The 72,089-nt window shown below is 34.7% G+C and overlaps 2 protein-coding genes across 2 annotated transcripts; both read left to right on the top strand.

Moving 5' to 3' along the window:
• The first annotated feature begins 14,459 nt into the window (after window positions 1–14,459).
• On the top strand, window positions 14,460–46,555 carry LOC129228323 (uncharacterized). The gene is made up of 7 exons (XM_054862999.1): window positions 14,460–14,591; window positions 26,906–27,033; window positions 36,894–37,012; window positions 37,100–37,293; window positions 38,587–38,685; window positions 40,739–40,856; window positions 46,377–46,555. The coding sequence occupies exons 1-7, from the start codon at window positions 14,460–14,462 to the stop codon at window positions 46,553–46,555; spliced, it is 969 nt and encodes a 322-aa protein (XP_054718974.1).
• Window positions 46,556–48,030: 1,475 nt separating this feature from the next.
• On the top strand, window positions 48,031–62,477 carry LOC129228322 (uncharacterized). The gene is made up of 6 exons (XM_054862998.1): window positions 48,031–48,072; window positions 54,957–54,983; window positions 55,095–55,118; window positions 59,178–59,212; window positions 61,019–61,094; window positions 62,220–62,477. Exons 1-6 carry the CDS (start codon window positions 48,031–48,033, stop codon window positions 62,475–62,477), a joined length of 462 nt encoding a protein of 153 aa, XP_054718973.1.
• Window positions 62,478–72,089: the final 9,612 nt, after the last annotated feature.

The following is a 72,089-nucleotide window of genomic DNA, read 5'->3' as shown; positions in this document are numbered from 1 at the left end:
ATTGGTGGCTTCTTTTACCAGGCCTCAGAGTTCATGCTCCTATACTGGACCTATCCAACAATTGTGGACATTCAAGAACTATCACCTTCCTACATCGAGCTACCATCTTTTACATTTTGCAACCCGATTGGGTAAGTGTATTTCAGCGTTTCAAAATTAACCAACCAGATTACATTAAAAAAAAAAAAAATTAAAAAAATCCAGCTCTCAGCCACTACCATTCATTGGAATTTCGAGGTCTTAAATTCAAGTTCTGTTTTTCGATATCATTAATTGCGATAGGACCCTACTTGTTGGGTTTCTTGTATTTACAATTGGAATGGAATGGAAATGGAGAAGAAATTCACAACCGTCATATTATGACTAGTGATTTTCTAGATTAGGTAATACCAGGCCCGACGCAAGGCCATGTCAACCTAGTCGGAAACTAGGGGCCCGGGCCTTGGGGGACCCTGCGACACTAACGCGAAAAAAGAAAGAAAGAAAAGAAGGACAGAAAAAAGAAAGGAAGAAAGAAAAACGGGTGGGGGTGTCTCCGAATAAGAGAAATCGTAAAGATTAAGTAAAATTTACTCTTTTGGTATTTACTGTTGTGGCACTTAAAATAAAGTTAATTGTTTCCTAGTAAGCAGTTTTGATTTTTTTCTCCCTCCTTTTTTTCTTCCAGTCCCCCCTTTTTCTTTTCTTTCTTCTTCATTGTTCCTTGGGGGGGGGGGGGGAGGGGCCCTGGCGACATAATTGACAAGGGGCCCGCATTGGCTCTCTGCGGCCCTGAGTAATACGAGGCGCATCCATGAAAAAAAAGGTCATCGGAAAGCGGTAATAAAGTTATAGTTATTGTAGCCAATTTACACTTGTACACTTATCACAACGATTATATTTACAGCGTGTACCGTAATAGTAGTTTTGTTTCTTTTTAATCAGAAGTGATGGGAATTATTGATCCGGAAATTTTTAGCATTAAAAAAAAACTTTGTCGTTTAAGTTCAATTATTTAGATCTTTTTCTTTAGAAAACGTGATTTTACACCTCCCTCCCCCTTTTTTTAACGTAAAATATATTTGGTTAAGCTTTGAATGAAGACAAAACGCAGGTGAATGCATTGTAAGACTTCATTCGGATGGCGTCATTATGACGACGAAAATTAGTCTCTCAAAATAAATATTAAAAACAGCGAACTAGACTAATTCTCGTCCTCCTCATGGTTATCTAAAAAATCAAAGGAACATCAAAAACGGTCAAGTGGGGATAAATAATAACTCGTCATCGCTAGAAAAAGAGAGAGAGAGAGAAAAAATGGGGCTTACGGTGCCAAGCTCCCTAGCTGAAATTTCGGCTAATGCTTGTCTATTATTCATCGATATTGCACTTCTCAATAATTTCCTACTGGTGGTTCGGATTCTACCAGACATTTAAATTAAATGTGAAATATTTCCTACATGTTTATACACTAAAAAAATTCCGAAACGTTACTGAGTATTTCCGTGTTACGTTTCAGGATTTCAATGGTTTTTATCCACTTCTTTGAAAAATCAAGTTTACTTGAATCCAAATTTCCTGAAATGCAACAAGTTGCAATAATGCAGACTTTTCACTCTAGTGAAAAATATTGTTAACTCCCAGTTTAAAGATTAACTTTGCGTATTTTTAAAGTGTATAGGCATCACTTGATTGTGGTCTGTCTAGACTGATTTAGTTCCCAAGGAGAGCGAGTAAGTCTATGGACTACGTAGCTTTGCAAGAAATGCAAGCGAGTAAAATCCTTGATACGTACTTGCAATTCTGTCTTAGCTTTGGCCATGTTTGCAATACTGTATTTAAAACTTCCTTGATAAATCAGGAAGGTGCCGAGCTATGATATTATTCTTACTAAGTTAACTCTATTTTTCAGGAGACACGTCTGGCTTTTAACGGGAAGATTTCTGAATTTTTCAGGAAGCTTCCAGGAAAATATCAGGAAGGTTACTGAATTTTAGCGAAAAACGTTCCTGGTTTTTGCACACTATGTTATTTGCAGAAATTTGGCACATCAGCTGCCCATTATTTTCCAGGAACGTTTCTGAATCGTTTTTACAGTGCATGCCTTGTATGCGTGCTACATTTTTACTTTCTTCTATATCTAATATATAGAAGAAAGTATTGGATTCGTGCAAATTTTCGAATTTCGAATTTGGACGGATTCGAACGTTTTGAGGTGTGCTGAGTCCATTTCGACTATTTTTGGAAAATGTCTGTCTGTCTGTGTGTATGTGTGTGCGTGTGTGTATGTGTGTGTGTGTCACGTCTGTGCGTGACCAGTTTTTTGTGGCCGCTCCACAGCAAAATCTACCGCATGAAATCGAACGAAATTTGGTACACATACGTGCCCCTATGTCAACTTGTGCCCATTGGTTTTTGGCGCGAATTCCTCCAAGGAGGGTGGAGCAATGGGACATTTTTTGAGTTACGCGTGCTTGCTATTCCTCAGGAAGTAACTGGCGGAATCAAACAAAATTTGATCCATACGTTGCCATTAACAGGAACAGGTGCTGATTCAGTTTTGGTGTCAATAACTCAAACGGGGGTTGAGCTATAGAACGTTTTTTGTCGTCAATTGTGACTGCTGTATCTCAAGAAATAACGAACGGAATCAAACAAAACTTTTTTGACAAGTAGCCCTTAGTGGCTATAAGAGCTGATTTTATTTTGGTGTCAACAGCTAAAAAGGGGGGTAGCGCAATCGCCCGTTCTTTTTTTCCATTGTGAGTGCCCTATCTCAAGAAGTAATGCTACGTTCTGGTTGAAATTTGGAATATATGTGAATCCATACGTTAACAGACTTTGGTTCAATTTTGACTCCAATCGCTCCAAGAGGTGTTGATTTTTTTTTTTTTTTTTTTTTTTTGCGAATAAAAATAGCTTTATTAATTCAACAATAAGAAAGATAAATCGTAATAGATTGTCGTCTGCGTATTTCTCGTGATTTTAATTGTACGGAAATGATCGGGAATATTATCTCAATGATTTAAAATTTTTAACTGTTGCCATCTTATGTTTGTTAATAAATAAAATATTTGTAATTAATTCAAGCAAGGCTTTTAAAATAACTTTCAATTTTCGCTCTTTGCTTTGCTTTTACAATAATTCAGACATTGGGATGGTCGTCAAGTTTTTGCATGTGTAATTTTGTTTTTGTCAGGAATATTGCTTCCTCGTCAAGCATGGGGAGGGATCAGAAAAAGGAAAAATATAGAAGAAAGTTTCGTGATGGCCACAACATACTAGTTTAGGATGGTTTGCGTTAAATTTTATCTTTTCACAATGTTTTCCAAATGAGTAATTTCCATTTCAAATAATTCCATTTGAAGTGAATCACGACAGAATTTAAAAATACAATCAACTCTAAGTATCTTGAATGTTCCTGTATCTCGAAGCTTTCGTATGGTCCCAACTCTTGAGCAAGCTGTGTTAATTTTCCATAACTCGAACTATCAACATAGCCGGTCCCTCGTGACCTCGAGTTATCCAGAGTTGATACAAAATTGAAACAAAATCAACGTTGTTAAAGCGGAGTTTTCGAAAAATATTACAAAATGTTTGGGTTAAAACACTGTAAAAACTATTCAGAAACGTTCCTGGAAAATAATGGGCAGCTAATGTGCTCAATTTCTGACAGTAACATATCTTGCAAAAACCAGGAACGTTTTCCGCCAGAATGAACTAACCTCCTAGAAATTATCCTGGAAGCTTCCTGAAAAATTCAGAAATATTCCCCGTTAAAAGCATGTCGTGTCTTTGAAACTTTAGAGTAAACTAAGGCTATATAATGGGAGCTAACTTATCCGACATTTTAGTTCCAAAACGATCGGGGGAAAAAATAAGTCTTTGTACAAAAGCCAAATTTGCAGAAAACTGGTGCCCATGTTTCGCATGTGTTGCCCGATTGATGTTTGAATATTTTATTCTGTAAACTAGTGGCACCCGCACGGCTTCGCCCGTAATAGAAAAATTAAAGGTCTTTTGGTTCGCTTGTATATTTACAAATAATGTATGGTGAATTTTCTCGCCAATTGGCTTGTACCGACGTTACAGTTCCACGTTATGATAATTTCGTATCTCGCCAATTGGCTTGTGCCCATGTTACGGTTCCACGTTATGATAATTTCGTAATTTATGATAGTTTTTTTCTTAAAATTGGAACAAAAAAAGAACCACATCGAATTTTCGAAAAATCGCTTCGAGGTGCACACCCCCATGCTACATACTAACTTTGTGCCAAATTTCATGAAAATCGGCCGAACGGTTTAGGCGCTATGCTCGTCACAGACATCCTACAGACATCCAGACATCCTCCGGACAGAGAGACTTGCAGCTTTATTATTAGTAACTAGTGGCACCCGCACGGCTTCGCCCGTAATAGAAAAATTAAAGGTCTTTTGGTTCGCTTGTTTATTTACAAATGATGTATGGTGAATTTTCTCGCCAATTGGCTTGTACCGACGTTACAGTTCCACGTTATGATAATTTCGTATCTCGCCAATTGGCTTGTGCCCATGTTACGATTCCACGTTATGATAATTTCGTAATTTATGATAGTTTTTTTTTCTTAAAATTTGAATAAAAAAAGAACCACATCGAATTTTCAAAAAATCGCTTCGAGGTGCACACCCCCATGCTACATACTAACTTTGTGCCAAATTTCATGAAAATCGGCCGAACGGTTTAAGCGCTATGCGCGTCACAGACATCCTACGGACATCCTACAGACATCCTACAGACATCCTACAGACATCCTCCGGACAGAGAGACTTACTGCTTTATTATTAGTAAAGATAAAAAAGATTTAACTAATACAAATTTAAACAAATAAGGTGTGAAAGATTCACCTTAATGGACATGTTACTCAACTTAAATCAATTGTTTTACTACATAGCAACTAGCGAATATTATATCGCATTTATAAAATACTAGAAACAAGGTTGGACCCAAAGCCGTCTTGGAACCAAAATGTCGGATAGGTCGGCCTGTCCTTTACAAGGGGTTCTAGAGTAAACTTAGATAGGCAAAAGAAATAGCTAGCCACACCTTCCTCATTCATCAAGTAAGCTCCAAATGCAGTATTGCTAACATGGCCAAAGCAGATACAGAATTGTAAACAAATTTCAAGAATTTTTCTTGCATGCCATTCTTGCTAAACTGCGCAGTCCGCAGACTTATTTGTTCCCTTTGGGAGCTTAAACAGTCTGAACGAGCCGTAAGCAGATCGAAGCCGAAAACTTTATAAATACGCTCAGTTAATCTTTAAACTGGGAGCTAACAATATTTTTCACAGCAGTGAGAGGTCTGCATTCATAGGACTTGTAGCAATTCGAGAAAATTTTTGACAATGATACTTGATTTTTCCGTGAAGTGTATAAAAACCATTAAAATCTCGGAACGTTACACGGAAATATTCAGTAACGTTTCGGAATTTTTTTACAGTGAAGAACCTAAAACGCATGCATGCAAGCATGGGCGTATCCAGAGGAGGGCAAGGTAGTGCAGCTGCCCCTCCCCTTCCAAAATAAAAAAATAAGTAAAAAAAGAAAGAAAACTTTAAATAGGCAGTTGCTTCAATTTCTGAATTTTAAATGAGTTAGGCTGTAACAACTTTGCCACTGAGCTTGAAAGTGCATATATCTTCGCTAGGAGCCCATTGAAAAGGGAAAGTTATTGGTGTTTATTAGGGTAAAAATACAGCTACCATTTTAGAAGTACATTACTTCCAAAATTATGGAGGAAGGGAGGAGGGTGACAATAGACCAATCTCCTAATTGCTCAAATGATGAACCGGCCCACAGTGGAGCGAAAACGCCAAAAAGCGCTTAAAAGTGTTTTTAATCCTCTCTCGCTATTTTGTTTACACAGGCATGTTATAATGGATTTTTCTCGATTTGCTTGTGCTCAGGGTCCAAAGTTCGCAGGTTTACGCAGCTAATTCTTTTTCAGGGTCTTTCTACAGACCATTTATGACTAATTAATATTAATTTCTAAGAGGACATAAGAGGACATTTTTTTTGTAGATTGTTTTGAAAAAAATAACTTTGAATTCCGAAGTTTTGGGTGCTGATCAAAACCGATTATTGATTTGAGAATTCGATTACTCATTTTTTTCGTCCCATTACTATCGTTGGACACGAGAGAAATTAAATACACCCACCTTTAATAGGAAAAAAAATTATAGACTGCTTAAAAGTAATTCTTGTAAATTCCCGCACTCTTGGTTCTTCAACTTTCTAAAGGCTCCCTTCAACTTTGTAATGGACGAAGGGCTCTAAAATTCCAGTTCTGATTGCCTAAGAGGTAGGCCTGTGCAAATTTATTAATCCTCAATTGGTTTACTATAGGTAAAAAAACCCATTCATAAGCGCTTTTTGGCGTTTTCGCCCCACTGTGCGGCCCAGGGGCGCCCTGAGCTTAAATTTTTGGAAGAGCAGAAACTCTCAATTTGCAGAACGTAACTCCAAATGTCGCCGAATGATAATTTTGCCGAATAGAACTCCAAATTGTTGCCGAATAATGATAATTTTGCCGAATAGAACTCCAAATTGTTGCCGAATAATGATAATTTTGCCGAATAGAACTCCAACTGCTGCTGAATGATGATATTTTTCGCAGAGACAAAATCTGCCGGAAAAGGAATATTTTGGAATATCGCATTGATCTGCCCTGACCTCCCATTGGCATGCCTCACCCTTGCAGGAGAGGGGATAATGCTGGGACCTTCAACAATCAAATACAAGACCTAAGCGTTTAAGCTAAGATTATTTAGTTGCATTAGTTATTAACAAAGATATTTGCAGAAATCCTCTTTTAAATCACGAATCGTCTGCTCAGGAATGGGGTTGTTTCCGACATTTTAAAAGTTTTTTTTTTTTCTGAAACAGCATGCTTGACTATTGACGAGGGAAAACGAGATTTGACAAAATATTTTATTTCTGGAGCTGCATTGAGAACTTCCCTCAAGTCAGAAGGTATTTACTTGATTATGCAAAAATACATGGCGATGCAAAATACTGTGACGACTACTACTTTAATCTGCAACGATAATGGGGGTCGTTTCCAAAATTTTAAAAGTATTTTTTCTGAAAGAGCACGTTTAAAAACATAGGATCTGAACATTTTAAAATAATTTGTTTAAGTTCAATAATTTAAAAAAAAACTTTAATCGGTGCGCTTTTATTGTTTACGCTTCTGCTGACGGCATCACAAATGATGAAATGCCATTCACTGTTGCCATTCACAGAGCAAAATATTTAACTCGCATCTTAACTCACGTGTATTGGCAACGATATGGCTGATAGCAAGCGTAGAAGCAATATTTAATTCGCTTCTTGATTATCATAACGTGGAAAGGCGGTAGAAAGATGCGCCAAAGTGCATCTTTTGTGAGTCATAAAGACTACGCCTTGTTTGAAAAATCGGATAGTTCAAAAAATTAATTAAAATAATAACTGTTGGGAAAATGAAAATATTTTCTGGGTCAATGTTATTATTATTATTATTATTATTATTATTTACTTATTCTATCAATTTCAGTGACTAAAAGTAGTACTTGTGACTGAAGGAAACAACCCTATTTATCGTACATCTACATTTTCTCAAAGCAATAATAGTCCAGTCATAATAGAAATTAAAATTGCTAAGTGCGATGTAGTTCTGGTTTTGTTTTTTTAGTATGTTGTTTGAGTCAGAGTAGTTATAAAGTTAAGTGTTTGTAGCTTTCAAAAACCTGTGCTCCCTGCGTTATTCGTGAAAAACTGCGAAATTTTCAGCCTTTTTTTAGTTTTTCCTTTCCAACTTCTAAAGTCAAAACTATGCAACTCGTGATACTAAATGTGAACAAAATAGTGAAAATGTGTGTAAATTAAATTTTGAACAATTGCTATGCAATTTTTGAAGCTTAAATAGTGCTCTCCGAGATCAATAGTTTAGGAAATATCGTATTTCAAAAATTAGCCATTTTTTGCGAGAAATGAAAATATTATGCTTCTATCACATTTCGAGTAAAATTTCGACATAAATTCCTACTCTACAAGAAAAAAAAACTCAACTTTTTAAGCGCTAATGTGATCAAACGGAAAAATCAACTTAAAAAAATCGTATAGAATGAAGTTTTCTTGTGGAGTTTTAACTTTTATTTATTCGTAGACTGGATTTTTTGAGAATAAAACTAGTTTCCCTCAATAATGGGGTTGTTTCCTTGTGTCAAAAAAGTACTACTTTTAGTTACTGAAATTAATAGAATATGCAAAAAAAAAAAAAAAAAAAAAAAAAATAATAACATGGAGCGAGAAAAAAACTTTCATTTTCCCTACGCTTAATTTTTAATTATTTATTTAAATGTCCGATTTTGAAAAAGGCGTGGTCTTTATGACGTCACAAATGATGTACTTTGGCGCATCTGTCTACCGCGTATTCACGTTATGATAATCAAGAAGCGAATTAAATATTTCCCTCTACGCTTGCTATCAACCATATCGTTGCTAATACATGTGAGTAAAGAAGCGAATTAAATATTGTTCTCTGTGAAGGGGGCATTTCATCATTTGTGATGTCATCGGCAGAAGCTTAAACAATGAAAGCGGACCAATTAAAATAATTTTTTTTCAAATACCTAGTCAAATTATTTAAAATATGGTCAGATCCTATGCTTTTGCTCTTTCAGAAAAAATGGTGTTAAAATTTTGAAAGCGACCCCATTTCTGTTTTCTACAAAAATGTGCTGTTATGTTGATTTTTATATCTGTTATAATCAGGGCTCAATCTATCTCCTTCAAGCATACACGTAGCGAAGGAGACTCGTTTTGACGAGAGCATAGCTATGCATTCATATGCCGTTCCAAAACAATTTTATTTATATATGCGATACGGTATAAATATAAATGGTAGGCAGTAAGAAAACTAATTAAATTGATTAATATTTATTTGATCAGATTTTACATTTGACTATAACTTTTGTCGTAATTTACATTTATTATTTGCCCAGAATCAATTATTTGCAAAGTTACCAGTAATTTTATTACAAAAAATTTCATCATGATGTAATTACTTCAGGCCAGAATAAAAAGTAAGTAAGTAGGTTTTCAGACGACCCAACTCCCAATTCAATCTGAAAAAAGGTTCCTGTTGTTGTGATGCAATCTGTTAGTAATAAATACTAACAGATTGCATAAAAGTCTATTATATCTTTAGTCTATAAATAAAAGTCTTTTTAGAGACTCGGTCCCCAGTCAACGTTTTAACTTTTTTCCCCTCTTTGCAGAAGTTTCGTTTTCTGTTTTGCTACAAGTAGCGACAGTGCAAATACAGTGTCCTGAAATAGATTGACTGTTTTAAAAAATTTATAACGGGAAAACGGTTAATGATAAAAATAAATAATTCCAGCAGAAAATTCATATGGTAGGATGTAAGTTTTTTTAGCCAGAGTTGAACCGTTTAGTTCAAAAATTTTCCTATAGATGCCGCTGCAGATAGTAAAGTCTCTAAATCAAGAAAAGATAGAAAATTACATCATACTTTTTCAAAAAATGTTTTTAATGAACAAAATTATATAACAAAATTTTTGAAATGTCTACCGTCGGCTACAATCACACGTCCAGGGTGCCAACCTTCTAGGAATTACTTGAGGAGCATTTGTGGTGATTTTGAGGAGCATTGTGAAATTTTGCGGTGCAGCTCGGAATTTTACTTATTAAATCAATATTAAAAAGTCGAACATTTTATTTGAAATTGTTTTTGAGCTTTGATAATCATTTTAAGCGCTGTCGTAAGGGCATACAAATAATTATTTTTAAATTAATAAAACAGCTTTAAGCACTATGTCACTTTAATCTTTCATTTCTCATATTTGCATGCCTGTCATACTAAACTAGCAAAATATAATGGAAATAAATTTGATTTTATTAAAATAATTTGGTAAGCCTGGTCAGAATTAAGACCAAATGTGAAATGTAGAGCAAAATAACTTCTTTGTGGAGCTGCGGAGTTTTGGTATTTTTGCGGAGCAACTCCGCAAAATGCGGAGCAGTTGGCAACTCTGCTCGCCGCAAGCGGAGAAAAATTCGATGAATTTCAACTCTTCCATTTTGCTATTGAGGAAAAACTTTTATGTTTTTTAAAATGGCAACAGTATTAGCCAAGCAGTTTGGTGTATATATACCGAGTGAATTCATGTTCAAGTGTTTCTGTTAGTTCTGTTATGATTTTAATTTATGTTCGTTCATTTAGTTCATAATTTTTCTTCAATAAAATGTTTTAAGTTAATTGGTTTCATGTATCTGTTATAACCGCGTGGCAGAAGAGAGTTAGAAGTTGTTTCGCGACATCATTTTTGGTGCATCAGGCCGCGAAGTCGTGAAAGGTGGAAATTGTGAGAGTTGTGTTTGAAGTTGCTTGTGGGGGGGAAGTTGTTGGAAATTTTGTAGCACGTGCAAAGGTCGTGAGTGGTTTTTCATTTCTATTTTGACTGAAGTTTGTGTTATTTCTACTGTGTTGTTGTGAACTGAACTGTTGTTGAATTGTAGGAAATTTGGATCGTGAATTGAGAATTATAGAAATTGTGCTTTTATATACGTTAGTTGGTAATTGAAGTAAATAAGGATTGAAATGGCAGATATTGAAAAGTTAAAAGTTAAAAGAGCAGCTATTAGAATGACGACAACTAAACTAATTAAAAAAATAGATGACTTTTTGGTGAAGATTAAAACTTGCAGCGAGGATAATGATACTAAGTCGAGTATTTTGAAAGAGTTTCATGAGCAATTACTTGAGAAAGAAAAAAGTCTGAAATTTGTGAATTTGGATATTGAAGCGTATTTACCGCTAGATGAAATTGAAAAGGATTGTACTACTTCCGAAGAATATTCGGAAAATATAGTACTTTGGAAGCAACGAATAAAAAATAAAATAGAACTTTTAGAGACTAAAACTAACAATTCCCGTTCAGTTAATTCCTCAGAATTAAATGTTCAGAATGTTAGGACTGTAAAATTGCCTCGATTAAACATTAAAACTTACTATGGGGATCCAGTGGGATATTTGGAGTTTATGAATCAGTTTAATAATGCAATTGATAAAAATACAAATTTAAGCAAAATTGACAAGTTTAATTATTTAAAGACATTTTTGGGAGGTGCTGCGGCAAATTGCATTAAAGGTTTTACTTTATCAGAAGAAAATTAAGATTCGGCTATTGAATTACTAAAAAAGCGTTTTGGTAATGCACATACTTTGATTCAGTTACACATGAATAATTTATTGAAAATTCCTGCTGTGTATAATTCAAGGGATTTAAATAGGTTGCGAATTTTATTTGATAAAGTGGAAGTTCAAATTAGGAATTTGAAAAGTTTAGGCATTGAAATAGATTCATACTGTAATTTGTTAACACCAATCATACTTGATCGTGTTCCTAGAGATCTTGTTTTGGAATTCAATAGAAAATATTCGGAAGGGTATAAATTTCAGGACGTTCTTACTTTCTTAGAAAGTGAAATTCAATCGCGTGAACGTGCATTACTTGTGCAATTAAGGTCGGAATCGTTTAAATCTGGTTCAGAAAATTCGGATAAGAATGATTGTAAAAATGGGTCAAGTAACAGTAAGAGTTATAAAAACTATGCTGCAACAGCAAACTATGTGGCTAGTACAAAAAAGCATTGTGTATTTTGTAATAGTCCAGATCATGAGTTTTGTGAGTATAAAACTATCGAAGATCGTAGAAATAAGTTAAAAAATGAAAACCGTTGCTTTAAATGTTTCTCGAAAAATCATTATAGTCGCATGTGCAGGTTAAAAGTTGAATGCAAATTTTGTAAAAGTAAATTTCACAGTTACGTTTTATGTGAAAATGCTAAGAATAAACCTTTAAGTAATGACAAAGTTAATGAACAAAATAACTCTGTTGTGACGCAATGCAATTCGTCGGCTTTAAAATCAAATATTTTATTGCTTACATGTTCAGTGATTGCAAGTGCAGGTAAAGATTCAAATTCTGTAGAAATTGCTCGAGTACTTTTAGATAACGGTTCTGAAAGATCTTGGATCACAAAATCTTTAGCAAGTCGTTTAAAATTAAATATAGTTAGAAGGGAAAGGCTTTCAGTTTATTCTTTCGGTTCGGTAAAAACATCGGAAAGAATTTATGAGGTTGCAAAACTTAAACTATCAAATAGAAATAATTCTGAATCATCAATTGAAATTGAAGTTTTAGTAACGCAAACAATAACTTCAGCATCCTTAGCAGTACCTAATGTCAACGTTCAAAATGCATTGCAACAGAAAGGCTTGTTCCTTGCAGATATGTGTAATAGTGAAAATGAAATTGAAGTGTTAATTGGAGGGGATGTGTTTTGGGGTATAATTTGCGATTCAAAAGTGTTCAAAATAAATGAAACATTAAGTTGCGTACCAACGATGTTTGGGTTAGCTATTCAGGGGGTCCAACAAAATTGCAATTCAAGCTTCGTAGGAGTTTTGGCTACGGATTGCGTAATTGCAAAGGATGTTCAGGTTCTTTGGGATCTTGATGTTTTAGGTATCACAGATAAGGAAGAATTAACTTTAACAGATAAGCGTATAATCGATAAATTTCAATCAAATTTAAAATTCATTCAGGGTAGATATGAAACACGATTGCTATGGAAATTTTCCCCGATTGAGTTAGGGAATAACTTTTGTAATGCAAAGAAAAGATTTGATGAATTGCAAATAATAATTCGGAAGGATGAATGGTTGGCTAAAGAATATAATAAAATTATTGAGGAACAAGAACGGCTAGGTATAGTTCAGGAATGTATTAGAACTGAAAACAAATACTTTATGCCACATCGTCCTGTTGTTAGGATTGATAAGGATACGACTAAAGTGAGACTCGTTTTTAATTGTAGTTCAAAATTAAAGCAAAATATTTCGTTAAATGATGCGTTAGAATGTGGTCCAAATTTAAACGCTAACATTCTTGATATTATGTTAAACTTTAGGGAGTTTAAAATTGCATTCAATGCAGACATTGAAAAGGCTTTCCTTATGATTAGTATTGCAAAAAATGATCGTAACTATTTGAAATTTATTTGGGCTTCAAATAACTCTGAGGGATATAAAATTATGCAAATGAATCGATTACCATTCGGTTGTACAATGTCAAATTTTGTTCTCAGTGCTACAATTAAAACTCGCATAAAAAATATGAAGATAATAGGCGTACAACGTTGAAAAGTTCATTGTACGTCGATGATTTGTATTTTGGAGCTGAAAGCGTGGAAGAAGCATTTCAGTTGTCGTCTGATGCCGTATCAGTTTTGAAAGATGGGGGTTTCAACTTAAGAAAGCTCAGATCTAATTCAGTTGAATTGGAATCTTTATGGGTTGAGTACTAGTGAGTGTTTGGAAAATTGTCAGTTAAAGGTGTTGGGGTTGAATTGGAATAATAAGGAGGACAGTTTGTCATTAGATGTAAAATCTTTGTTGAGTAATTTATCTTCGTTGAAAAATACTAAGCGTTGTGTGCTGCAGACAGCCGCAATGATATTTGATCCAATGGGTTTTTTGTCTCCTTTTGTTGTAAGAATTAGATGTTTAATGCAAGATATTTGGAAAATAGGTGCAGATTGGGATGATGAATTGCCAGAGAATTTGACTTTGAAGTGGAGGAAGTGGTATGGGGAGATTAAAGATTTAGATTCATTAACGGTAGAAAGATACTTCTTTTTAAATGTGAGTGACCTTAGGGATTCTGTTGAAATACACATATTTTCGGACGCGTCATTAGTGGCTTATGGTGCGGTTGCATACTTTAGGTATAGTAATAAGAAGAATGAAGTTTCGACATCCTTTATAATGTCAAAGGTCAGAGTGGCACCGTTGAAAAAGTTAACGCTTCCGAGACTGGAATTGTTAGGAGTGTTAGTGGCTGCAAAATTGTGCAAATATTTGTCTGGTTTATTTAATAATTTGTCTGATAGAGTAATATTATGGACGGATTCAGAAATCAGTTTGTGTTGGATTAGAGGTTCATTTAGGGAGTGGAAACAATTTGTTGCAAATCGTATTTGTCTTATTCAAGATTTGACTTCGCCTAGTATGTGGAAATTTTGTCCAGGTTTAATGAATCCAGCAGATAAACTGACAAGAGGTGAATCATTGAGTTTGTTGAAAAATGACAGCGTGTGGTGGCGCGCAGCAAAGTGGTTGGCTAGTCCTAGTGATGAGTGGCCGTTGCAGAAACAATACTGTTCGAATGACGCGGCGAAAGTTGAACTTTTGTTAGTGTTAACACGGTTGTTTCATCGTACAGTCCTGTATTAAAAGTTAACGACTTTAGTAATTTCAAAAAATTACTACGAGTGACTGCATGGGTGTTGAGATTTATTTCGAAGTCCAGAAAATTATCAATTGAAAAGGGTCCACTGAGTGCTATAGAATTACAAGAAGCTGAAGAGATGTGGATAAAAACTGTGCAGTGGGAAGTGTTCCGCGAGGAAATTCAAAGGCTTCAAAAGAATCAGCAGATTAGTAAATCTTCTAAGATTTATTCCTTATCTCCATATCTGGACGAGACTGGTGTTCTTAGGGTAAGAGGACGTCTAAAGGAGGCTCCATTGACTGAAAATGAAAAACATCCAGTTTTACTTCCGAAATCGAAATTTGCGGAATTGGTGATTTTTCATGAACATCTTCGTGTCTTTCATTCGGGTGTATCATCAACTTTAGCTCAAGTGCGTAAGAAATTCTGGATACCGAAAGGAAGACAGACTGTGAAAAGAGTTATTTCTACTTGTTTAATCTGCAAAAAATATTCGTTAAAACCAGCTAAGCAGTTAACTGGTCAATTACCCTTGGAACGTATTGCTGAAAGTCCACCGTTTACTAATGTGGGAACTGACTTTAGTGGTGCAATAACTGTTAAATCTAAATTAACCAGTTGTGAGAAAGTGTACATTGTATTATTTACATGTGCCGTAACTAGAGCGGTTCATATTGAAGTGGTGCAAGATATGTCCGTAAAAAGTTTTATATTCGCTTTGAGACGTTTCCTAGCAAGAAGAGGAAATACAAAAATAATATTTTCTGATAATGCAAAGACTTTCCGTTCATCTTGTGAAATACTGAAATCTTTTCGTAAAATAATAAAGCATCCCGAGCTGCAGAATTTTGTAGCGTCGGAAAACATCATTTGGAAATTTATTCCAGAACGTTCTCCATGGTGGGGAGGTTTCTGGGAACGATTGATGAAAAGTATTTATTGCAATTGAGAAGTGCTCATAATTTTTTAGATCTTCACTCCCAACAGAACTTAAAAATTGGAGATGTAGTGCTTATTGAAGGACCTTTGAAAAATAAGTTACTGTGGGACATGGGTGTGATCGATAAAGTTATCATAGGAAGAGATGGCAATGTACGTGCATGCATAGTCCGCACGTCTAAAGGTTACTTAAGAAGAGCAATTCAACTACTCTATCCATTCGAAGTGACTGTTTTGTAATGAAATGTATTATTTATTGAATGTTTAAATTAGTTTAATTTCAGACTGAAGTAAGTTGCTTGTTAATTTAAGTGATGATTGAAATGTCTAATTTAGTTTAAATTGATAGATCTGTTTAATTTATATTAAGTTTTAGTGTACTCATTAAAGAGTACAGGTGGGAAGTATGTGGAAAAACTTTTATGTTTTTTAAAATGGCAACAGTATTAGCCAAGCAGTTTGGTGTATATATACCCAGTGAATTCATGTTCAAGTGTTTCTGTTAGTTCTGTTATGATTTTAATTTATGTTCGTTCATTTAGTTCATAATTTTTCTTCAATAAAATGTTTTAAGTTAATTGGTTTCATGTATCTGTTATAACCGCGTGGCAGAAGAGAGTTAGAAGTTGTTTCGCGACAGCTATAGTGCCTAGAAAGAGCCTTCTTATAGTGTTTTCTTTCTAGGCACTATAACTTTGCTTTACCAGCTTACTATCTGATGCGCCATGAGTTTTCTGCAAGAATTTGTTTTTATCATCAACCGTTTCCCTGTTATAAATTTACACACCTAAGTTTCTACCATTGCAAGAAGCGATTGCATATTTAAAGCTTTGTATGATACACAGATGAATCAGCAGATTCTGTTGTAAAGATTTCTCAGACTTAGAAGACTTTCGGGAAGAGGTGGCTTTGAGTTTATTTCGAGAATGATACTGAAAATTCAGTCACCCGAGGATATCGCGCTCATTATAAACAATCTGTGCCCTTTGAGTGCCAAAAGTTTATCACTTACCGTAATGTGAACTTAAAAGTAATTATCAGAAGTTAAGAACATTTTTAGTGAGGTAGTTTGATTTCCATAAATTTGTTACATATGGTAGTTTACAGTTATTGCTTTCAGTTCAATTGTAATTTTAGAGCTTTTTTCTTTTTTTTTTTTTTGCTTTTTTCTGATTTTATGTAGTTAGTCTCAAATTTGTAATGAATTTGTCCACAAAAAATTCGCATTGATTAATTTTATGATTTTTTTAAAATACATTTTAAGATTTAAAACTGGGTGAATGTGACAAATAGTTTCATGCATAAGATCAAGCATTTCTACATAAATAAGAAATTGTAGCCAGAAAGCGCGAAGCGCATTCAAAAGCCTAGATGAAAAAAACTTAAAGTAACATGCCCAAAATATTAGATGAAAAAAAAAAAAACTTCTTGAATTATTTAAAGGGATGCCTAATAGTCTTATTTTTATAATGCAACATAACTTTTAATTATTGGAACATAGAATGGAAGTTAAATAGTTAAGCTCAAACCAAAGAAACCAAAGTCTAACTAGTTCGTTTACAATCGCAAAAAAGAAAAAAGAAAAAATCAAATAATCAGAACATTCCGGAAATTTCGTAGTTTTTCGCGAATTACGCAGCGGGCACAGGCTTTTGGAAACTGCAAACTTAGATTCAGTGGCGCATCCACGGGAGGGGTTTTGAGTTTAAAACCCCTCCCAGAACTCAAGCACATTCATTTCCTCTGTTAAAACCAAGGGAAAAAAGCAGAGTATTTAGGCTTTTCCATGTGGAATAGGTTTCAACACAATATCTTACTGCTTTTAATGATCGGGAAGCAGTCAGAAATTACTTTTCAATTCTTAAATTTTAAAGTTATATTTCATAATGAGCACCCCATATCTCCACTGGTATAAGATAGCTAAAATGGTGTCAATAAAGCTCTACAGGGTATCATGGTCCCTCAGCACTTCCATCATTGCACAAATCCTTTTTTGGGAAAAATCTAGAGAGAGGAAGCCTACAGAGAGAACTTACCGCACCAGATTTTCTGAGGCTCTTTACAAATCCTCATGGAAAGATCGGAACAAGGGCGGATCCAGGCTCCGGTTAAGGGGGGGGGGGTCACCAAACGTGTACCCACAAACAATGGTATCTTGGTGGGGGGGGGGGGGGTTACGACATTCTCGTCAAAAAAAAGGGGCGTTTCTTCGATCAAAATCGTAGTTTTACCATATGTCGTTATGTATGTAGAATCGGAAAACGTTGGTATTGAAATCTTGTGCTTGTTTCTTACTTACCAACAAATCGTTGTTGCATTATTAGCATATATAAAACAAAAAATACAGTATGCTTCTAAGAAAACTATGTATATTCTAAATGTTACAATTTTTAAACTTTGTGGAGGCCTGATTTTTCTAATTTGAACTAAGAGCAGCAGCAGTCATTTATGTTGGTCAACTCACTAGATTATACTAAAATGAAAATGAAAAAATTATAAAACGAACAAGAATTTCAAATTGTACAAATACCATACGGAATAGTCAGTAGCAGATTTTAGGGGAAGTCCAGGGGGTTCAGGCCCCTCCCAAAGGAATAAATTAATGCAACTATTTCATTTAATTTTTTAATTGACTTCTCTTTTACATAAAGAAAAAACTTTCAGTCATGAAAAAGAACACAAAACACACAAAGCATATTTGATTAAAAGTATTTTGTTTGCTAAGGAAGCACAATGGACTCTCTCTATTCCGAACACTCAATGGACCGAACGAAAGTCTTCAGTTTAAGAGGGTGTTCAGTATAAGGGGAGACGGAAGTAATGCATACGTGATTCCCGGGACCATCAAAATGTGTTCAGAATATCTGGGTGTTCAGCTAAGAGTCAACTGTACTTCAGGAGTCAGAGGCCAGAGCGGCAGAATACATTTAATTCATCGAAGAACCTAATACTGCGTTTCGTCTGTTAATTCCTCTTTGAGGGAATCAACTATTAACATTTTAAAATAATGTGCAGCCTAGAAGAGTCATTTCTATCCAAGAAGCAATTTTGGAGACAATAGATTTATTTTTTAACTTATAAAAAATGTAGAATGAAAAAAATCGCATAGTAGTTTCTTGGCTAAGCCATATAATATTAATAGAAACCCCATTTAGTATCAAAATGGTATGTCATCTGTATCAGGGTATTAAGAGAAGCGGTCTTTAAGCTCAGAAATTACATTGTCCAGTAAGGGAATGTAAATTACTTTTCGAAAATATTCTTCTGGGCTATTTGTGGGCACATTTACTCGCTGCGTTCGACGAGACACTATTCTAGGCTTCTTAATTTCGGTGTCCAGTTTCAAAGCAGTTTCTGTAGCTTCTGCAAAAAGTTGACTGAAAATAGACGAAGCATTCTCTCTCTTGTTTTGCAGTATGCTAAGAGTGTCTTGGATGTACTCAAGCGTTTTACTCAGATCGAGTGCTGGATTTTGTAAATGTCTGCTAAGACCCACCGTAGTGCCTGGAAAAAGAATGAAGTTTTTTTCAAAAAGATGATTGAAAGCATTTTATAAACGTTAGTTGTAGGACTGACCGGGTATAGTTGATACACTTTTAGCATTTTGATACTTCTAATTTTTGTCATTAATGTTACGCACTAAAATTAATTTTATGTAATATTATTACGATTTTCTAATCAAATGACTTCAAAAATTTTGTTGACATAATTGAATATAATAGCAAACATATCAACTTGACGAGGGTCAAGTTGATTCAGTTGGTCGACTAAACTGTTATGAAGACGTAATGAGAGTTGTTTTTAAAGAAGTCTTATAAAATGTTTGAAGTGTTAATCCTAGTTAGATGATAAACGTAAATCTGATTTACAGCTAATACAAGCATAAGTATGAATAGCTTTTCCGAAATGCATTCTTTTAAATTTCAACAGGAGTTTTCTTCCTTTGAGGGTTTTTTTTTTTTCTTCTTTTTGGTCATTTCTAAGGATTTCTGGAAAGAGAAAAACATTTATTGACCCAAGCGCAATGCAAAAACTTGATCTAAACAACGTAATTTCATTAACTTAAATTGGTGAAAAAACAGTTGCGAATTCAAGCAACTTCTCTTAGGTAAAATCATGCTGCTTGTGAAGGAACACAGTAGTATCTTGCTTAATATGGCGTAAATACTCTAGAACCCTAGAGGACGGTTGCAAGCAAGCTGAAAAGTTACCTTGGTGAACAAAGCATAATCTCTTTAGAATAACTTTAGAAAAAAAAAAAGACATCCCGCCTACGCATGCCAAACCAGACTAAATATGTTACTTTCTCATAAATTCTCAGTTCTGCTCTGGGCACATACGTAGTGGAGAATTAAAGACTTTGTATCGATTCAACACTGTATAAATTGGATCCGGTCTCCCCAACCCCAATAATATGATTTCTAAATATTTAATTAGAGACTCACCAAGAACATCAAAAACGCAAACTGAAGAAACAAGAAATTCAGAACTACGCAGAGCTTGAGCCAAGCTTTGTTCATTAAGTGGGTGATCCTCAATTTCTCTTTCGAAAAAATCTGTAACTGGAAGATTAAAAAGGCTCTGTTGGGCTATGTTTGGTCTAGCTAGGGGGGGGGGGGTCATGACCCCATAACCTCCCCTTGACCCACCCTTGCCCCCCATAATTTTGTGCTTGGATATAATTTAAATTTGTTCGCAAACTGGGGGGGTCCTCAATTTCTCCTTCGAAGAATTCAGTAACAGGAAGATTAAAAAGACCCTGTTGTGTAATATTTGGTCCGCCTAAGGAGGGGGGGGGGGCATGACCCCCATGACCCCCCCCCTGGATCCGCGCTTGGATCGGAACCGTTATTAGCTAGCATTTGACATTCATAAAGACATGAATGTATTTGAGGAGGAGGTTTTAAATGATCTCGCGAAAAAAATAACCGCAAACAATGAAGATAAGACTAAAGTAAAACTAATAATAAACATTCTGTTTTTCCCACTTTCTTTGTTTCATAGTGATATCAATGTGAATTATTAATTGTTTTTAAGCAAGTACTTTGAATGAATAATTCAAACAAAAGATCTATAGAAATCTTCTATCTATAGTAAAAATCTATAGAAATTCTTTGATATTGAATAATTACACATTGTAAATGAACGGGAAAGAAAGCAACAATTTTCGATTTTGAAAACCCCTACCAGAAAAATTTTCTGGCTGCACCACTGCTTAGATTTACACTACCCTAACTGACCCAAACATCATGTTAAAGAAACCAGAACTATATCGCGCTTAGCAATTTCAGCGGTTTTTTTTTTTTTTTTTTTTTTTTTAAAGATTTTGATTGGACTGAAATGTCCTAACCCACAATTACAAACTGTCCAGAAAACACGTCATAGGCTCAGTCCTAAGCGTCTATCTAACCAGCGAGCTACTTGATTTAACTCAAACAAAATCGCAGGCGTGCCATCAGACAGTCTTTATCGTGTATATTGGCGTGTTCGTCATCCTTTGATAAATAGCAAATCGGGTTACAAGGTGATGCATAAACCCAAGCGGAGTCGCAACAGCTTGGCGCTACATATATGCAGTACTTATGCTGCAACAAAACTGATTTTATCACTTTGCTGCTACGTGCCAAGGTAAATGCTTCTATTTCTTATCACTAGAAATTTATATTTTATCTTAAAGCTTATTACGTTACAGTTCACGTTTGAATCTTGAAATCTTGTTTCTGTATTGAATCTAGAAAATAAATGAAGTGAGTAATGATAGTTTCAGCTTCACTTTCTCTTGTTGCCAACAAGATGACGTTGTAGTTCGTGAGTGGACGTTTACCTCTTAGGGGCCATTCATTAATTACGTAAGGGTTCCGAGGGGGCGGGGGGTGATTCCCTACATACCCTTATTTGGGGGGGGGGGATCAAGCCCATTCTTGCGTAATATTTTCCAAGTTGATATTTTACATAAAAATCGCGCGGTCAAATGGTTTGGCAGGGATCATATGAGGCAGTGAGAAGCAAAGGGATGGCAAAATTTAAAATTTGGAGATAACCAGTACACATGGTAGGTGAACCTCTCCTCTGTCTTGGGGCAAGAGATGGTACTCGTTGCCCTGGTAGTTGCTGCTATACAGCATGATTTAGAAAAAAATGTCAATGAAAGCCTACCTAAAATGTCATCTTTAAACGCGTTTTACTCAAAACTTGAAAATGTCCACTTACATCCCCTTGCTTTTTACTGCGTCGTATTTCATTTGCGTCTGCAAGGTAAAAAGCATATTAGGATGAGCTGTGTTTTATTTGTTTTACTAGGAATGAATAGTGTGAAATATGATAAAAGAATTGCACTATGTATGGCATGTTGTATTTTTAATTAGAACCGCATCATTTACAAAAAATTCCCCAAAAAACATTCAATCTAGATTCCAACTTTTTAGTACACACAAAAAGGTTTTTAAAAATATTTTAATAATAGTGAATTTAATTAAGATTCCAGTGATGGAAGATTCGTTATTTTATTGTTTTAATACAAAAAACACTAAATACAATCTCACGTAAGAATACTAGGGCATTTCCCTGCATGTTAAACATTACCAAAACATATTATCAAATTATCATTCCGTGGCGCGAGTTACATTGTCGAAACACGCGGGTTACTCGATCTCCGACTATTACTTATATGAGGATTTCTCAACGTAGTAAATGATGAAAACAAATAAAGATAGTTATAAAATAGAAAAATAAAAAATGTATTGCTGTTCTAGTTTTAAAGAATTATGTTCTTATTAAAAAAAAAAATTCCACTGGAAAAACATTCCTGAAATTTTACGATAAAGAAAAGTACTGGCATCCATGTTGCTGGTACTTTTTACCGTAAAATACTAATTTACTGTAAAATTTTACGGCAAGAAAACAAGAACGCTGAGCCTAGTTGCGCCAAATAAAAAAGCGAGTTGCAAGCACTGGGGATCGAACACGCAGTCCCCTTCACGTTCGGCCATTACGCTGAATGGGGCTCTAAAGCAGGAATATGGAATTATAAGCTTCATACCATAAGTCACGTTTTGTACCAATTGACGCTACAATCGATTGCTGTTTAAGAAAAAGTTAACTGTAAAAATATTTCTGTACTTTTAAGACTCCATTTTACAGCGATATTTACGCTTAAATTTTCCAGCATTTCAAGCAGTGTATTACACTCTCAGAAAGACTTCGCTCATTTTTAAACGTAGTTGATTCTTCAACTGCGGAGAAAATTTCGTCACTTACGGCTATTTTTTTCACGCACGGTAAGAAACTCATCACTAAAGCCCTGGTTTCCTAGCAGAGAAGTCGCCGATCTTCGGCGTCGCTCCTCGCCGTGAGGCTGAAATCAAAGTCAAGTGATTCCGGCGTGGCCATTAACGACGTCGATTTAGCTCGGGCGCGCATGCGCAGAAGAATCAAGTTTTCCCCTCGGTGAGGGGCGACGCTGAAGATTGGCGACTTCGTTTCTAGGAAACCAGGGTTTAAGGCTCCTATATTTAGGAGCCGGCGCCTCAGCTTAAGTTCCGCCATTTTGGATCGGAGCGCGTGTTCGAGTGATTGTCTTTTCTGGCGAGTTATCGCGTTCGGTGATTTCTCACAGCGAGGAATAATTAGTGGCTCGTGAATTGTTTATTAAATGAAGTATTATTTTTGCCTAATTTTGCAAAACCCAAAACTTTGCTCTGGTAACCACAGCTCCGCAACAATAAAAAATTCGATCCAAAATGGCTAAACTTAAGCTGATGCGTCGGCCTGTATATATAGTGGCTATACTCATCACTGCTCAAATCTCACGAAATTTTTGCAATCTTCAAAAAAATGTTTACTCAACTTGGCGAAAAGTTTAATCGAAGCATTTTTCACGAAGCTATTCGTTAAATACAACGAAATTTTCGAGATATTTAAGGATGTATTTCTGATAGGGTAATTTCTGTATCGACAATCAGTAATAGATTTTAAAGAAACTATTTCTTTGACTCAGTTTTTGGAATCTTTTTAACGAAACTGTGTAAAACATGAGAATTTTCCAAAATTTGCTTACTCCCACTCCCAACTAAAGAAACTATTTTTCTCCTCCATTTTCAGGTATAATTTCACTTCTATTTGCAAAGGCTTCGGTGTAGCCGCTTGTTTACCAACAGATTTAAACAGATTCACAGGCAAATTGATTTGTGATAGCTTTCCTGAGACGTGTGTAAATGGGAAGGTGCCGAAGGATTTTTTTGTAAGTAATGTTTCTATACAGAGATATTCAAAGTCTTTGATGCGTATCATCCATGATACCGAAACGTAAAATTCCGAAACATTGCTGGTCACTTACGAGGAACGTTTTGAGATTTCACAGGTTTTCACCTAATGCCCATAAAATCAAGTATCTACGCAAAAAAAGTTTCCTGAATTGCTACAAGTTGCACAAATGCAGACTTTCAATGTTGTGAAAAATACTTTTAGTTTCTAGCTTAAAGATTGAATAAGCGTGTTTATTAAATGTATCTTATGGCAATTAATTAGACTGACTAAGCCCCCAGTGCAAGCAACTAAGTCTCTGGGGAGCTTCAGCTTTGCAAAGCAAGAATGGTAGGCATGTGATTTGCTTGGTCCTTACTTGCAATTCTCGCATGTCTTTGGCCGTGGTTGCTCTAATGCTACTAGAGCTTTCTTGGCAAATCAGGAAGGCTCTAATCAATTACGTTAAACCTACTTCACTTCTCTAAAAGGTTCCTGAGCACATGACTGGCTTTAACACGGGATATTTCCCAGTTCTTCAGAAAGTTTCAAGGTTAATTTCAGAAAGGTTTCTGACTTTTAACGGAAAACGTTCCTGCTTTTCCCATGATATGTAACTGGCAGAAATTGGGCACATCAGCTCCCCATTATTTTTCAGGAACGTTTCTGAATCGTTTTTACAGTGTTGGGAAAGATGGTGAACTAACGGCAAGGAGGAAATTAGTTTTATTGTGATAAGCATTGAGTTAGTGCCCCATTGCCGAAACTTACAAAAACTACAAACTAATACCAAGCAGTTTGTTACTGTTTTCAAGGGCTATATAGTCTGTGGATACCTTAAAGAGCTGTTTAAAATTTGAGGAGGAATTTATCAAATGGGAGCATATCCACTTTTTAGGAAAATTCATTTTATGACATTCTTTAAATCTTTCAGATGGTTTTTATCAAATCACTTACTCTCGAGAAGTACAAACGTGGAAAACCCATTTTCATTTGAGGGTAAAGTGCGAATTTTTGATCAAAAGGTAACAAATTCTTCCTCTGCATGTTTCATTTTGAACAAAAGGGGACATATCCTGAACGAATCTGTTCTACGAAAACTTTTAGATCCAAAGGAACACATGTCGAAAATCCTCAAATTTTAATTCACTACTTTTAGGTTCATGCGCTTCGATAAGAATATGAGAAGGTGAAATATTTGAGTTTTGGTGAAATTTGAATTTTCAACATTCAGGTTTTCGTTCAAAAGGGCACATATCCAAAATTAAGATGGCGATGATATCTCCTTGTTTTTGTTACACAAACATTTCTTACTCCGGGACATGATTTGCTGTGCTTTTGTGCTCAATCCTGTACCCAGATAAGTTGATAAAACTATTTTACTCTTAGCCTAATTCGTTTTTCTCATCTCTTGATTATTTTGAAAAATGGATATGTTCCCTTTTGATAAATGTGTCCTCATTTAATTGTGATTATATTGTGCTTCTTAGAAAGCTGTTGAGATTCATTGTTTGTTTTTAATGGCTGCTTATTGGCTCATCGTGAACTTCGTTGTCTTCCAACACACAGTAGCTAATTTCATAGTTTCTCTTTTAGAGAGTTAATTTGTTTATCTCTTTAGATGTTAGCTACTTTCATTGTCTCTCTGTAATATAGTTATCTTTATTGTCTTCTTATCTTTACACGATAGCTAAGTTCATTGTTTCCCTATACGATAGCCAATTTCATTGTCTCCCTATATATTAGTTGATTTCGTTGTCTCACTACAAAATTGTGAAATTACCTCTCTCTCTAACCTCTATACGACAGTTAATTTCACTATCGCCCTGTACAATAACTAATTTCATTGCCTCTCAACAAAATTACGAAAGTCATTGTTTCCCTATACGATAGCTACTTTCATTGTCTCCCTATACGATAGCTACTTTCTATGTCTCCCTATACGATAACTACTTTCTTTGTCTCACTATATGTTAGTTAATTTCATTGTCTCTGTACGAAATTGTGAAATTCACTGTCTCCCTATCTCTATACGACAAGTAATTTCATTGTCTTTTTATGCAACAGCTGATTTTATGGATAGTCAACAAAGCTGCGAAATTTATTGTCTCCCAGTACCTAGCTTATTTCATTGTCTCCCTATAAGACAGTCAAATTGTCTTCCGATATGAATTTGGTAAAGTTACAACGTTGACAGGCACCATGGGCCTTTAGGAGTAATGTTTCCCTACACAAGAGTTAGTTTCAATATTACCCTACACATTAGTAAATTTCATCGTTCTCGGGGAGAAGTTTTTCCTTATACAGTACGTCAGTTCGTTACCTTCCTTTCCGATAGTTAATTTCATTGTGCTTCTACTTGATAGACAGTTTCATTGTTTCTCTCTATATACCTAGTAAAAGTTACTATGTTGACAGGCATTGTGAGTCTTCCTGGAGTAGTGTTTCCCTGTAAGATAGCTGATTTCGCACTCTTCCTATACGTTAGCCAACTTCAAATTCTCCCAATACGATAGCTAGATTTATGCCCTCCCTGTACGAGATCTAAGAGCATTTTTACTGTCTCCCTGTATGATTGCCAATTTCATTGTCCCCCTTTACGTACACGGTAATGTCAGAGCCTGATTACCACAGGGCATGCGGGGCACAGGTCCCGTCTTAGATTTCAGGGGGGCCCAAAATCTCCTTAATTTATCATGCTAATTAAAAATAAAGAATGATTTCCTTCAGAATCTAGGGTACAATAATGTCATTGATATTTTTGCAAAAGCAAAGACAAGGAAAAAAGCTGTTTATTTGTTGATAAAAATACCCCTTAAAAAATTGATCTCTTTGTAAATCTCAAAACCACTCCAAGCTTAGTCTGTATTTACTATTAAAAGTTATATCATAAATACCTTTGATATTTACGGTAAACTGGCAAAGTTTAACGCCACTTTATATAATTATCGTATACTATATCTCTTTTTACTTTTCAAACGCTGTGATATGAGATTACCACCAAATTTAGCATGATTGTGTTAATACGCAAGTATCGAAATATTTTATAGCTTCAGAATAATCCGAAATATAGGGGGCGGGGGGGGGGACAAAATAAATTTCATGCCCAGTGCCTTCAAAAATGTTAGTCGGGCCCTAGGGGGGCCCTGAATTACAAATGAGCCCCATGTCCAATATCAGAATGATCGGGCTCTGGGTAATGTTACGACAGTAGAATAGATACGGTGGGTCCTGGTTGAGATATGTTTCTCTATACGATAGTTATTTTAACACTCTCCCTTTATGATAGCTAATTTCATTGTCTTTCTATACAATAGCTAGCTCTGAACACTCAATTCATACATAACAATTTGCATATCACACTTTGCAATTAGATAATTTATAACACTATTGCTATTTCAGCCGATAACCTATGGCAAATTCATGAGTGACGCCAACATCACTGCACAGGATCACGCAAGGCTGTCTATAGGACTCGAAGAATATTTGAACTGTACCATCGAGTTCAACGGTGTGACTACAAGATGCAAGTATGCAGAAATCTTATTCTACATTCTAAATAAGGTCTCTAAAATTCAAGTGCAGCAAGAAATAAGTTGCTTACTTCAGAGAATTCTAGAATGCGTTCTGTTTGTCCGAAGGAAATGAAATTTGAACTACGGTATTAATTGAACTACAGACAATTAAAAAGTTGCGCTTAAGAACTACTAAATTAAAAAGTTTTAGAGCAAAAGTTCAGCAAAGTTCGGCTCTGTGTGCCGAAAAACATTTAGTATGTTTTATATTGCATTCAAGGAAAAGGTAGAACTCTTCCTACAATTAAGCATGAGCCTACTCTTTTTGGAAAGCATTGTGTATCTAATCTATGAGCTATGTTACACTGTAAAAAAATCCGAAACTTAATGATTATTTCAAGATAACGTTTCGGTTTCGGGATTTCAATGATTTTTATCCACTTACTGAAAAAATTAAGAATCATTGTCAAAAAGTTTCCTAAATTGATACAAGTACACTGCTTGACAATTGCTAAGGAACAATTACGTTTTTTTGGAATAGGTTAGAATAGATAATGATTAAAGAAACAGAACGAAACATGTAGTTAAAATATATGTAGTATCATTGAAGTAAAAACTAATGCTACTCAAATAATTTTCATACAATCACGAAAAAATGATCTAGGTCAGAATGATGGAGACATGAGTACCTTAATATGATGTATGATTACCAGGGACACTAAAGCACAATTTACATCTGTTTTCCATACTCCCCACTAATCACTGAGGAGTTCTTGGGTGATGTTTTTCTACTCCTCTCTCAATGCGGATTTGAGTTCTTGTACTATTCTGGGAGGGACGGCTCTTCGCGCAACACGTCTGCCAAGAGCCTCCCAGGCAAGTTCAATTGGATTTAAGTCGGGAATGTAAGCAGGTCACTGCATACGGAGAATGTTTTCACTTTGAAGTGTGTCTGACACTTCAATGCTCCAGTGTGGTCGTGTATCGTCGTCCGTAAAAAGAAAGTCTGGATCTACAGCCCCCCTAAAAAGACGAACATGGTCCAGCATAACATCTCTGCAATACATTTGCGACGTATCGCTTTCTTATTCAAAAATGTTAAGCGGTGTTCTGCCATTGTGCATGATGCCTGCCCACTCCATGACGCCTGGGCCGTACCGATCACGTTCGCAAACAAATTTTTGTGCATAACATGTTCCACGCCCTCTCCACAGTAGTTGGTGACCAGAATCACTTGTCACACTGAAATGAGATTCGTCAGAGAACATCACTCTAAACCAATTTTGACGATCCCACCAACATGTTCCTTAGACCAGCGGTATCTCTCTCGACGATGGCGTGGTTGAACTTGGATGCAACGTATGGGCTTTCATGCATACAAACCGACATTATTTACTCGCCGTGAGATGGTTCTTGCCATGCGTACCGGTAGCGGTTGTTAGATTTGCAGCTATCTGTCCAGGAGTGAAATTTCTGCTCCTTTTTGCCATGAGAGCTACATCGCGATCCTCTGAAGGTGTGGTGCTTCTACCACGACCCCCGGCATGCTTTTGCAAAACATTTTCACCTTCAGCGGGCTTTTTTAATCGGGAGATGGCACGTTTTGATACACCCATTGCAGCAGTCACAGTGCTGACACATTGACCTGCTTCTAGTCGTCCAACCGCTCGTCCACGATCGTAGATACTCAAATGATATCTTGCTGACATTTTACTCTTAAGTATTTCAAGAACCAAACAGAATTTCAGAGAAAAACCTTTTTTTAACATCCAGCGCTATTTTTGTTAAAAACCAAACAGCGTGAATTTTCGTACGAATCTTGAGCGTGTATGCACCGTCTTTTATACAGATAACGAGTCTTGGTCTACCACGCCATCTGAACTTGAATTTATTTCCATTGGCCAAGTGGTTGAGGTACAAATTTGCATAAATCACTTGTTCCTTAGCAATTGTCAAGCAGTGTAGAATGCAGAACTTCTCACTGTTGTGAAAAATATTTTAAGCTCCCAGTTTAAATATTAACTGAGCGTATTTATAAAGTGCATCGGATTCAGTTTGATTATTGCTGTCCAGACTGATTAAGACTCAGTTTTTATGAGAGACAGGCACATGCCATTCTTGAATGAGCGAAAAATGTTGCAGTGGATTATTCGAATGATTTTAACAGACACATATTTTTCTTTTCTTCCAAAAAAATTTTTGTGACCCACGAAAATTCCGAAAGTTGGTCCCAACTTAAGGTTTTTCTCAAATCGACATTTTTTAATATTCAATTATCTCCGCGCATTGAGCATCAGCAAATGTAATCTTTATGATTAAAACATGATATTTAGTGCCTCGAATGAAATATATCGTACATTTTATGGCTGACCTTCAGTGGACCCTGGCAGGGGTGGCTAAACTGAGCCGAAGAAAGTGAAAATGTGTCATGTTTGAGGCATCCTGGTTCCATGCACTAAGGCTGCACCATGGTTTTTGTACGGAATTTGTGTAATAATATTTATAAATTATTCAATACCCTCATTAGTTGTATGGCTCACCCTCTGCGCTGCCAGAAAATGGCGGGTTTTGTATCAAAAAATGCTAAAAAGTGCAGTTTTCATAAGCCTTCATCTCAGTGCACTGAGGGTCAGTGTAGAACTGGATACCTACCTGCATTTCAAATTAGAGTATGAATTTTCAAACCAGTGACAGAACTATGGGCAATGGTTCTGCAGGCTCATAAAATGCACTTCAAGATGAGGAAAATACATACGAGTTAACGACGTATCCAGTTAATTGTACTCAAGTTATATGATTTGTCTTGCAATTTTTTATTGTCCCACTAGTCAGTTAGACCAATTGTACCCTTTTTTTTATAATGTCATAATATTGCTTTTATCATAAGTAATAAAATATATCTTTGAAATTGTTTGCTATCATGGTAAGTTCAGTGCAGAGAAAATATTTTTTGGTACTATAATGTACAGCCTAAAATGTTCAAAAATAAGTAATTATCAAACGGAAAAAGCTATCTTAATTAAAATATTTAAAAATATGCCTAAAACACTTTCAAAAGTGTGTTACAAATAACTTACGCTTTTACCGCAATATAGCAATCTTTTTTTTTCCCTCACTTTGCTTCCAGTTATAATATTATACAGTATGCGAGTAAGCATAATCAGTACTTACAAGCCTACAACTCTTTTATAGTAAGTTTTTGATCATACTAGTTTTTTAAATAGTACCTGGAAGTAATTGGAGGAAAGTTTAAACCCGGATATGTTGATTGAACTGAAAACTGAATAGTTCATTTTACTGTTTTGAAATACGTATTGTGTTCTTGAAAAGAATTTGCCCATAGTTCTGTCACTTGTTTGTGAAAATATACGTACTCAAGTTTGAAATGCATGTATCCAGTTCTAAACTGACCCTCAGTGCACTGAGATAAAGGCTCGTGGAAACTGCACTTTTTAGCGTTTTTCTAGAGAAAAACCGCCAATTTTCAGCAACGCAGAGGGTGAGCCAAGCAACTAATGAGGATATTGAATAGTTTTACATATTATTACACAAATTACGTACAAAAACCATGTGGAACCTCAGTGCATGGAACCAGGAGGCCTCAAACATGACATTTTCACTTTCTTCAGCCCAGTTTAGCCACCCCTGCTAGGGTCCACGGAAGGTCATCCCCAAAATTTAAGATATATTTCAATTCAGGTACTAAATGTCATATTGTCAATACAAGAAGTTTCTGGCAGATGCTCAATACACCAGAAATAAAAACTCTGATTTGGAAAACTTCTACGTCGGGCTCCTTTTTACGAATTTTTGCAGGTTCCCAAAAAAGTTCTTGGAGGAAAAGAAAAAATACGTGTCTTCTAAAATCTTTAAAAGAATTCACCGTAAAAAATTGAGGAAAATCAAAAATGGTGTATATCCGAACACCCCATTTTTGCCCGGTTCTTATAAAAACTGGCTCTTAAGTTCTCAAAGGGAGAAAATAAGCCTCTGGATTCCGCAGCTTTGCAAGAACTACCATGAGGTGAGATTCTGTTTTAACGTTGGCCCTGGATGTAACAATGCTTCAGGAGCTTTCTTGGCAAATCAGAAAATTGCCAAGCTACTATACTTGAAACCTACTTTAAGTTTTCTATTAAAATTTAGGAAACATGATTGGCCCTAACCGAAAATATTTCTGTATTATTTGAAAAGATTTAAGAATGACTTCAGGAAGGTTACTGACTTTCAGCGTTAAAACATTCCTGTTCTTTGCAAGATTTGTTTCTGACAGAAATTGGGCACATCAGCTGCCCATTATTTTCCAGAAACGTTTCTGAACCGTTTTTACAGTGTACCGTCCAAGTTGGTTCAATTGCATATATTTAATCTATGGCCACTATACAAGGGGAGCTGACTTATCCGATATTTTGGTTCCAAAATGATTGGGGGATAAAATTAGTCTTTGTACAAAAGCCCAATTTGCAGAAAACTGGTGCCCAAGTTTTGCATGTGTGGCGCGATTGATGTTTGATTATTTTATTTCGTTAAAAAAAAGATTTAACTAATACAAATTTAAAACAAATAAGGTTTGAAAGATTCACCTTAAGTGACATTTTACTCAACTTATAATCAACTGTTTTACGACATAGCAACCAACGAATATTATTTCGTATTTATAAATACTAGAAACAAGATTGGATCCAAAGCCGTCTTGGAACGGCCGGATAGGTCGACCTGTCCTTTTCAAGGGGTTCTAATTTAATCTTATCCACTAAGCTCAGATCACAACCCGCTTTAGCAAGTTCCCCATGGCAGTGCCGAATCTTCAAAATCGGGTCAAAAACTTGAAATTGCCGTTTATACTCGTCTTCTTATCGGTTTTTATAGGGAGTGTCAGCAAAAAAAAAAAAGATGAATTTACCGTCCCTTTAAAGTTGCGGCAACATGCAAGGTCCCAGGTCTACTCCCCTCTAAATCTGGTATTTCCTCACCGGCAAGGCGGATTTTCGAAATGTTTAAGTTTTTCGATGTCTTTTAAATTAAAAATAAGTATTTGCCTCAGTTTGTTCTTCTGAATAAAAAACAATGATACTGAAAATCCCGAACGGTATAAAAGTGTCTGACGTAGAGAAGTAGGCCCAAAGCGGGTACGTTAACTTTGATAGTGAAAAAACAAAACCAATTTTTATTACATTAGGCACTTTTTTTTAGGATTCATAGCTTTCTGGGATTGATAATTTTCTAATATTAAAACAAACAAATTCAGGAAAATACTTGTTTTTAATATAAAAATCTTCAAAAAGCTTAACTCTTCCGAAAACCCCCCTTGCCCTTGGGATAGCCCCAAAGCGGGTATGGGATTAGGCCATAGCGTGTAGTCGAATAAATTAAATTAATTAGTCAAATTAATCCAACTCGGACGGCAAAGTAGCTACCAGCTTTGATGGACAGTGCGATCCAAATCAGTGAACCCATGCTCAGTTGAAGAAAGCTCAGTTTTCCTGCAGTTGGTTCAAGTTCAGTTACAATCAGTCCAAAGCGGGTAGGCTCCGTTGAAGTTTGACGTCATTCTGACCAGTGGTTTTATTTTTACAGCGTTTTGAAAATGAAACTTTAATTATAATCACCCTGTACATTTACAGAAGCAGAGTATTTATTTATTTTAAACTGCTCTTGTAACCAAGATTGCTGTTTTGACTTTTTAATCTTGAAAACAAAGATGGAATTATGTAATCATAGGTACAAGTTGCTTGTTTTGAAAAAATAAATCTAGAAAAGTACTGTTTTGAAAATATCTTAAGATTGGGTCTTGGAAAACAATACCTAGAAAAAATGGAATTTGAAAACCGGAATAATGAAGAAATAAAACTTTTTATTTAGCATATGCTTATTAAATTATAATTTTAAAGGAGAAGAGAAAAAACTCTGGAATATGTCTTTGAAACTGAGATTGTTGTTATAGTTACAACTGAGCGAAGGGAGGGTTGGTTTTTACATAACTAATCCTAATATGGAAGATTATATACTCTGTTATGACTGCTCCCATCCCCAAAAGCTCAATTAGCACAACCTTTCACAGTTTGTAGGGGTGACCCTCTCCCCAAATATCGCGAAGACTCACCCCTCCAAAAGCAAAATCCCCCCAAATAAAAAAATACCTCTCAAACCCTCCCCCTTAAAAATCTCAATAGCGCAGTCAGCGCCATGCCCTAACCCCCACCCTGCGTTTTAGTGTTTTATATATTCAATTTGAATTAGCAGATTTTTTTCGTCAAGACTTTTGGATGCCTCTAAACCGATCGCACTCTGCACTTCATTAGACAAGACAACATAATATTCAATCCACGATTACGGACTATTTATATTTCTTCGTCTGCATTTATGATAGTTAAGATTTTTTTAAAGTTATTATTATTATTATTATTATTGTTATTATTATTATTATTATTTCGATTACAGTTTCTTGAGAAAAATATATTTCATACAAGACGTTCTTACTAATATAGATGGTGTTATATACTGAATCAACAAAATTTACGGTTAATTTTTATCTTATTTATGTATTGGCTGTTTTCCCCTCTTCGATTTTTGTTTTAGACACTGTAATATTGAAATATGCATAAAATATGACTTACCTTTTGCCATTTGACTATGCTTTTTGCACCGGAGCCCTCGGCCCATTTTTCCTTTGTGTACTATTTTGTAAAATTCTCGGAGGATTAATTTTTAAGAACGTCTCGATTTACTTCAAGAAAAACTAAAATTATTTCATTGTGATTCTTTGTAACGTGAAACGTATTCTTTGAAGTAGTATTCATTAGCGTGCCAGTCGTTAAAGTTCGCGCCTTTCCGTGCAAGGATTGAACTAGAGCTCCTCGAAAAAGACAGGCTGACTTATCCGACATTTTGGTTCCAAGACAAAATTGGATCCAACCTCGTTTCTAGTATTTATAAATACGTTATAATATTCGCTGGTTGCTATGTCGTAAAGCAATTGATGATAAGTTGAGTAAAATGCCACCTAAGGTAAATCGAGAAAGATTACTTAGTTCACAAATTCAACAAAAACGTATCAAGAAATGTTTACTGTAATAAACCTCATTTTTTCACCTTATTTGTTTTTAATTTGTATAAATTAAATCGTCTTCATCTACAGAATAAAATACTCAAACATCAATCAGGTAACACATCTAAAGCTTTGCCACCACTTTTCTGAAATGAGACTTTTGCAAAAATACTATTTTTTTCGCCCGACAATTTTGGAACCAAAATGTCGGATAAGTCAGCTCCCCTTATATAGGAGCCTTAGACTGAACTAAGGCTCCTATATAAGGGGAGCTGACTTATCCGACATTTTGGTTCCAAAATTGTCGGGGGGGGGGGGGGGGGAAATAAACATTTGTACAAAAGCCTCATTGCAGAAAACTGGTGTCAAAGCTTTAAGTGTGTTGCCCGATTGATGTTTGATTATTTTATTCTGTGGATGAATACAATTTAATTAATACAAATTTAAAGGATAATTAATGACAAATAAGGTATGAAAATGAGGTTTATTACCGTAAACATTTCCCGATACATTTTAGCTGAATTTGTAAACGAAGTTATCTTTCAAAATTTACCTAAAGTGACATTTTACTCAACTTATCATCAATTATTTTACGACTTAGCAACCAGCGAATATTATGACGTATTTATAAATACTAGAAACGAGGTTGGATCCAATTCTGTCTTGGAACCAAAATGTCGGATAAGTCAGCCTGTCTTTTTCAAGGGGCTCTAGATTGAACAAAACAAAATTAGCTACGCTGAAAGGACATTGGTTGGAAGAAGTGACGTGTACCTCCTGGCCGACCAAACTAAGGCTGACTTATCCGACATTTTGGTTCCAAAATTATCGGGCGAAAAAAATAAACATTTGTACAAAAGCCTCATTGCAGAAAACTGGTGTCCAAACTTTAGGTGTGTTGCCCGATTGATGTTTGATTATTTTATTCTGTGGATGAATACAATTTAATTAATACAAATTAAAAACAAATAAGGTATGAAAATGAGGTTTATTACCGTAAACATTTCCCGATACATTTTAGCTGAATTTGTAAACGAAGTTATCTTTCAAAATTTACCTAAAGTGACATTTTACTCAACTTATCATCAATTATTTTACGACTTAGCAACCAGCGAATATTATAACGTATTTATAAATACTAGAAACGAGGTTGGATCCAATTCTGTCTTGGAACCAAAATGTCGGATAAGTCAGCCTGTCTTTTTCAAGGGGCTCTAGACCAAACTAGTCGAAAAAATCGTCACCACGTCGAGTGACAGCTGTGAGCTGCTTAGAATATAACGTTGGGAGATTCTTTCGAACAACATCGATCATGTGACGGGAAATCTCGAACTCGAAACGAGAATAGTTTGGAATGACCACCCAGATTTGCACTAAGCATACACCGTACATTGCAAAGACAGCAGCTATCCAATGAACTTATCGCTCCCTCTAGGGTTATGTCAATCTAGGCCGGCCGTTGTTGAAATTAGGCCGATATACCTTATAGTTTTGACTAATTTACTCAAATTGATCTTAATCAATTAGATTACGTTCATTAAACACACCTATATGTGTAAAAGTAAAATATATACCTATAGGCTTTCAATAAATTTCACAAATCAAATTGTTTTTCGCTTTAAAATTTTCCGTGATACAGATTTAAAAGACCGCAAACATCTCATAAATGGATGCATTTACAAAAAAAACACTCGCTCTAAAAATTTACTTTCTTTATCCTGTAAGACCCCCTTACCCCTTTTTTAGATATACTTCATTTAAATTTAAATAAAAGGGGGGGGGAGGGACCCACTTATCCCTTACTATGGGGTAAGTGGGACATCAATCCGATTTCTTAAAAAATATAATCATTAAGAACATATAAAGCATTATTTTAGAAAACAATGGTGAATTTTTGTTTATTAATAATGTCCAAGATAAAATAAGACAATAAGTTAAAATTTTTTTGTTTCAAAATTTTTTTGTTTTAGGTTTCAAAAACGAACTATTCTCAAAAGGGGTTCCACTTACCCCAACCAACCCTACATGCAACATACGAACAGCCCGGTTATCCCATCCAGAGACTGCAGTTTCGTCGTCGGTTGGATTCATCAGTCTGGAATAGGGAATAATCAAGGAGGTTAGATGACAGTTTGTCGGCACTCTCAGCTTTAATGAGACGGCATCTGCCTCCCGTTCGGTTATTCCCTATACCAGAACGATGAGTCCATAACAAGGATGAAACTGAAATCTCTGGTTGCCATAACCAGGCTGTCAGTATATTGCATGTAGTTCCGCTGCAGCTCTGCCTTAGGGGCGGTAACTCACTGCTTAATAGAAAGTCGTGTTATAATAGCTTTGTATGTGAGCTTGTGCATGCTCCATGAAAATAGCCCCTAAAGACAGCTGCTTTATCACATCCGTGAACTAAAAATTCACCGTTAAAATAGTTACATTTTAGTGACTAAAATTGACCAAGCAAAACCTTTCCCAGTAAAAAACAACAGTGCGAATTCTTCTTTCTTCTTCTTCTTCTCCTTTTTTTTTTATAACTTGGTGAAGAAGAGGGGATGACCATCCATTTTCTTCAAATTAAAAAATTATTTGAATTGTTTGAAGAAAATGGTTAAACCTCCTTTAATAATGAAGAAAAATACCATATCTATACATTTTTCCTGGAACCTTCAATAACAATATTTAAAAAAAAAGATCAGTTTCAATTTTAATAATTTCTAATTTAATGAAATTGTTCTTACAAAACTTAAGTGACAAAGCAATATTAAATGCACGGTTGAATATTGAATTTAAATACTGTATTTCAAACTTACCGACTTTTCTTCCATTATAGTATGGAAAATGTACTGGGATCATTTTACACAATGGAAGAACTGCCGCAGTACTGTTATACAATCTATTCACTATGGGGAAATCCTAATGGTAAAAGAGAAAAAATTCCAAAGGGCGCAAGTAATACTTCCTTTATTTGTTAGACTTTACTTGCATATAGTATAACATACAGCTACTCATTACGTTTTCCCTTGAAATATGTTTTAGTAATGAAGTTGAACTTTTTCTTGAACGTATCTCTTCGAGTTGAAACTAGGAATCCTGTTCTCAAGCCGTCCCACAATATTCCAAGTTCACCCAATGTTCAAATCGCTGTGCATTCGCCTTACTTTCTACCGAGTCCTTACTTAGAGGGAAAGAACTTCCTTGGCGGTTCTGCCTATGAAGTTCGAGTGACGCTGGTACGTATTTCTCATTTTTGGTAATATTTTAAACATAGTGTATACAGTGAAATCTCGTGAAAATAAGCTTCGAAGGATTGCAAATTTTGTTCTTTGTAATTGAACTTGTGGGAAACTCATAAATTCATCAGCAAAAGGAGAAATCCAAATTGCGCAATTATGGGGACCCCAACTGTGCAACCACTTGAAATCCCACAAAGGTAACTCTGAGAATCTGCACTGGCAGCCAGAGGAAAATTGTCACTGGAGCACAAGAACATGAAATTTCGCGTATTAAACAGTGATTTACCAAAAACCGAGTTATGTAGTCAATATCCCTCTTCTGACACCACACACAAGCAATGTAATGGGAAGTAAATCGAGATTAAAAATTAATTTCGCTGAAACAGATATTTCGTTGTAATGGTATTGCGTCATCATTCAATAGAATTCAAACGATGAATGCGTTTGCAAAGTGTCAGCGTTATTGACTTTAACATTGGAATGTTTAAACCCAAATAATTTCAGGGCCCCCATCTAGGAACTGAGTAATTTAAGGTGCAGGAAAACCTACCTGTACTATGAATACCAAAAGCAATGCTTAATGGTTTAATTTCAAGGCACCTTCAAATAACGGTTGAAACAGTTTGCCTAGACATCTTTTATCGGATTTCTTTATATTCAAAACTTACTATTCACTATTTTGCATTGAAAAGGGGGTTCCTTGAAATCCCGAAACACGTGTCTGCAGTAATCTGTAATTTTGGGCTGCAAAATGTTTTATTTCTTTTTACTACTCTACGCAAAGGTATTCATTTATCGCTCAGTTGCCTTGTTGCCCATCCAATAATAAAGTTATGCAAACAAATAATAGCGTAATAAATAATAGCATAATAAAAATAGTGCTTCAGTGTTTAATTTATCTGGATCTTAAATTTATATGATCTGAATTCTTTCAAATGTAAAACTAGTGTATATGATTTGAATCCTTGCAGAGGAAAAATTAGTTCAATAAAAAAACCCTACAAACAAGCAAATAAGTCAAAATACTACATGAGTGATGTGGATTCTTTCAAAAAGAAAATGAGTTTATACAAGCTGAATTCTTTCAATGGGAAAACAAGTACAAATAAAACTCTTAAACAAACAAATAAATCAAACTGATACGTAAATATTTTATTCACCTGGTTTCTTTCAAAAGGCAAATTAGTATATGTATTTGTAGTGTTTTTTTTATTGCATTTAATGTGATATTCATGTAAAATTGCTCTTCATGTTGAAGTTGTGATATGGATTTTTGTTTTTTAAAATTAGGACGAGAGGCATCTTCTACCTCTTCCTTACCAAACGAACTGCACAGATTATTTGAAAACGTGGCAACAGCGAGGTGGACGAGCTCCAATAAACCAATTGGTATTGAATCTTTTCAAAATTTTACACTTGTTTTAGCTCCTAGATTACAGAATGAGGTGAAACCTACATGGAAGTGAATGTATGAAAATATATCTATGTTTACTTGCTCTGATCTCTTTTTAAAAAATCAGAAAAATTACGTACGCAACTAAATTGACCTTCAGTTTCGCTCTGTAAAAAAAATCAAAATATTCGTGGAAAATAATGGGCAACTGATGTCAATGATTTCTACCAATAATATATTTGGGAAAAACCATGAAAGTTTCCCGCTAAAAGTTAGTAACCTTCCAAAAATTAACCTGGAATCTTTCTGAAAAAGTCAGAAGCTTTCCCAATCATAGCCAGTCATGCTTCTGGAATATCTCAAACACTTTTAGTGAAAACTTATGCAGTAACAGCTTGGCAGCTTCCTGATTTACCAAAAGTTTTCCTGAAGCAAATATGGACCTTGCTAAAACATATTTGCAAGCAATTCCTTCAAAGCTACGATATCCGGAGGCTAGATTTTGCGAAGACTTTTGCCCTTGACTACATTTAAGTCAATCCGGAGGAGCCTTGAGGAGGAACAACAAATAAAGTACCCTAATATTTTCTTCAACTGGTAAAAAAAAAAATCACCACAGTAGGATAAAATCGGCATTCACGAAACTTGTTCGTAATAAAAACTTGTTTTTAACAGGAAGCAGGTATAAACCTTAGCTATCCCAAATAGTTGTCCGGAAGTAATGACTTTTCGTATTTGTTTTTACAATGTGGCAACCTTGTTCCTGAATTTGTTATTGCTCCTTTTCATTGGTAGCATTTATTTCCTCTTTTTAAGAGGAAGTGCGCGATCTTTGCGGGTCAGTTTGAGGTTTGTGAATGGTAAGTTTCCCATTTTTGCCATGAGGGTGCATGTTAGAAAATCTATAACAGTTGATTGATCGAAGAAAGAGTAAAAAAAAAACCTGTCAAATTGAAGAAAATTTTCAAGCTCTAGAACTTCGTCATCGACAATTTTTCTGAATAACGATCCGGGAAAACACTAGGATTAAATGTTTGACAAAAAGGGCGCGATAAAAATGATTTCTCCGAAAAGTATCGATTTTTAATAACTTATACCCTGAGAACCATTATAAATTTCACAAATATGTGTCGAAACAATTTTATAGGAAGTTCAATTGGCTTGAATATAAATTCGGAACAAATTTTTTCAACCGTTTTCGAGATGTAATCGAAAAACCCAAAAATTGGCTTCATGTCAGTCAGCAGTTACGCCAATCCCTAGCCTTTTACCAGCACAAGCTGAACTTGTGTTGGTAAAGGACTAGGGATTGGCATGATCAAGCGAGCAAAGTGGCCCCAAATTTCCTATAGAAGCCAGGTTGAAACTGCTCACAAGGATTACACCTAGTGTGTATGGTGAAGAAAAAAAAATGCTACTTCTTGCTTGTGCCATTACAATATTGTTTTCGCGAACTCCTTTATGCACCTCTTGATCCACTAGCAGTTCGTTAACCACCTTTGCTAGTTGACAGCTTACATACTACGGCTATCTTTCTCGCATCAACGTATGCTACGTCTAATTTTTGATTGATAATAAAAATGTTTGCCAGATTTTTGAAATGTTCAATCGGAACATAGAAGGGTAAACACTCCTTTAGAGTGTTTTAGAGAGTAGTTCATTCTTAATGCTATGAATAAATCAGGGATAAGTATGAATGACACAAGCAGATAAATTTAAACATTACATTTCATACATGTTAATGTTTATGAGTTACTTGATAAAGAATCACTTTGAATGAGGTATATAAGTTTGAACAATATTTCATTGTCTAGGACTCTTTTAGAACGACTTTTTTTTTTTTTTTAATCTTGCAAAAATCATAGAAAGCAAATCTGATATTGATTTTACGCGTCAATTTTTCAAATAAAAGAGTAATTATCCGACACAGTTACTTCAAATTATTTTTAGACTTTTTTGGTCGTCTGTAACCAAATTTATCTTTTGCTGGGACGTGAAGTAAACCGACCGGACTTAGCAATAAATTGGTTCTTATTTGTTCTCATGTAGGGTGTTATACAGGAATGTCGGCTGAATCGAACATATGACGTACTGAAGTGCATACCAGTGACTCTGGATTACCCTCATACTTACAATATTTGTCCAGCATGTTCAAAGTCAAATTGTGGTAAGCTGTTTGTTTTCACAACCTGGTTTTCTTTCCCTTTCCTCCAATATCAGTTAGAAAATTCTGAAATGTCTGAGCAGCAAACTTGTAAAAAAAGGGAGGGCGGGGGAGAGGGAGGGAAAAGAAACGAAAAATGTTTTATGTATCCATAAAAACAACGAGTGTAATTGTTTGATGCTTCAAAACTTTTGCATCGTTACCGCACATTACGAATGAGGAAGCAAAAATGTACAGGGTGTCCTGAAAAAGACTGACTGACTGTTTTCAAAAATTTATAACAGGAAAAGGTTAATGATAAAATAAAAAAAATTCTTACAGAAAATTCATGTGGTGGGCAGTAAGTCCCCCCCCCCGTTAATTAAGACAATGCACTTTTAACTAAATGAACAATTGCTTCTTGTAAAATATATTTTCAAAAACTTTCAGTGACCGTATCATCAGACGAATGCACGCTGCTGTCTGAAAAATATAACCAACCTTGTGAGTAAGTATTGCTTATAATTTAATTATTAATTTTTTTTTTACATGGAGAAGTTCAGAGCACTGTAGTGACAAAGAAGTTTATTGATGGCATTCCCAAGAAAATTGTAAAAAATGGCAGATTCCTCTCGTAAATTCCGTAATTGAAATAGTATATAATGGTAGACTAAAAATAGTAACAGATTTAAAAATAGACACACATGTAAATCTGGGCACCCCTCCATAGTAGCTAGGGGGGGGAGGTACTGAAGACAGGTGGTGGTGCTATTTACTAACATAAGATTGCTGAGAGCAATTGGAAACCTTCTTTCAAGTAGTGCGGATGCAGCACCTGTTATTGTGAAAATTGGTGTTTTTTAGACGACAAACTTTTTAGAGGTATGTGAAATCGTTTTCTTTTTCATGTTCTTATGCTTCGTTAAAAAACTATTTCACAGTGACAGGAAAGCGGAGGTCTTAAGCTACTTTTTTGAAGCACACCTTTAGTCCTGCACGGTTTTACGTTACATGTGAATGTGAGAGGGTCCATCTTTCAGGCGTAGTTGATGTAAATATGAGTCCCCATTTGAAAAGTGCCCATAACTATACTACATTTTTTTAACAGCAAATATTATTTCTTAAACGATGCAACTTGCATCTTTCGGGATGGAAAGTTCCTTGAAGACACTCTGGAAGAGGTGTGAGTGAAATATGGGCTCTACATCCGGCAATATCTAAGTGAGCCAAATGTGGGCAGTGGGCACCTTAGACTGTGCCGGGGATGAAAGAGCCGGTATGTTTGTGATTTTTGAAATATTTTTTTCCTCTTGAAATAAATAAGTTTTATGCAATTTTTGTACAGTTTAACCCTGTTTTAAAACTATTTTTGGTGACTTTTTTGAAGGTTGCCCTTATTTACATCTCATTTTTTCTGGCGTTGTTTTTAAAGCTTTTTATTAAGCGCCGTTTTTGAAATGAAATAATTGATATTAATCATTGTTACGTCTTTTCGCATATAGAATATTGCTGTAGTTGTTAATGAAAGACAAAAAACTAGAAGTTTTCGAATTAAAAGTAACTTAATATCAAAAACAATAGAGGGTGGCCATATTTACACCTTTTCCTCTATTTCATTAGATAATGTTTCATTAGAGGGGTGCCAGCTGTCGTTCTACACCAAATCATATTACGATATCGACAAATAATGGCCAAATGTTCATGATATATCGAAATAGTGCTAAATACTTAATAGGTGAATAAATATAACTGGTACTATCGCTAGGCTCGTTATTGTATTAACTCGTCTACAATTTTTGCGAAGCTACCGAACCCAACGCTTTTTACACTCTCATTGGGAGGTTAGTCAACCTGGACAGGGCGAACTCGAGATGAAACCTATACACTTATTAAATATGCTTAGTTAATCTTTATACTGGTGGCGAAAAATATTTTTCAAAGCCAGTGAAAGTCTGCATTTGTGCAATTTGGGACAAAGTGATTTTTGACAAAGATAGTTGATTTTCTCAGAAAGTGAGTAAAAACCTGTAAAATCCAGAAACGCTCTATGGAAGTAATTAGTAAAGATTTGGAGTTTTACAGTGTAGTGTTTTCGCAGTATGTCAAACGATGTTTGGGTTGTACAATAAAACCTGTAAAGTTGACCACCCTTGTAAGTTGACCACCTGTCTATGTTGATCGCTTTTGTCAGGAACGGAATTAGTCCTATCTCATATAATGAAGAAAAACCTCTATAACTTGACCACCTCTCTATCTTGACCACTAAAGTACGCCAAATTTGGTTTGGAGTATTGTAAAAAACCCTTTGTAAGTCGACCATTTGGTTTATTTTTTTAAACTTTCTTCAGCAAATTATTTTATTTTATTATTTATTTATTTATTTATTTTTTTATTATTACTATTATTTTTTTTATAGCTTTCCAAAAATGTTTTTAATGCTTTGATGACAGACTAGCATTTTACTAACTAAACAGCAGCATAAAGCTTATGCTGCTCTTTATTCTCAAAACTTGTTTTTCATTTGTTGTTCTATTTGAAATAGCTTTTTGTACTCTATTCAATGAAAATAGGTGTCAGTAAAAAAATTCAAAGTCTTTTCTTTCAATTGCAATATGTTGTGGCAACACAGGAATTGTGCTAAAAAGAGCAGGCCCAGATCTATACATTTTGGGCCCCCCCCCCCCCCTGCAACAAAATATATAAGGCCTCTCCCCAGTGGCTATAGCAGTGTCTATTTGTAAAGTGAATAAGTCTTAGTGCTAGTGTCTTTCTATTTTTTCTTCAATTTCTAGGGACGTTAGCCCCTTTAGGGACGCGGACCCCTCGCTCGGCGGGTACGCAGATATGGGCCTGCTAATGAGTAAAGTTACATGTTTCTGGTGCAAGGGATTAGAGATAGGACATTTTAATTTTGCCTTTACAAACTGGGAGAGTCGCGCTTATTGCTCTTTGTGCTATAAGTTGTACAAAAAAGGTTTGAAAAAGAAAGTTAGTTGAACTTGAGATTAATAAATGTATGAAATATTACATTAAAATTAATTGAAAATGGAGAAAGCCAGAGAAAATTAGCCGGCACATATGGAATTTCTAAGACTACGGTGTCTAATATAGTTAAAAACAAGGAAAAAATAACAAAATTATTTGAATGGTATTTTTAATTGTTGTTTCACTTTCAATAATGATAAACAATGAAAGTGAGTTGAACAGAAAGAATAAGGGTGAATTATTCAAAAAATGAATACATGGTGCAAGAAATGACAAAAAAAAAAAAAAAAAAAAAAAACATTACCGCCCTTTATAAGTTGACCACAAACTGACCACCAAAGTACTGCACCGCGAGTGGTCAACTTACACAGGTTTCACTGTATTGATTCATTAACTTACAGCGCCATCTATTAGGATTTAATTTTGAGAACTAAACAGTTAGTTCACACTATTATTGTATAATTAATATTTAAATTACAATAAAAAATTACAAAAACTATCCTATCTCTTAAGTTGGACCAAATTATACATAGGTATAAAATTTGATATTAATCGGTTGAATAGTTTCGGAGTTTACCACGAACAAACATCGTGACACGAGATATATATATATATATATTTGCATTTTTTCCACCTCCAGGCGTGAACGAAGTAAGTACAAAATGACAACATAACGAAATAACAACAAATTGAAAAAATTGAACAAGGTATGCAAGAACTTGAAAAAGTAGAAATGCAAAACCGACAAATTTAACCACAACTACATTTAAATAGTAAAAATTAACTGGGTGGGCACTGCTTCGTCGACGATGAGCGGGAGCAGTGGTTATACTTAAATTTAAAAAATTGCAGGTTTCTGAAGAGGTCGGTAGCGCACGAGTTAACATTGAAAGTTAACTAAATTAGAGAACTAAGTCCGTGCGTGGTTTCCTCCTCCACACACTCTATCTGAACTCGAGGAATGGGTGCGAATTCTAATGAACTATATTCAAGACCTTTATTTGTCAATCTCACGTCAAACACAAGCTGTTATTCAAGCAAAGGGTGGCCCAACCCGTTATTAATGAAAGATTTTCATTTTTTTTACAGGTGTTCCTATTATTTTGTCCTATATATATATATATATATATTATATATATATATATATATATATATATATATATATATATATATATATATATATATATATATATATATATTATATATATATATATATATATATATATATTAGGGTGCATCATTTGCCCAACTAGTCTAAAATTGTTTTGTCCCTAATTTAAAAATGTTCTCATACCCTTAGATAGTATTCCTGTGAATTTTTATGAAAATCAAAATTGATTTAGGTATCCCACCTCAAGCAAGAAGTTTCTTTTTTAAGGTAAATGAACAATTATAACATCAAAAGTGACTCAAAGTGCAATACTAGGAAATAATTTTTAAATTATTTAATTTACATTGTACCTGTGTTAACTTCAACTGTTACCATTTTTCCAGTAACTTTCCATAACATCTTTTGTAACTGTAAGTTTAGGTTCACTATTTGTTTTCAACTTTCTACCATTTTCTTCTATCATATAACTGCTAATGCTAGTTCTTTACGTTTTCTTCTTGTTATTCTATGCATATGTGTTGTAAACCACTTAAATAAGTTGATCTATACTATTTTAATAAGGTCCATAAGGTTTTCATAAGGTCCATGAATTTTCGAAAGTAACATATTTTGAAATTTTTCAATAAACATGAGTAAATCAGCTGCTGTTGAATCAGTGACATTTTCTCCACAAACAAAGCCTTGTTCATCTGTACAAAGAGTAAAAGTCAAAACCGGACAATCTTCAATGGTATTTGGAATTCAAGGGCTCACGTTTACCCACTAGCTTGCAAGTTGCTTCGCTGCTTGATGTATCATATTGAGTAAGATGTTGATCAAACTCTTACCAAATGGGAGTCTTCAAAACTTGTCTTGTCAAAAATATCTGATTTCTATGCAAAAGCAAACATTCCAATGATTACTGAAAGTAAATCCTGTGAGAAAATACTAAAACTTCATGAAGACAACACAAAATTAAAAGCAATTCCTCTTCAAAGAAGAAATACAACAAATTCCATTAATAAAGTAAAAAAAAAATGGAAGAAGAATTAGCTAAAACATTTTCATTACGGCCTAAAAATGTAGAATGCCTTTTAAAAAATTCAGAAGATTTAGCTTTTCTCCAATCTATGAAAAGTGATCATCTAGCAACCTTTGGCTCACACGATAAAATATTACACCGAAACATTAAGTGTCAGGAAATGCGTGAAATATCAAAAGCAGCGTTTTGTGAAAAAATAGCCAAGGAAACAAGTTTTAATTCAGCTATTATTGATGAAATTGAAAGAGATGAAAATAGTGATGTAAGTGATACAAGTGATGAAACAGATCCGAGATATCAGATTTATAATGCTCATAATACCAGAAATCATCATCGTACAATACGAACTGGTACATATGCTTTTATTCCACATATTATAAAACGACCTGATGTTATATCATTAGCAACACGTTTAAAATGACACCAGCACAGCAAGCTTCATACACTAAGGTTTTAATAACAGAAGCTGGTGGTGAATCATCCAAAATATCAGCATCATATGCAACAACAGACAGAGCAAGACGATCAAGTGTCAGAGACATTGTCAAAGCTTGTAAGGATCAATGGAATGGTTATGATTTTGCAACTTTGCACTGGGATTCTTAACTGTTACCAACTTTAACAAATCAAAATATTGAAGAAGAAAAGCTTGCAGTTATAGTTGGTAATTCATATGAAGTTAAGCTTCTTGGTGTACCAGCATATCCAATTGGAACAGAAAAAAAAAACGGAGATATCATTGCTAGTTTAACAACTAATTTGCTGAATTCATGGAACTGTTCTGACTCAATAGTTAAAGTTAATATGTCGTTTGTCACAACTGCTTCTAATACAGGACATATAGCATGTGTAGCTATTCAAGAGCATTTGGGTAAAGCTCTCCTGTGCTCAGTAAGTGATCCAAATGAGATAACTGCAGCAGACTTTAAATGTCTAGGAGCTTTATATAAAGCAGATGGCAAAACTAATTTATTCAATCAAAATTTGCTTATTTCAACATCAAATCCAAGAACTACCAACAGGAACAATAACTACACATCAACAAGTTTTAAAATTTGGAAATGTTGTTAATTTTGTCACTTTGGTATATAGTTCATGGTGGATGATGTGCACTTCTGTCTTCGATGCACTATGGAATGACTTGCAATTCTTTAATTTACTTATAAAATATAGTACTATTAATTCAGAAATTTCTGGAAGTGCAATTAATGCTTTTGAAAATCACCTTTGGTATCTGACAGAAGAAACTGTACCTCTAGCACTATGGAGTGATAAAGTGCCTGAAGCAGACCGACGTCTCTTGCTGACAGTATATTAACCATTAGACTTGCTAATCTTTCTAATCCAAAACACAGACTTGGTATGGGATTTGGAAAACCAGTTTCCAACCGAAATTCATTTTTCTTCAACTCTGTCTGATTTTGTTGGCATTGATTCCTGGTTTTTATTTTTAATTTTGAAGTTAGATTCAGAATTCATTGTTGAAGATGTTAAACAGTGGCCAAATTGTATTTCATATCAGACTTCAAAAACTAATTTGAAAGGAATAAATGTAGTAAACGATTGTGCTGAGCGAGGAATAAAGCTGACCAATGACTTTTTTTCAGCCAAAACTGAAGATTCTTACCAGAATATATTACAAGTAGTTGAGCATGAACAAAAACAACTGCCAAATCTTCACAAAAGGAGGAAAATAGATTAAAAAATAACTTTTAAGCCAAACTTTGATATTTAACAAAGTAATATTATGAAATATACAATAAATTGGCTTCAATAAATCAAATAATTCTTTCAATAATTAAATAAATAGAAAAATAACACACTAAGCAATTTTTTTACGAGTTTTCATAACTTTCAATTGTCAGGTGGCACACATAGATATTGTTCAAAGTGGGAAAAATTTCACACAAATTATTAATTTTGTATGTAGAATAAAAGTAGCTTAGGGACAAAGCATTTGTAAACGAAAAAAAAATTGATGGGGCGTATGATGCACCCTAATATATATATATATATATATATATACGCACACTATATTTACCAAGTTTTGTTTCATTAATTTTAGTTCTTTTGAATACTTCATGACGAGAACCTTAAAAGAAGTTAACCGATATGCTGGTGTAGTAAGTTATATCTTTTTATCGAAACTGAGTTTTGCAAAAATTGAAAACTTGTATTCAAAGAACAAACAAGCTTTTCTGCTTTTTTATGCATCAATACTTTCACTTTAAAGTAATACGTTGATTCAGTCCAATGAAGTTCGTTTATAATAAGTATTTTTTTACACTAATATTATTTTCATCGTATTCGTATAAAAACAAATAAATGGGTGAGACGGGGTAAAATGGGTCATCAGGGAAAATGGGTCACTTTTTAATTAACTCAATGTAAACACAAGCATTTAAAAAAAAATGCAATTATATTAATTTTTTGGCAACAAATTTTGATTCCAAAAAAAATTTCTCTCATCACGTAAGCCATGAAAACATTTCATCCAGGCCCGGACTGGCCATAGACTTGACCGGGACTTTTCCCGGTGCGCCCTCTCGAAAGGCGCCCTTCTGTTCTTATTTTCCAAAACAATGTTTTAGCAAAATGGAAATAAATTATGTGGAACCAAGAAGTGATTTTGCATGAGAATATTTTCACATGCAAAAGCAATGTTCTTCTTATTTATATAAACGTTCCCTTTCATAACCCTCATAAAGGCAATTAATCCCCTCTCCTATCGTAAATGGTCTGCTCCTAGGGCATCGTTTGTGACTTATCTTCTGCTCTAAGTTTCAGTTCTGAGGACAAAAGCAGACCCATGGTGTTTCTTCAATAAAAAAGGGATGTGAGGGGGAACGTGACAGCACATATCTATGGTCAAGTATACGAGAATGGTTTGATTACTGTACTTAAGTTGCTGTAAAAGAGCGTATAGCATGACTCCCTGTTCTGCTAACGATCATACCTGCAATAGAAGCAAGTAAGAAGACAAATAATGTTAATTTTTGAAATCTGCGCATTAAAAATAGTGTAATGTAGAAATAAGCCGCATAAAAGCAATATTTTAGTGGATGGATGAACACGATGACAGATGTCGAATTTTTCGTCGCTTCACAAAAAAACTATTCGGACAGGACTGTACGGTGATTCCTAGATTTTTCTGAGTCAAGGCGCCCTTTTTCGAACTAAGATTTTTGCATGGCGCCCTTCCCAAAATAAAAGTATGACTTGTAACTGACAGTCAAAAATAAATACGAGTCGTGTATCTGCATTGAATAGCCCTTATTTATCCTGTAGAGGCTCTGTAAAAAATAGAAAAAAGTTTCAAATAAGTCTAAATTAGTTGAGAAAAAATAGCTAATTTTTGATGTGATCCTAGGAGTACTGCAGGGCTCCCCAGGGCACATTTGGGGAATTATTGGACTAAACAATAAAGATGCCGAACAGTTTTAAAGATAAAACATTTTTCGATTTTAAACTAAATTTTGTCAATTAAAATCATAACAAAAGTTCAAGATCTTTACCGTTGACAAGCTTTGTGTTCAAAACATATTCCAGTTTTTTTAACTGGATTTAATTTTTTCACTGTCTTTTTAGCCAGAGGTGTGCACAGAGAAAGGGGGTCATGGCATAGCCTTCGGCATTGAAATAGTTAGGGGTTAACTTAAGAGATTTTTTAAATCTCATTTTGGGGGTCACGTTCTCGGGAGGGGGGCGCTGCGTAGCATTTGAAGGAAGTTCATCATTGCCCTAGCGGTGGGGGGGGGGGGTGCATAAAATTATTATATTATTACATTTTATGCTGCCTTTATATCATTTTCGGAAGTTTTTTAATCTGTGTTTTCCCTCAGATGAAGCTCGAAACCCCCCTCCCCCCCCGCTATCCTGCTGACTTCTGAAGGTTATTATTAATAAACTTTGTATCAATGAAACAATACAGTTCATTATGAGCGAAACGAAGTTTGAGTTTGAAGAAGGAATTTACAACGATGTTGTTAATAAGTAAAACGCAAAGCTATTACTAGTGACGTCGCGCAGGGGGGGGGAGTTGTCCGCCTAGGTTTTGACTGTCTGGGGGGTGATACCTAAAGTGGAATTGCAAGTTTTTGAAAGAAATGAAGCTGAAATGCATTTTTAAGATTTCTAATTTGAAAATTTTACACGTGGTGGGACCGACCGGACCCCAATATTTCCCACGCCACACCATGAAATCAATACATACTACTATACTTAAAATATAGAATTACGATCTAAGATTCAGAATTAACTGTAACATGATCTATGAGAGGCGAAACGACTAATGAATGATATTGCAAAATATTCGACGTTACATATAGTTATGAAAACAACGTACTTAGATAAGTTGAAAGATAAAATTTAAGTGTCTTGTGTTATCAATTGAAAACTATTATTTTAAAAAGTAAAAAAGATTAAGATCAAGCCTGTCCATGAACTATTTTTTTTTTCATTCTCCCTCTCTTTAAAATATAATTGGTTCATTTTATGACGGCTCTTTCTAGGTCGCGTCAGTTTTCAAAAACAAAATTTTACACTCAAAAGGTTTCCGAAACTTTAAGACAACAATGCCATGAAAATGAATATAAACGTTTAAAATGTTCGTTTGCTATATATATATACTTAAAAAAATATATAACACTTAGGACAGCGAGAATTTCTGAAACGGATTTTCAGAAACTAGATTCTGATTTAAGAATGTGGAGGAAAAAATATCATCACGAAAAACCCTCCTGTTTTCTTATACTGCGGAACAAAAAATTTGTAATTTTAATTTTACTTCGAAAAAAATAAGGAATTCTTAGCTGAAAATGGAGGCAAGAGGAAAATTGGACATGGTCAAGAAATTTATTTGTTCTTCTTTTAAACTGAAATCTGAGTTTTCTTGCAAAAGTTTTATTAATTAATTCATTTGGTCCTTATAATGGTCACAAACAATAATAGTAATTTTAAATGTATATCCATACATAAAAAATGATTTCTCGAATAATTGAATTTCGAGCTTTTCCCAATATTTTCAGTGTTATCAAAACGATATTATTTATTACGTACTGCAAAGAGGCAATCAGGTGCACTGGATGAGTTAGAGTTCGATTGGTGGTATTTTCTTGTAACTTTCCCCCAAGATATTTCCTATGACATGATCATGTTACTTATAAATAAATAAATAAATATAGGATTTGAAAAAAAAAATCAGACTTTAAAAATAGACTTGAATTAATCTAAATACTTATGTTTTATTTACAAAAAATATGCATTGTAAACATTAAGAAAAAAACATGATATTTTAACTCATTTTCATGGTAGCAGTTACTTTATAGCATACATAAGCCGATTTCATTACAAATGCATAATTCGTATCAAATTTGACCCCCCCCCCCGTTTGAGATACAAAAAAACAATAGCATAGCTTGTAGCTACTGTAAGAACAGAACAAATGCGTAAACATAACTCGAATAATCTCTTGATTTTGGGAACTGAAATTAATTAATCACTAGTGTCGTGTCTCATGTTATATCCACACTAAATTCTTCACCTTAATTACTCTTTATTAATTTTCATTTTTGATAGATTATAATATTTCTTGATTTACCCAATTTGTAAAATCAACTTTTCCCTTCATGACTGAATGCCTTTTTTGTATTACTATTCATCCAAAAACATACCTTTTTTTTAAGTACATTTATAGAAACTAGTAATAGCCAGATATTCATTACCACTCGCTCCTACTCTCGAAATAATTGCATAACTAAAATGCTTTAAAAGAGCACCATGCAAAGATGCAAAGATTTTTAACAATCCAAAGAAAAAAAAAATTACAAATGAAATGATATTTTTAATTTATTCTTTTTGAGTTTTGAACTTTAGCACAATAAATAAAGCGGAATTTTTTTTTAAAAACCGTCTTTGAAAACAGACAACAGTTTGAAACGTCATGTGTATCTCTTTTTAATTTTAAATTGTAGAAGCATTTTGTGGAAAATGACAAACTAGCATATGCGGGAAAAAAAGAAAAAAAAAAAAAAAAACCTTGGGCATGAATATCGATTGCACGGAGAAAACCTCGTCAGCTTAAGGAATCGAGAAATACATGTAACAAAATGACAGCGTCATGTTTTAAAACAACAGCAGATACCAGTGAAAAAAAAATTCAATCGAAAACACAAAAAAAAAAAAGTATCACTGCAAGAGATGTTGTCACTTAATGCTAGTGAATGATGCATTTCAGAAGAAAGACGAACAAGCAAAGAATTTTCGGAAGAAGTGTCCCTGTTGAGAAATATTTAGCAAAACATCTCATTCTTCGAAACTAGAAATTATCCCCCCCCCCCAATCGCCCCCCGACGTTATTCAAATTTTCAGAGGGTATTTTGGTGGTCTTTCCTCTCTTTTTTTAGGGGGGAGGGGTTTCTAGGGAGTGATCATTAATATTTAAGGGGATGTGCCAACACTCTTTGGAGGGAGGAGGGAGGTCTCTCCTACAATTTTTGAACTTTCGAAAAATATGACATCTTGTTTGGACATTTTCTGCAACAAAAAAGGGCTTCATTTGCTTCCCAATGATTTTTTATCCTTTTAAAAAGTCCGCACTAAATCTTAATTTCTTAGATATTATGGAGGCTCAGTCGGCGCCCTTTAACTCAGCTTTCCCGCGCCCTGTCGATCACCCAGTCCGGCCCTGATTTCATCGTCATCAGATGTTGCTTTGTAAAACCCGCAGTTGTCAAACTTCTTAAACTATTTTACATTTTATAAAATAACAGAGCAAATTATAGGCTAAAAGTCAGTAATCATTCTTAAATTACCCTTGAGAGTTTCTGAAGAATTAGGACATCTTCCCTGTTAAAAAAGCCTGTCATCTCTCGAGAAACTTCTTGAAAAATGAAGTAAATTTAATGAAGTTAAATAGCACCTTCCTGATTTACCAAGAAGGCTTCAGAAGCAAACCATGGCCTGGGCTGAGGTGACAACTTGTGAAATCCTGAAACGTTTGACGGAAAAAAACAGTAACCTCTTGGAATTTTTTTACAGTACAAGAGAAGATTGATAGTATGGCAAAGGCCTTAAATTATTGGAAGATTCGATTTTAAATCAGCGTCAGCAACATCATTTCAAATATGAAAAAAAAAAAAATTCTTCAGAAAAAAAAATTCTTGCCTGTTTATTGTGGTTACTTCCTCAATAAGCGGATTTGTTCAGTGTTCTACATTAACATTATTTTCACATGATGGCCCAACTTTTCTCATCATGGAGTAAAATATATCAAAACTTTTGCGGCTATTTTTTGTTAACTTGAAACTTTAAAAAGTTTCCTGAATTGAAATGAGTATGCAGAGGCGGCGGTTGGAACTAAAAAGTGGGGGGGGGGAGGGGCAATAAAAAGGCTAGGTTTTTTTAACGGCAGCAAAAAAGTGAAAGAGAAAAAGAGAGAGGAAACAAAGTACAAAATTTTGCTAACACTGGTTTTGGGAGCATATGAGTGGTTATCGATGCAAATTTAACGGCTTAACTCGCGTTTTCTTAAGATTTTAATGACTTATATACATAATAACTTTCCCGAAAGAAACACTTAGACATGAATTAGATTTACATTATTTACCCCAAAGTATGTTGATATGTCAGAAACACTTGGTAATAATTTCATCAAGCAAGTATGGTTTGTTTAAGTAAAACAATTGATTTACTAATATCTAAACAATGAATACATAAATTGAAAGTTACTGTTTGTGCTAATTGTATTTCGTAAGCAAATATACAAAGTAAAACAAAAAATTACGATCTAAAAGTTTTGACACTTCTGCTTTTTTTTAAATATAATTTTGGAAAATAAAAAATAAATAAACCATAAAAAGTGGGGTGGGACTGCCCCCCTTGCCCCCCCCCCCCCCTATCCTGAATCGTCGCTACTGTGAGTATGTTTATATGCGTCTAATACCACTACAATGTAATTGAAATGATGCATGGAAGCATAACGATTTCGTAGTTATAAAACGCAAAATATGATAAGAGGCTGTTCACAAATGATGCCATGAGTTGGTTGAGGGGGAGGAGGGTTCGGGATTTTGTGACAGTTTGTGACAGGAGGAGGGATAAAAAGAAATGTGACATCAAGCATTTTTATATGAATTGGTTAATAAAAATAATACCTGTGACAAAGTGGAGACGGGGTATGGTGAAGTATGACACTTAGTGAGACAAGGGGGAAGGGGGTCAGAAAAGTCTTTAAAAAAAAGTGACATCATTTTGGTTAGCTCCTCATGCGAAAACAGGTCAGAAACGATCCATTTTACTTCAACTTATCCTAGCAGCTTAAAGCAGTAATTGACAGAAAAGAAAGAAAAGAAAAAACGGTTTCTCAGAAATTTGTGCTTTATTCACTGCGTGAGGCTTTTTTCCCTTTTCTTACTATTCATATTTTATCACGACGCATTTTTGCTCATTATCAGCTTTCTGAGTAGCCAATAGATGGCGCTATGCTTCTAAATTGACTGAAAAGAACAATAAAAGCTTTTTAAGTACAAAATTTAAGTGTTTTTTTTTTTTCCACCAAAAAAGATGCGGAAAATTAGAAGAGCGAACCGTCACGGTTCGATTTGTACGGCAATGCGCAATGATAATTTTGTCTTGTATCACTTTTCCAGTGTCGTTTTTTTTTTTTTTTTTCTTTTTAAATCTGTAAATAATAAAATTTTGTTTCGAAATGCTCTATAGATTTCCTGTTCTTCTCTTTCGAGTTCAATGTGCTTAACTTTATTTATTTATTTATTTATTTTTTTGTCGATTAGTTCAGAAGTCGTAAAATGAGTACAGATTATCTTGTAGAATTCTCTTAAATCTATAAACAACAAATGTAAACGAAAAAACGAAGATTTTTACTCATATAAATTAATTCTCAAATGCTTTATAGCGTTTGCATTCGGTCACTTATCTTTATTTCATTTTAAATTTTCAAAATTTATATACATCAAAAGCTAAAATTACATACATCTTGTGCTTGTAGGTGAATTTGGATTTTGGGAGAAAAGAGGTAAGTTAAATTTTTATTTTTACAATTTGAATACATTGACTCATTTTTTTTATACTCTTGTCTCTAAAATAAATTTTGATAAGATAATGAAGTAAAAAATATTTCTTTTAGAAAAGAGCAGTAGAAGACCTTGACGTAAGTAGAGTTTTTTTTTTACAAAAATTTAAAACATAATAAATTAAATTTCTGGTTTCCTTACACTTACAAAAGCAAAAGTATTTCAACAACTCAAAGTGATATTATGAATAGCAACATTATTTGTTTAGCTGTACTCGTACATTCGTACATGTTCAGTAGAGTCCGAAAGCAGAGAAGAGATGAAAACGTTTATTCAAACAACAGGTATGCTAGGGTTAAAGTCAGGTTTAACCAGGATTTTTGGTTTTAACACATTTTCTCAATCCTAATATGGTTGTTTATATACTGGTAAAGACTTTTTTGACGAAAAAGCTCTCCAGAAGTTGATTTCTGGCTGCGCTAGTGGCCGGAAAGCGCAGAACCGAGGCCGTTTTGGAAAATTGAGAGTTCGCAGTAGTTTTTGGATAACAAGGAAAAGTTCATTTAGCATCTGGAGTGCTACCAGGAATAGGAGAAATATTTTAAAGAACTTATCTTGCTCATATTTTCGAAAGGAACACTGTAAAAAAATTCCGAAACGTTACTGAGAATTTCCGTGTAACGTTTCGGGATTTCAATGGTTTTTATCCACTTCTTGGAAAAATCAAGTTTACTTGTCAAAAAGTTTCATGAATTGCTACAATTTGCAAGAATGCACACTTTTCAATCGAGTGAAAAATATTTTTAACTCCCAGTTTAAAGATTATTTTAGCGTATTTTTAATGTGTATCGGCTACAGTTAGATTACGGCTTGTCCAGACGGATTAAGTTCCCAAGGAGAGTGAGTAAGTCTATGGACTACGTAGCTTTGCAAGAATTGCAAGCGAGTAAAATTCTTGGAGCTTACTTGCAATTCTGTTTTAGCCTTGGCCATGTTTGCAATACTGCATTTGAAACTTCCTTGATAAATCAGGAAGGTGACAAGGTATGATTTTATTCTTAAATTTTCCAGAGACACGTCTGGCTTTTAACGGGAAGATTTCTGAGTTTTTCAGGAAGCTTCCAGGATAATATCAAGAAGGTTACTGAATTTTTGCGAAAAACGTTCCTGGTTTTTGCACACCATGTTACTTGCAGAAATTGGGCACATCAGCTGCCCATTATTTTCCAGGAACGTTTCTGAATCGTTTTTACAGTGAATGTTAAACGAACATTTCTGCTGTTTTTGGAACAGGAGGTCTTCATTTTAGATCACAATTTCGATGTCATTAGAAAAGCATTTTTTCATTATTAATATTAATGAATGAAATTGATTTAAAGCATTTCCTTGCTCTTATTATTCGAAAGGAAAACTCCACAAGCGTTTCTGCTATTTTCAGAACAGCACTGTAAAAATGATTCAGAAACGTTCCTGGAAAATAATAGGCAGCTGATGTGCCCAATTTCTGTCAGGAACATGTCTTGCAAAAACCAGGAACGCTTTCCGCTAAAAGTCAGTAACCTTTCTGACGAATAGGGAAATCTCCCTTGTCAAGGCCAGTCATATCTCGGGAACCTTCTAGCAAATCTACGGGGTATACTGCAACTGATTAGAGCCTTCTTGAGATACCAAGAATGCTCCAAAAGCATTCACGGCCAAAACTGGGAAAGAATTGCAAGTAATAATTAAGCATAACCCTTACTTAAGCATAACTTAAGACGCGCAGTTATCAGTTGAAGCCGATACATTTACTAAACAGGCTCATTCCATCTTTAAACTGTTAGCTAAAAATATTTTTCAGAACAGTGAAAAGTCTGCATTCGTGCAAATGCAGCAATTCAGGACACTTTTTTGCGAAGATACTTGATTTCACGCGGAAATAGGTGAAAACCTGTGAAATACCGAAACGTTCCACGGAAATAACAGTTACGCTTCGTTTTTTTTTTTTTTTTTTTTTTTTTTTTACAGTGAAGGCATCATGTGCTTGTGCATGAGGTGCAACAGTGATGTAGAAAACGGTTTTTACTAACTTCTGATCATTTAGCAGCAACAGACTTCAGTGATGTATAACAAGAGCAAACTTTTCTTCTGAAATCATAAGTCTTCTGCTCTTTGGTATACGGTGCGTAAATTGAGAACAACGATGAAAAAAAATTTTGGAAAAAAATAGAACCGACTTCAAAATTGCTCTAAAAAGGGAAAAATAATTTTATTCTTTAAACACCATCGATAATACTTTTAAACATAATTTTTGAAGTTGGCGCAAAAACAAAAATTAAAATCCAGTGTAACCATGCTTCGTTCATATTTTTTTCAGAAAATCATCGAAAGTTAGAAACGAATCATTTATATCGTTACTCAAAGATGCTGTTATCAATGCATAATGTATGTGGTAGTAAAGGAACTAGGCCTGGTAAAATTTATAGTTGTAGTTGAATTATGGCGGTGAATGATCTGTTCTATCGTTTTTGCGCCAACTTCAAAAATTATGTTTAAAAGTATTATCGATGGTGTTTAAAGAATAAAATTATTTTTCCCTTTTTAGATTAATTTTGAAGTCGGTTCTATTTTTTTCCAATTTTTTTTTTTCATCCTTTTTAGTGTAAATGTATATATTTCTGTAAAAGTAAGAAGTTACCATCATGAAACTTTTTTTTCCTAAAAATGCTACATACTAAAAAAAAAAAAAAAACTATAAGCACATCTTAAACTTTAAGCGATTGACACTAAAAATGTATCTTTACCACTTGAGAAAATGCCGGAATTTTCCAGAATCGGAAAGATACAGAAATCAATAGAACATTCGAGAAAAAGTAGATACGAAATCTTAGTAAAATTTTTATTTGTCCTAGTCGGGATTTGAACCCGGGTTGCTCGCGTGGAAGGCGAGAATTCTACCACTGAGCGACCGTTATCCACGGAAGGTAAGCGCGAACTTCGTTACAATATTTAATCATGTAATAGTGAAATTGCATGAAATTTATGGTTTTTTGCCTATAACTTTTTTCTAAAGGATAAATATGGTCAAACAAAGTAATGGGACCTAAGTTGAGCCATCCCCTACCCATTAAAGAAAGAATCATCAAAATCGGTTCACTAGGTGAGACGCTGTGAGTGGACAAACAAAAAAAAAAACATACATACGGTATGAACTGATAACCGCCTCCTTTTTGAAGTCGGTTAAAAAGACGATGGAAGCGCGACGAATCAGGTTTTGATGACTAATTTTGTTTCAAACAAATATCTTTTTTTCTTTTTTCTCAAAAACACGCACTGATGTATTCCTTATATTGCTTCTATGTGAGTTTTTCGTACATAAGGAACATAAAATAACTTTGGCAAGGTTTTCGGTTCAAATACACCACTGTGTGACGCTCCAAAGTACACCATATTGTTTGCTAAATTTGTACTGCATTATATTTTATATTCTATGCAAAAGATTTACGTTGAATAAAAACAGAAACTGAATATTTGGCGTATTCATAAATTCGTTCTTGCATTCATAATTTAAAATTGTCATTTATGTATTTTTTCATTTTTTTAACTTTGCAAATTTGATCCGGATAAAGAGGTGTCGGATAAACGAGGTTCTACTGTATATGACGACAACACGCACCACGTCAAAAGCACGAGAATTTCATAGTGTGTGTGATTTCTCTGATTTTTAATTTAAAACGGGCAGTTTTAATCTGTGCTGTAAATAATAATTTTTACTTGGAAAGCAATTTTCAAACAGTATAACTGCTTTCTAGTGTTGTAGTTTTTAAATTTAAAGAAGTTTGATATCTTTCTTTATAACAATAAACAAAACTGATGCGTTAAATATATATATATTTTTTTTTTTTTTTTTTTTGTCAGTGATCGGAATATTCTTACTTGCATTTTCTTTCTTTAGAAATTCTCCTTTTTTTCTATTTTACTGATAAAGCTTTGAGATAAATAATATTTGGATTTTCAAGGATTTTTCTTTCTTTTCTCTCTCTCTCTTTCTCTGCTGTCGTACTTTTTCCTTTTTCGTGTTAATTATTTTTGATATTATATTTACTTTGTTTCAAACTTTTCATTCCAGTAAGCAAATTGAAAACCTCATAAAAGTAGAGTAGTTCATAAAGTTGAGTTGTGCATTTATTTTAATTTTTATTCATTTCATGTTTCAGCATGATTGTGCAGGAAACAATTTCTGGAGGCAAAAGTAAGTATTCAGAAACTCAAATCTTGCAATTGACGTCTCAAATGTTATAAAAATTGTTTAATGTATTTTATATGCCCGCATATAATTTCAAACTCTGTTTATAAACAAAACACTAAACTAACGGATACACCAAAAGACATTGCTTTTCTGCTATCATCAAGGCATTGAATGTCTTTTTTTCCCCCTTTCTTATTATTCAGTTCTTTAAAAGATATGTATCTTAAATCTTACTATTGTTTGTCAACTAAAGTGATTCCTATATATTTGTCGTGTTTGCCGTTTTGGCCCAATTCATTTCAAATTTTGATTCATGATTTATTTATCTAAGTAATCTGTCATTAACAGTACATGGCATAATGACTTGACTTTATTTGAAAATAGATATCAGAATGATAAATAAAATGATGATAAAAAGAATGATGAGTAGGTGATAAAAAAAAAATTCAAAAATCTCTTTTAAAAAATTTCACTTGAGATCTTTTTTTAATGAAAGATAAAAAAAAATAATTGAAATAAATTGATTTAAAAAAAAAAAACAATAAATAGATGAATACTAATAAAATAAGAGAAGAATTATTGTTGTTACTGTTGTTGTCATGTGCCAGACAAGCTGGCAATTTGGGGTGTGCTGCTTCACTTTTCCAACTGTTTCGTAATTTGGTGGGAAGTTAGACTTCTACAGTACACACATGCCATAAGAACTCGTTAATAGGATAGGCAACCATTCACAGCATAACAACACATTCACACAAAGAAAGGACAAGGATAGAGACGGGAAGTATGCCCATTCTCTAGCCGTGATTCGAACCCAGATCTTCCTGTCGCAGTCAGGCTGCTCTGATCACTAGATAAGGCAGGCGGCAGAAGGAGTAATGCTTGAAAATTATCCTAGTCAATGAGATATCAAACTGTAGACAAAATGAGTCAAAAAAACATTTTGCGCTTTTATTTTGGTAGTTCGTAAACAGCATTCTAAAACTAATTCAGAAACGTATCTGGAAAATAATACGCAGCTGATATGCCCAATCTATGTCAGTAACAAATCTTGCAAAAACTACGAACGTTTTCCGCTAAATATCAGTAGAAATCCTGAAATGATCCTCGAAACTTTCTGAAGGATTTAGAAATCTACCTGAACCGATATTGATCTGAAGCAGATAAACTTAATAAATACGCTAAATCAATTTTTAAACTAGCACCTAAAACTATTTTTCACAATAAGTGAAAAGTGAATTCGTGCAACTTGTAGCAAGCAATTCAGGAAACTTTTTTGCAAAGATACTTGATTTTGAGGGGAAGTAGATGAAAACCTGCGGAATCCCGAAGCATTTATTTGTGTACATGTAGCGCGTCAGCATTGCATTTGGACTATACGTTCCTTTTTGATTCTTGCTTATTCAGAAGTCCTCAATCACGCCTTAAATTTTCACCATGAGTTTTGAAACAACCGGTATTTTGACCGCACTGTGAAAGTTTTAGCTCAGTGCAAAAATACAATAGAGGATATACGTAAGATGATGTCTCACATTTTTTCAACATATTTGACCCTTCCCTCCCCTTTTTTGTCATAAAGTTGTCCTCCTTCGCACCTCTCCCTTTCTTTTAACTCGTTGATTCTAAAACTGAGTTTTCTTAGTTAGAATTATTTGTGCTTCTTTCGAATAAAAATTTTCAACGAAACTAAAACATTCTATTTTCTTCAAACTTGTAGTTACCTAGATGTATAACTCAATTGATGATGTGTGTAACGTATGTATAGTATGTAGTATCTTTCATTACCTAACAATGCGTATATTTATCTTTTAGATGCTGTTATATTGAAATTGATGTCTTGTTTGATCGGTTTGTTATAAAGAATCTTACTTACAACGCAAAGTTTGAGGTAAAAATTCTCTATAATAGATGCTTTCAGAATGCGTATGTTTCACCTTGCGCGCATTTATTATTTTTTAAACTTCTTTTACATACCAAAGGAAGTATTGTATTCACTAAAAAAAATCGCTCAAATATCGGTATAAATTTCAATTTTGTTCCCCCCTAAACGAATATTGAGTTGATTTTGTGCCGTGTGTGCACGACTACCCCCATATATATTTGATATATAGTTATATAAATACACCCCGCAGTACTAAATCGGGACCAGACGGGACCTAGCAATAAGTCCGCTATAACCAATGTTTCACTTTATCCAAATTCTATGAAAAGTTATTTTTAGTATACATGCCGAAATAGTGATCGTTAAGGTTTGTATCCCGCTGGGAATATTAAAGTATTTTAGCAGGGGATCTCTTTCACATTTTCCCTTTGATCCTGGCATAACTTCTTGGAAGAACAGGTTTTTCTTGTAGGCAGCAAGAATCGCACCGCGTTGTTTCCAAACGTGTGGCACTAGATTTCAACAAAGATAATTCCTCGAATCGGGCTGACTGATTACTGTCATCTTCAATACATTTGATAATTTCAACCTTATCCTCAATAGAAAATGCCTTCCATTTTACGACATTATCCATTTTTGCAGAAATTTTAGCTGCTCTTGAAAAAAAAAAAAGCATCGACGAATGTAAAGGAACTTCAGTTTCTTCGCTGTAGGCGTATACAATAGCGTTAAGGAAACAAGCCTTGATTAACACACAGGTCAACTAGGCCTGAGGCCCTATCTTACAAAGGGGTCCCGATTTTTTTAAAACTTATTCATAACATTAAAAAATCATGTATTATAATGAAAGTAATAAAAAATCCTCTTTTAAATAAATGTTAAACATTATTTTGCTTTTACTTAAAGTGATAGAATAGAGAGGGGACCTCATAGGGTTTCACTTTCAGTTAATCAGGCCCAGTCAGAAAATAAAAGTTCGGGCGGCACCAGTAAAATAGTTCACTACAACCGAGTGTTCTCTATATCCCGGGTTCATTATAGCTAGGTTTGACTGCATTTCATTTGCTTTATAATGTTCTGTGTCCCTTTCTAAAATGCATTCGAATAAAAATGCTTCGTATTTCATTTTAGAGCTTAGAACTCTTCAGCGTCATCGGCGGTTACTTAGGGATGTGGTTGGGAGTGTCCCTGCTGAACACCTACGATATTCTAGAATTGGTTCGAAGTTTTATCACTGATACCAAGAAGAAACTTCGAACAGAAAAGGTAAAGAAGAAAAACGATCATCGAAGCAATGATTTTGTGTTGCATCGAAACAGATTCATCGGCGGGAATGACATTGAGCGGATTTCCACTGCAGTTCCCGAGTTATGGACATCATATATGTAAATGAAAAGTTAAAAAACTAATATAAATTACTCAAAAAAAATTAAAAAAAAAAAACTTTTACGCTTCTGTCACTGATAAAAGTTGCATTAGTACTTTGTTGTTTTTTCGTAAAATATTTATTGAATGAGCTGCCGTTACTTTCTTGGAACTTTTTTAAATACAGTGGATTCTCAATTATCAACGAGCGAGTTATCCGCGAGCCAATCAAGAATCAGGAACATGCAATTTCGCAGTAAAAAGCAAATACCAATGACTGCTTTTTGTCTAAAAATTGTAAATTTAAACTCGTTTTTTCTTTTCTTTTCTTTCTTTCTTTATTTTTTGTGCTTTCTTCATCGTATATACGAGGGCGGTTTAGAAAGAATCAAGACTAAATTTATTATGCAAAAGCATACATACCTAAAAAGGTTTTGAGTCAATCTCCTTCGAAATATGCTCAACTGACAGTAACACACTTGGCCCTAAAAAAAGGGAGGGGGGACGAAATCGCAGTTTTAAAGGAGAAAAAAAACGAAGGCGCATAATTTTAACAAAATAAAATTAAAATTTTGGAGGGGACAAATAAAACCAAATAAAAATAAAAAGTTTTGAGGGCACAAAAAAAAAAAAATAATAATATAATAAAATAAAACGAGCTGATGTGTGTATCACATGACTTCTTTTTACTCCAATTTAATGTCATTTTCCCATTATTGGCAATTTTAATGTGATTCAATTGTTTACTCTCTAAATATCACCAACAATTGCCAAACTGAAACCAAATTTAAAAAAAAAATTAAAAAATCTCCAAATTTGTCGCCAAGTTGGCGACAAAACTTGGTAACCGAAAGACTGGCGATATATCGCCAAGTGTCCGACAAATTATAACACAACTTGAGTTTACATCGAAATTAACAGTGATTTCCCCCAAAAAGGGACAAAAGCCCCCCTTAGGAACATCCGAATGCAACCAAAATTAAAGGTGCACAACTAGACCCCACTAGGAGTCCACTTACCAAATTCCAACTTTCTAGGACATACCGTTTTTGAGTTATGCGAGATATATGCACACATACGCACATACGGCCGTCACGAGAAAATTCGTTGTAATTAACTCGGGGGTCGTCAAAATGGATATTTCTGGTGTCTGTACGTTCCTAGGCATATATCCATGTGTGGTCGGGTCGAAAAAAAAAAAAAAAAAACATTCATTGGGGGTGAGAAAAATGGAAATTAAGGACGATTTTGCAGTGAAAATTTTTTTGCGAATACAATACTTCCTTTTTTGTAAAAGGAAGTAAAAAGGTGCACAGATTCGAGGACATGAAAAGACTAATGGTGCTCGAGTTTGAGAATGCAGGAAAAAAACAAACTCGCACAGGTTTGAGGTCGCAAAAAAAAAAAAAGAAAGAAAGAAAACAAAAGCGTTTAGAATCAAGAGCAAAACGAAAAAAAAAAAACCTTGGGTGCATAGGTTTCTGGGCGCGAAAAATGACGGCACATTTTGAAGCATTTGTTTCAAGATTGAAAATTTTATCGTAGGTAAATATGTATCTGAGTAATATTGTATCTGATGTGGTTACAAGAAAGGGGAGCAAAAAGAGTGTGGGGGAAGGTAGTCTAATGAAATATGGGAGGTTGAGTTGGCGCCCCTGAAGTTGTTTCTAACAAAATAAGGGAAATATTATTGTATTTTAAAAGTACCTAATAAATGACCTCAAAAATTGGGACGCATGGTGACCGTAGACACTCTCGGGGTGCCTATCGGGGGAGGGGGCATAGTGCACCCTGTACCATTGAAACCTTTCAGGGGTTGTTTTCACTTTTCAGGAGTATTTTTTTCCTTTTTAGGGGCTCTTAATCTTCTGGGGAGATTATCGTGTTGTTTGGGATGGGGGAGGGGGGAGTGCGCCAGCTCCCTCGGAAGAGATGGACATCTCTATTCCCCTTTTCAATTCAAAGTTCCATTTTTATGAAATGACGTAAAAAAAGTTTTTATTACGAACTTTTAATTAAAAAAAAATTAAACCATCCTGCAAAAAAAACATTTTTTGTCAATCAATTATGAATTTTTAAAAGTGAGGGGACGAATGATCCCCCCCCCCCTCCATACGAGCTCACTATTGAGGGGGGGGAGATGTCAATGACGCAGACTGCGTCATCAAATTTTTTAGGGTGTGATTTAAGCGAATTCTTTTTCTTTTTTGGGGGGAGGGGGGGCATGGGCACCCACCGCCTTCGTATCTTTCTAAATATCTACCTTTTTATTATATATATATATTTTGAAGACCAAAAAAGTGAGAAAAGAAGAGAGAAGAAAAATGTAACAAAAAAAAAAAAGAAGAGACCCAAAGACCATTCAAGCCAATTGGACTTCTTACATAACTAACGCATGGTTGCCCATTTAATAAAGAGGAAGACAAGCAAAAGCACTCTGATCACAACCAGCAAGCCCCCTATTCGCAACTCTAATAAACTATAGGGGGCGCTGCAGCCACTGTCTAATGGCGGATGAAAAAGGTAAAACAAGCACACGCCGTAACTTATAACTTGCTTTGACGCTAAGTGAATGACAGTAATTTTTCATCGTGTTTGTGGGAAGTTTTCTTTTTTATTCTTCTGGAATTACATTACACCATAAACTGTCCGAAGCCTGTAATTTACCCCAAAGAAAACACGTGGAATGGAATGTTTTTACCTTTTTCTTTAGTATTATTAATCACCGCAAGGTAGCGTATTCGAGCTCTGGAGTTGCGAATTGCACATCGTTTCCATCTGTGACTGTCACTAGGAAAGGCCTGCTTGCTCAGATGGTGAGTCACCTCTAGTGGGGAGAGCTGCTTCTTCTCCTGTCCCTTTTCTTTGCCTTAGCGAATTCTCTTGTATTTCGTGATTTTTAGCATACTAAAAGTTATTTAAGCAAAGCCCCTCCTCCAAATCGGAACGATAATAATGGATGATGGATATGATCTTAGAAACAAACGTTAGCTTTGAATATTGACCATTTTCTGAAACTAATTAAAAATACATGTAATTAATGGTATTCTGTAGTAACTCACGTTCAGTAACAAATAGCTATAAAGTTATATTCATGTAAATGAGGCAAAAATACAGGACAACACTGTTGGTAGTGAAAATATATTTATTTTCTGTTTCCTTAATACATAAACAAATTGTTCAAAAACCAAAGGCTAAAACATTTCATTACAATAACCTCACCATATGTTTAACACAAACACTTATTTCTCTTTGAAAATATCTGACAAACAACAGTGAACAAGAACTTGAGGTGTTCTGCAAATTTTAGAATGATTTAATTATCATTATTTTATAATAGCCTTTGCCCCAATTAAAGGTGTCTTAAAAATTCGTGTTTTGCAATTTTAAATACCATGTTAACACTAAGAAATAATATAAAAACACATCTGTAATCTGCTTTTTAATGGCCAATAGTCTAATTTTCAAACTGAAATTTAAAAAAAAAAAATGCAAACCTGCCTTAAAAAGACATTTAAAATAAAATGTAGAAAGTTTACTTTAATTATCTTGATAAACTGCATTTTGAGAAGTATTTAAACTCCTAATAATATTTATGAGTCAGGTTATTTGTTAAACATTTTTTATTTGTTATAATGCAAAAGGGAGGGACAATCAAGAATTTATATTAACAAAAAAATTTCTGTCTTGAAAATATAAAATTAAATTACGAATGAATCATTTACTTCTAGTAAACCGTACAGCAGTTTAAATGTAACGCATGAGGCCATTAGCAAGATAGCTTAAATAACTTATTACAATTCGGAAAAATAAATAAACTGAAATAACAAACTGAATAACTTTTTTTTAATAAACCTGAATTTACTAATTTTAATTCATGCTACCGTTGACCTAAAGAAATCATTTTTAATCAATTAAACTGTAGTTTTTTGTGAGAGTTTCCAGTTTTCTTTTACTTTTTATTTTGTAAGTTGGATTCTTTTTCTTTTTTGACTCACAATCATTATTTTTTTTTTCAATATTTGTTGATTAAGGTGTTAGTAATTGATCGAATCATCATTCGCAGCAGAAATTTAAATTCATGTCGATGATGGCAAGCTTCTAAAAATATATTTAAATACACATTAAACTATACTATTCGATTTTCCCACCATTTATTCTAAATGCTTAATAAACTTATATTGAAAAATTATTTTAAATATTAAACGAATGAATGCAGTACATTCAAATAATTTGATTAAAAAATTATTATAATAAACAATTCAATTTTCTTAACCTACAATGTGTGGAAATTATTTGGAATTAAATAACTGTATTTCTTAGAATTCTCTAGTTCATTTACATGTCTGAATTAATTATATAAAAAGAGCAAAAATGATTTAATTACTTAAGATACATTACGAGTAGAATTTGAAATACAAAAATAAAGTATTCATGCAGCTCTTCAAATTTTAAATAACTCAAAATGGCTTCAAAAACTGATACTTCAATTTTCTTTACAATTATTCAAAGTTTTATCTGATAAAGCAATTGCTAAAATACATTTTTTAAAGTGAATGTGTTCTTTTGAAGGGCACATCTACATATGTGAGCTTAATTTTTCAATTTACTGATTGATATTAATTTATTGAGAAAAAAAACTCGTTTAGCTTCATAAAAAGCATGGCACAAATTAATAACTCTTATTACTTAGTTTTAAAGATATTTTTGCAAGATATGTTACTGGCAGAAATTGGGCACATCAGTTGCCCATTATTTCCCAGGAACGTTTCTGAATCGTTTTTACAGTGCAAGGCAAACATTTTGAAAGCAACAAAGCATGTCTGAACTCTTCGGAGGCGGTTTAGAAATAGCTCTCACGAACTTAACACTCACAAGTTTTTTAGAAGTGGACAGAACGTTGGAATAAATGCATGTAGTCCTGCAGAAGTTATTCTTAAAAAGAAAAAAAAAAAAAAAAACATGTAAATTACGACGATTAAAGTTGTTCTGTATTTTTTTATAAATTTAGTCTTATTACTTATTGAACATCACTCGTACATAAATGACACCCTGAATTAAAATATGACCACGGTTTCTCCCTACACGTCCCACTTTTGGGAAATGCCACCCACTATTTTTTTTTCTTTCAGTTTTCGACAGATTCATAGCCATTATATATGTCGTCTCCTAAGAGCAACAGTAGGACATCTTAGTGTTATTCCTGGGATTGGATGTCTTACTGTTGCTCTGAGGCAACGATATTTGGAGGGATAGGAAGTATTTCATTAGTCATTAATACTCTTTTCTGAGGTTCTGGGGAGATTCAAAGTTCAAAGTTCAAGAGCATTTGGAGCAAGTCGGGAGACTCATGGGGAGCGGGATATAACTCCCTAAATTACTTAAAAAGTCATCAAAACCGATCTTTTTTTCCTAGCGGTTTGTATTACAATTTTTCGCGCATTTTTTCGGCATAAAACAGGAGTATAGGACTTACTTATATGGGCTCCACGTCCGAAAAAAAAATTTCGCGTTATAAAAGAAATAAAAAAAAAAAAAAATTCAAGCATTGCATTTTGCATAGTCGGAGTCACATCGCAGATCTTCAAGAGCCTTCCCGTATTATTCAACTTACAACCCCAGACATAATTAAGATTAAAAATAAACTAAGGTAAGCTTTTAAAGTAGCATTAATGTATATTTATATTTCTGGGGATGCACCGGCTCCATTGTTTATAATTTCTTAGTATAATGAAAAATAATGAGGCCGTGCATTCACAGAAATGTGTATATATATATATATATATATATATTCATTTATGCTATATTATAAGCATACTAAAGATCATTTAAATATTAATTACATCTTAGAATTAAGTTGAATAATACGGGAAGGCTATTTGTTCATTAAAGATCTACGAAGCGACTCGAAATATGCAAAATAAGATTGTCAATGTTTTTTAATTTTTTTTTACAAAGATTTTTTTTTTTTTTTTTGAGCAATCACGATTGCTTATTGTTCTTATTTGACTGTTTTTGACATTCCTTTGATTTTTCCCTCCGCCACCCTCTGCACCATCACCGTCGACGGGTTCCTCACGATGCTGCATCTTAGCGAAAGCCGTCACCAGGTTGCATCCATGTTCTAGACACACGCGCATACAAACACATATACACACGCATACATACAGACACCCACACATACACACACAAACACATATGCCTACACACACATACACATACCCCCCCCCCCCCACAGACACAAACACACATGCCTACACACACATACACATAACCCGCACACACAAACACATACTCCCCACACACAAACACACACGCCTACATACACATACTCGTGATTGCGAAAAACATAATTTGAATTCAAGATGTCAAAATTCAATTTTTTTTTTTTTTTTTTTTTTTTTTTTTTTTTTTTTTTTTTTTTGTATTTGGATATGTGGCGCAAAGAAGTGGGTCCTGTGCTCGGTTTTTTAACAATAAAATGAAAAAATTATAAAACAATTCCCTAGGAAAAAAGATCGATTTTATTGATCTAAAAAATATTTTAGAGGGGAATGCCTCCTTAAGTTTCCCAAATTGCTCCAAATGTTCATGCTTTTTACACCTCTCTAATCCCTCACAAAACTGTTAATGGCGAAATATAACGCTCCCTTCTCATTAAAATAAAAATAATAGCTATGAAACTGTCGAAAGCTTTAAAAAAAAAGGGAGTGGGGGAGACACCATTTCCAAAAAGTAGGACATATAAGGGGAAAACGGTGATCTTATTTGATGTCAGGTGGTCACTTTACCTGAAAATCAGCAAGAACTTTGTCAGAAGCATTTTGAAGGTAAATTGTAATTCTTACAACTGTTAAAGGGGCATAAATGCAACGGCTTATCCTCTTAGGGCTTATTTCCCCGAATCATAAAATAATCGTTTTTATTTTCTAAGTTAACGTACCCATTCTATGTTACTACCTCAAAGTGGTGTTTGGTAATTTTCTATTTTATTACTTGGTTTCAAGTACTTTTTCCGGTTGCTCCTTTAATATCGTAAAATAAATTCACCCAAACCTCTTTTGTGCGGTGGGTTGGGGCCGCATAAAAAAAGTTCGTTCGTTTTATAAATAACTTCGTCCGTTTTGTAAATACTATCGTCAATTGAGTTCCAATCTGATTGAAATTTTCATTCACCGCATAAAAAAAGTTCTCACAAAAAAAGTCGCCAAAAAAAAAAAAATCGCACAAAAAGAGGTTTGGTTGTAGTGCTGTGTACAGTATCAAGAAAACACCGCAAAATCTCACAACACATAAATGCAACAGTACGCTGCTTCTACTCAGTGCCCGATAAAGATATCAGAGGTCAAGCCAAATAATATTTCGAGACCCCCTGTGTTCAAACTTTACAATTTTAGTTATTGGATGACACAATTTCATCCATTGACTAAAACAATTTGAGACATTGACTAAAACAATTTTACCATTTAAAGGTCCCTAAATATCGAGGACCTAGGCCACGGTCTAGTTCGCCTATTCAGTAATCAGATCCTGCGTCTACTGTATATTGTCTGTGTTAAAATTTGAGATCATAACTGTGTTCGTCACTTTGTAGTTCCTCAAAATACCATCTTAGCTTTGTTACTCCCAGGTTTTATTTCTGTCATAAAGCTATAACACACAATTGGAGCCTCCCCCTCCAGTTTTCTCAACCTTTTTCCCTTTCTTGAATTTAGCTCCCTTTTTATTATGTAATTTTTTAAAAATATTTTATTTATTTCATTCTTTTCAATGGGTATTTATTTATTTATGTTTTATTTAATTTTAATTATTGTTATTACTATTATTTTATTTAAAAAGTTCTGTGCTACGCCAAAGACACACACAAACTTAATAAATAAATCAAATGAAATATAAACAGGACAAAATAAAATAAATAATTTAAATTAAAAATAAATCACTAAACAAATTTATATAAATAAAGTTTGAAAAAAAAATCGCTACCTCCCCCCCCCCCAATTTTGATAGCGCAACTTGCGCCATAATTCCCCTACCCCTCAGCAGCAGGGGTGAGCGGGGGGCAATTGTGGCGGGCCTACAGAGCAAAAGCCCTTTTACCCGAAGATCTTTATGGATGGTTCATCAGACAGCGTTGGTGTTGCTGGATGTACGTCGGCGTCTCCGCGGAGCGGAGCTGAAAAAAAGTGAAGGGTGCACGGGGCGGAACCGGGAAGAGAGGAAGGGGGGACTAAAAGAAGGGGGAGGAAAGGTGTGAGCAAGCTCACGAGAGTGCGGCTTCGAACGCCCGAAGGGCATTTCGCAGGAGCGCAGTGATGACCACGTCCGGAGGGCGTGGGGTCCGTTGAGAGCTGGGTCGTCCAGGTCTTGTGACGGGAACTTTCGTCGGCTCAGGGGGTCGCAGGGGACACTCTCTGGAACTGGCGATATCGTTGGACTTGCAATTTGCGCAGACAGCAGACTTTCCTCTGTTTGGGCAAGTGGCCAGACGATGATTCTCGGCGCAGACCACACACCTTTCCTGCACATGACAGGTGTAGGATGTGTGGCCCCACCGTTGGCATCGGAAGCATTGGGTCGGTCCGCGGCGGTTCCTTAGCTTTTCCACACGTACAATGTAGTAGCCGATCTTCATGGGCTGGGTGAAAATCTTTAGGTTCTCAAGGAGAGTACTGGAGGTGCACACAGAAAATAGGCAGATGCACATTTCTGTTTGAGAATTGCCTGATGAAAATGGGCTCCATTCCTTCCTCAGCAAGGTCATTTTTGAGTTCCTCCACATCGTAGTCGGCTGGTAGTCCCTTCAGTACAGCACGTATGGGAGGGGAGTGTCCAGTGGTGGGGGCGTGATATTGAAGCTTAAGTTCTTCGGCTGTCATCTCATCTCATTATATTTTGATCAGGACTGGGACTTAGTCCCACTTACCTGACGTGGTGGAAGTTGGTAGAGAAGAACCATCTAGCCAAAAGGCTAACCTATGGAAAAAAGAGAGAGGGGGGAGAGGAAGCTATGGTCCCGTTAGGGCGACGAGACCGCTTATGAGTTCCTGAAGTTGGTTGAGCTGCTGCTGCTGGGCATGGAGTTGGGCGAGGGCCTGCTTGAGGATCATCATAATCTGTGCGGGGTCAGGCTTCGGCTGGTTGGCAAGTTGTTGGAGGGCGACGGGCCTTGGGGTGAAGTCCAGTGGGTCCTTCGTCTTCGGAAGCAGGTGTCGGGTACAGGCGTTGGTAGTCGCTGCAGGAAATGTCCGGACGGGGCATGGGTCGTTGAGGGCAAATCGGTGCATTGGCAGGGTGTCTGCCGCCACAGAGTGCGCAGCATGCCGGAGTATCTTTGTCCTTTTTACACTCGAAGGAGCGATGTTCCTGGGAGCACTTCAAACATCTGGGCTTCTGGTGACCCTTGGAAGCAGCATGTCCATATCGCTGGCAGTTGAAACACTGGACTGGAATTGATTTTGGCTTTAGATGTTCCACGGTGATGCGGAAATATCCCAAGCAGGCTTGGAGTTGATTACGAGAAAATGTAATCGATTACGATTATGATTACCAGCTTGAAAAATAGGAGATTACAATTATGATTACGATTATAATACTCTGCCAAAACGTAATTACGATTACAGCAACGATTAGATTACG

Source organism: Uloborus diversus, chromosome 8, assembly GCF_026930045.1.
Source record: "Uloborus diversus isolate 005 chromosome 8, Udiv.v.3.1, whole genome shotgun sequence".
Taxonomy (NCBI): domain Eukaryota; kingdom Metazoa; phylum Arthropoda; class Arachnida; order Araneae; family Uloboridae; genus Uloborus; species Uloborus diversus.
This window is presented reverse-complemented; position numbering and strand designations above follow the sequence as displayed.

Coding starts and splice junctions, on each gene's coding strand:
- LOC129228323 (XM_054862999.1), top strand. CDS start 14,460: ATGTGGATAAAAACTGTGCAGTGGGAAGTGTTCCGCGAGGAAATTCAA. Junction 37,294..38,586: donor ATGAAGTTCGAGTGACGCTG/GTACGTATTTCT, acceptor TTTTAAAATTAG/GACGAGAGGCATCTTCTACC. Junction 38,686..40,738: donor GAGCTCCAATAAACCAATTG/GTATTGAATCTT, acceptor GTTCTCATGTAG/GGTGTTATACAGGAATGTCG.
- LOC129228322 (XM_054862998.1), top strand. CDS start 48,031: ATGACGAGAACCTTAAAAGAAGTTAACCGATATGCTGGTGTA. Junction 55,119..59,177: donor GAGCAGTAGAAGACCTTGAC/GTAAGTAGAGTT, acceptor TTCATGTTTCAG/CATGATTGTGCAGGAAACAA. Junction 59,213..61,018: donor AACAATTTCTGGAGGCAAAA/GTAAGTATTCAG, acceptor TTTATCTTTTAG/ATGCTGTTATATTGAAATTG.